Consider the following 71,774-nt stretch of genomic DNA (forward strand, 5'->3'; position numbering starts at 1 on the left):
TTTATTAGGGATGACCATTTGACTGCAGAAATAGAATTCCAAATAAAGGTGGTTTTTTTCTTGGAACTTGACTACTTCAAGGAAAACAAACATGAAAAGAGACAAGCTAAGTATGCAGGGAGGCAAGTAGTGGCTGAGCCTTGTGTTCTGAGCAAACAGCTTGAACAAGGCCTTTGGTGGGAGCTGTTTGGGAAAAGACCAGGGACTTGTATACATGTTGTTCCCGATTCTGCATTTGCAACTGGGTCTCCTCCCTTGTAATGGCATGGAGGAATGGCTGGGTTCAGCATTAATGGGTTGTGCTTCCTGGGAGGAACCCAGGAACCCAGAAGTAATTAAGGGCAAGGTCCATAGCTTTTGCCTTGAGGAGAGAAAAACTACAACCACAGTAGAAAATTATTTGCTCATATCGAACTTCTAAGTTTGTATGGGGAGTAGAATCTGTAGGGTGCAGTCCACCAATTCTGAAATATTCATTGTTTACAACTGGGACTTCATTCTTGCAGATAAATCCTCGCTCCCAAGTAGACCCTTTAAGTCTACTTTTTGAAACCTCATACAAGGCATTCCTAAAATAGGACTCCTCAAGTTGTTGATTCTTTTCTGGAAGTGGGCATGATGAAGAATCCCAACCTGCCTCCTTCAAAGAGGTCTCACAGGGCTTAGGTTGGCAGGAGGCCAATCTATTTGACTTGATAGCAACCCCCTGCCCCCTGGTAATTCCCTAGCCACTTGGATTGTTGACTGTATAAATAAACCGCTGAGTTTAAAGTCAGTGGCTCCTTTTACACATAATGGTTAATTCATAGTAGGCCCCCTTATTCCAGCTGGTTATGTCCTTGGGGTTCAGAAGAGATTGAAACAGTAAGCCATGTCTGGTTTTTCAGCAACTTTCACTGAGATATTCATAATGAGTTAATCCATATTTTTTCTGTATCCATCTCAATGCCATCTGAATATTGCATCTTTCCCTTTTGTCTAATACCAAAGAATTTGCTACAGAAATTATGGCCGAGAGTTTTAAGAATATGAGCTGAAAATAGTATCTATTTAATCCTGTTTTATTTGTTTCAATTTTAGCAGTTAACTGATATTTAGGATTGTTTTAGGACCTGACTTCTGTTAGTGATGGCCTGGTATTCTACTGTGTCTGCTAACTGTTATAAAAGTCTTCTTGTGAGGTCTGTTGACTTGATCAATAAAACTGATAGGTTAAGTGAATCAGTTATGGCTGTGCAGCATTGCACACACTGCCCAATGTACACTTGTTACTTAAATGCTCTGTTCTGGATTGTTGTGATTTCCAAAAATGAAAACTCTGGGATTTTTAGTGGTTAAACAATCCAGAGGTATTTCAACAAACCATGGCTTAAAACTCTGGATTAGGATAAAACGATGCAGAACCAAGTTTGGATATTGCAACAATCCAGGAATAAGGTGCTCTTGAGTTTAGGAAATCAGAAGCAGAAAAGCGATTAAGAACAAATGAACTTGCTCTTTCACAAACAACCTATGAATTGTTTAATTTTCACCCTGCATCTAGAGAAACCTAACAAGTGTTGCACTTGGGTCCTTTAGATCCCAACCTAAATTCTAATGTGTTTAAAACACCAAAATAACCAGATGCAGAGAACACACTAAGTAGAATGCTTATTTGAATACACATTACTCTCCTCTACACATTGTTTGCATATTGAGTAACTAAAACATTTTGGAAATGTCATTATCTTTTTATTTTTGGTTAAAGACAATTTTTTGAACCAAGTAGGCTGAATGCTAACAAATTGGCATGAATTGAGAACAAAAACAATGTTGAATACTATTATTCTTTGTTGGGGGGTCGTTTTTCTGCCCCATAAACAAAACTGCCTCTGCTGAGACTAAATTTCCTGTGAAAGGGCTGAATCTTCATCATAGGAGTGTAACTTCAGCTGGTATAGTTATATGGAGACTGACTCATTCCACCATCAGCTTCCAATTGCCATAGCAAAGGTTTTCCTTCTCAGCTTCTAGTCAGCAGGACAATGAATTTCAGATGTTGAAAAGGTTTTAGATTCTTAGTTTTTTAGGTGAGGGAAGGGTTTATTCCTCTTTCTGGCACTCCAAACAGACTAAGATTACCTGTAACATCCTCAAAAGAGCATGGGACATTTTGTGCCATGCTATATGTCCACTAAGTAGGGTAGGAAAAGTGTCCCAATAATCAGATGTTAGGGAAATTTTGCAGATACTTAGATTTTTTTTACCCCTTTTGCATTATCAAAGGAAACTGCAAAAGGCAGGTGGCTGAAATTCAGAGACATTCTTGACTATCATGCAGACAACATTGTCTGAGAACAGCAGTCCCCACCCTGCACGCTGCAGAAGGGTACCAGTCTCTGGCCTGTTAGGAACCAGGTTGCACAGCAGGAGGTGAGGGGTGGGTAAGATCCAGAGTTTGAACATTAGAGTCAAGATAAAATCTCTTCAAAGATTGAACTACGCTTCCAAGTTTGAACCACAGGCACAGTGAAAAAACTGGTCACTGAGTAAACGTCATCAGTTGTGCTCACAAGTTGTCTCTCATCTCTTGTTGCATCTATGCCTTTTCACTGTGTGCCTTTTTGATTGTTCTTAGTGCCCTTATGTGAGAACTCTTTTCGATCATTCCGAGTGCCTTTTAACTGCCTGCCTTTCCGCACTGCACTATTAACTCATAAGAAGTGAGGCAGAACTCTTTAAAGAACAGACCTAAGAGCCCAGCAACCCCCAACTGATGTTGGAACTGTGAACACCAAGCCTATTTGTGCTGAGTTCCAACTGAATAATGCAGCTGAGTACTTGCGCTAAACTCATGACAATGAAGGACAGAAGGATCAATAGACTGACTATAGGGAATGAAACTTATGAACCCTCAAGGAGATTCCTTGTTTCTTGATTCAATTAAAACTAGCTGACTGAGCATTCTAAATGCCATTCCTCTTAGAGACAGTTGGAAAAAGGCTGTTATAGACTAAATGCATATTTGGTAGCACTTTACCCTGGTGATCAATTTCAGGGTAAACATTTGTTCAGCACTGGACCATACATCACCTTCTGACCTTTGGCCCTAGATTGGCCAAAGTAAAAGCACCATAGAGGTTTGCCTGGCTGGGTAGGTAGTTTGATAGTCAGGAAGATGTTTGCTCACCAATTCTCCTTAACACTTCCAAATTCCCTGCATTAACAAGAAAGGTAGGCAGCAGATGCCATATCACCCGTGCCCCATGCTCCAAACATAAGGAACGCTGTTAAGCCAGGAATTGCATTTGTGCACACTACCCTTGTGGATTTTTCCTTTCAAGAGAGAGAGAGGCTAGGAGTGGAGGAGGCCAGGCTGAAGAATGTGTCCTTTCATGTGCTTATGGATGGCCCTTCTTTGATAAAAACCTGAAGTCTAAAGTCATGGCTGAATGAGGATTGGCACCCAAATCTCCCTAGCCAACACTCCGACCACCACACCAACCTTTCCAACCAGCTGCACTCCTGCAGCTTTGGAGCACAACTCCCAGAACCCCTGACTGCGGGCCATGCAGGCTGGGGATGATAGGATGTGTAGTCCAGCACCTACCAGGAAGCCTGCCCTATAGCTTGTGGAGTGTGCACACTTAAAATTAAAAGCATCCTCAAACTAGCTACTATAGGCAAAAGAATTTATAAGGAGCAGTAGGTTCCTTTACAACCCATCTTTCCTTCAAAGATTTCAAAGTGACATTCATGGTTTTCTCCCTAATTTCATCATCATAACCTACCCATGAGGTAGGGTTTGGCTGAGAGAGTGAGCCTTATCTAAAATGTCACAAAGAACGATCCTTTGCTCACTTGAGCTTTGCTTAGTGGGACTCATTTCTGGGTAGAAATGTATGTATGTTAGTTGAGTGGGGATGTGAACCTAGGTCTCCCCAGTCCTGGCCTTACCTACTAACAGTTACAACATGCGAGATTGCTGGTAATTCAGATACACTGTCAGAAAATGTTACCTTACTATGTAACATAAGACTATGTCGATAACGTTAATGCTTTCCTTTACGATTTTTTACATCCTATTGTTAATATAGTAATATTATTATCCATCAGCCTGTTTCGTGTACTTCAGAACAGCAACAAAAGAGAATCCCGGAGAGTTAACTTGATCTATAATTCAGCTCAGAAGAGGCAAGGTTTGAAAGGCAGGAAAAGCGTGCAGGTGTGGGGGGAACGAATGTAAGCCGAGGACGGAGCCGCGGTCAGCTTCATTCAGGCCGTCGTGCGTCCCATCCAACGTACGGAGACATTTCTGAAAGGATGTGGCTGGAGCCAGGCCGAACCTTCCCGTAGGGGCCGAAGGCTAAGTCTGCATTCCCCAGTACATTTACTAGAGAGCGAGTCCTCGGCGACATAACAGGACTTACTTCCGAGAAAACGTGCCTAAAAGTGAGGAGCAGAGTGCGCCGACAGCGCCTTCCGCGGCTCCACCCGGCCTGTCTCTTTAAGAAGCCGGAGGTGTGTGGCCTAGACACGCGGCCCGCTGAGCGGCGATTGGTCGGCGCTGGCAGGAAGTAGCGGGCAGGCCGCCTTCGCGGTTTGTTGTCCCTCGTCGCGGGGTAAGGAGGCTGTGAGGGGGCGGGTGGCCGCGGCGTCTGGCAGCTGTTCCTCGCGTCTGCCGGGGTCCCTGCCTCGTCAGGGGTCTGCTCCTGATCCGCTGCCCTTGGTAGTGCTAGAGCCGCTGGCCCAAAAGAGACTCCGCCGGCGTTGCCTTCGCCGCAGACAGCAAGCCGCGGCCTGCACGCGATGTAGACACGAGATGTAGTAGGCTGTGGGCCGCCCGAGGCTCACACGTTGCCCTGGCGTTCAGTAGCAGGGTCTCAGATTTCCCGGATCACAGGCTTCCGTTTATTCTCTTTTTCTTTTCGTGGCAGGTGTGTTCATTGCCATAATGGCCCAGAGAGCCTTCCCGAATCCCTTTGCAGACTATGACAAATCTTTGGCCACAGGATACTTTGACTCTTCAGGGAGGGTGAGTTCTGCTGCAACTTTTAAACTCCCCCACCCCGCTGTGTACAGAAATGTGCTTTAAGGGAAGAAGATAAGGAAGAATGTGCAGTTGCTTTTCTGTTCATTTTGCCTGGTGGGGGTGCACTGTGTAACCTTAACATGCTTCAGTTTGCAACGCTTGCATTAAAGTCATGGCCAAATGGCATCCCACTTTGGAACCCTCTTAAGGAGCTCTTGGCAAGTCATTGACCTTATTTATCTCTTCTGTTGTAATAGAAGAGATTGCAATACTGTTGCAGTAGCCACATGACTCTGCACTGTTTGCACAGTAAAACCATTATGAAAGCATAAGTATTTTACTTTGAGTGCAGAGATGCTACTTGCCTGCGTTAGATAGGGTTTTCTATCTTCCTTGCTCATTGTCTTTCCCTTCAATGCAGTTACAGAGAATGCAGCATCTGATTACAAATGGAAGCCCATTACCCTGGCATCAGAACTATCTACATGCCAGCAATACTCAGCCCCCATTGATAGAGTGTTGCAGCTATTCACTCTTTGTCCATATTCCTCAGTGAGAGAGAAAAATGTAAACACCTTCAGGTATTGTCAGGCAAGACATTTCAAATTGTTAAGAGATTCCAGGTGTTCAGAGAGCAGCTAGGATTTATGGCTAGCATAGTGAATACTTAGAACATCACTGGGGGGAAATGTGCTGTGCTTACTATTTAAAGTACTGGTGCATTTGAACATTCAGAGAATCATACGCATTTGGCTAGTATTGCATTTGTTTTGCTCAGTATGGCACTGAATAAAAATGTGAGAATGCATTGTCAACTACACAGCTTAAACACAAAGACCTGTCTGGCTAATCAAGCTAAATCTCAGCCTCAGTTGCTACACCAGAGACATGTAATTCTGTGGTGTGCTTTAATCATTCTGGGCGATGTGGGGATCAATAAGGAGGCAAAGCTCATGAAAAGAGGTTTTGCCCAGGAAGTTCCAACAGTGATAGGCAATGCCAGTGGAGCAACTGACCTGGTTGTTTTGTATTGAAGTGGTAGGTGGTGGGAAGTCTTTCTCCTACCTACAGATCTCTGTGACTGAACTGAGAAAGCAGGCTACTCTTCCTCTTATATCCATGTGCATACACACTCATACACATACCCACATTTAGAGGCATCATGAGAAGGTTGCACTTCCCCAGTACTCATTCAAACCCCCTTCATAAGGGTCTGCCTGCATATATGGACCACACCTGTACACATTTCAGATTAGAAGCTTGCTTTGTAATTTTGCTGTAATTGCTGAAAAGCCAAGCTAAAAAGAGCTGATAACCTTTGAGAGAGGTGTGGCATGAGAACATGCCCAAGAAAACTAGGAACTTTGAGCTGCAGTCATTTTGTCAGTACCCTTCAGCAAGAGCTCACTACCAGCATGTCATCTTTTCTAAAGATAATCTACACTGTCACAGTAGGATTCATGGCTTGGGTAGTAAATGCTTATAATGCCATGGGGGGGAAGGAGGGAGTGTGCTCTCCTGCCTCTTTAACATACTCACACATCTGAACATTGAAAGAATCATATACATTTGAATAGTATTGTGTTTGCTCTCTTCAGAATGGCAGTATATAAAAAAATGAAGACATACTGTCAAAACTGGGGTCCTGGATCCTGTAAATTTATAGTGAGGATGTGATGGAATGGTAGCCTGGGTCCTATAGTCAACAGTTTAGCATATAAAGGTGCAATCCAAGGCATGTTTTACACTGAAAAAGGCCCACAACTCTCAGCATGCTCCAGCCAACTGCACCCTAATGCAAAATACATGTTTGCTTTTAGACAATTTATTTTTGTAGGCCAGACATGAATTTGAAATTCATGGTAGCTGCGCTTATGCCCCCATACAGAATGAGTGCATCTGATCCACTACAAAAGGCCCATTCAAATATACACAATGCCACTTTCTCCTATGCTAGTAGCACTCCCTAAAAGTTTGTTTAGACTGCTCAGTGCTAATAGCACAAAGCTGTGCGCTCTCTGGGCCAGCTGGGCTAATGAAGATTTTTTAAATGATTGGCTGGAATTAGGCAAAAGCTACAGTGGTGGTCCATCTAACATGGAAATCTCTTATCAGGATATCTAACTGACAGCACTTTATTTTCACCATTGGCAATGGTCTACATTCTTACTCAGCACAGTGCAAGAGCTACTTTCACAGGGGTAGAGCTGAGTGAATGACTCCACTGAGACGGAATGTTCTGAAGGAATCTTACTGGTGTCTGCAAATTCATTTATTTCCTGCTGCTCAGCTTCATTGTCAGACTTATAATTTATTTTTGTGAAGCAATTTAAATATGTCTATAGGGGAATAAACATGATGTTATGGTTCAAGTAATAAACTTCTGCAGCTTGACAAAACTACAGCAAAATCTCTTGATTAATGCTTGCCTTATTCAACAGTAAAATAAAATCATTACCTGGCACATTCTCAGACTGTATGGTTAAAGAGAGATCAATTGAGTGAAGGCGATCAAAAACTGGAATTTAAATGATATGGCTACAGAAACAATGGCACTTTCTCTAAAAAACTCACCATCCTACCTGTTAAAGTCATCCACCTATCTAGTTGGCATTCTTTGTATAGTTATATAAGGTAAACAGGCCAAATTAAATGTTATGGGGATAGTCATATTCTGTCCAAGTAAAGGAAGTGTCTCAAGGTTTGGGTGGTTTATACAGCATTCTGTACTGTCCTGTGAATAAGCCACAGTGGGTTGGATGTTTGCAGAAGAACCCTGGATGCACCCAACAAACAACTGGGGTAGTGTATCTCCCAGTGCCTTTCATGGCAAAGCCCAACCTGTCTTCTGTGAATTCTGATCACTATTCCTTTTCATTTACCTCCATTTTGTTTTATCATTTTCTGCAGCCTCAGAAAGTGCAATTGGGATTGCAAAAAAAAAAAAACAGCCCTTGAAAATTATGCAATTGTTCTTGTAATTTATTTTATTGTTGTTGGTGATCTTTCAGAAGTATGCTCCTATGGCTGTGTAGACTTGCCTAGTCAAGTATCTTGTCTGTTTCAGCTGTCAAAGGGAACAATTAAATGGAGAAATAGACTGCTGATTTGTGCACTGTTGTCAGGTGAAAAGTATCAAGAAAGTGAGGGAAGTGCAGAAAAGTGCACTTTCCTTTTCCACTTTTTCCCTTTCCCTCTTGTTTTTCCAATGATAACTTTGCAGCTGGATCCTAGTAACTGTACACAAACTAACCTGTGTGCAGTTTCACCTCATCAATCTGTTACCTATTCGACTCTCTTTGACTACTGAAAAAGACAAGGAAATTGTCCATGCAAGGTTATACATATTGCACATTATGGACAGCCATAAGAATGTACTTGCAAATGACTAACCACAAGAACAATTTACAAACACAGTGTGCAGTTTCCTGGGACTGGAAGAAAAAAATGGATGGCAAACTAGTAACGGTTGTTCCAAAGTACTAATTGGACATCTGTGCGGGTCAATTGCTGGCAGCAGCATGGGTGAGATTGTGAAAACTGGAAGGGTTTTTTTGGCTGATGTCTACTTCCCACAATCAGATAACTGTAGGTCTGAATGACATGGCAACCCATGGCTGTATGTAGAACCCATGGGTATTCAGTAGGCTTGGTCCCCCAAAATTAGCCACCCTGTGGGAAGTGGTTGGAATGTCATCACAGTCCCTGGTGGTTATCATATGGTATGGGAAGCTGAGACACCCCTCCACACCCACTTTAACTCCCCAGGCTGCATCAGGCACTTCTCTCATGCTGACTCCAATACCAGAAGGAAACTGGGCTGAGGGGAAAGCTGTTGCAAACAAAGTGGGGGAAGGTTTGGTGCCCTCTCTAATTTGAAAAAGTTAGTAAACAGAGGCAGCTGCCCCCCTTATATTGAGTCCAGAACCAAGCAAGTAATCTTCCAAGGGTTTCTTTGAGTATTAGCTTCAGCAGCATGGAAGGCACTCCGTAACATTGGAGACCCAAACTCACTTTGCGAGGGTTTGGCTTTTGACTCCTTCCCAAGTCAGTCTTGCTTCCCCGGATGATCCCCAGTGCTGCTGAGCACTGCAGTGCAGGAACGGTTTGTGTTGCAACAGTAACACCAATGCTACTGGAGAGCCTGCTGAAAGAGTCCCCACAAGCTTGGTTCGTACTTGCATGTTCTGTCAGTATGCAGGCATGCACTGCAAAATACATGAACCTTTGCATGCATTTTACTATACAACTGCAAAGGAAGTGGCAAACAGGTTGCCCCAGGTGTGTATAGAAGGCAAGTCAGGGCCAAACGGCAGGTTAGTGCTGAAGTGCATATTAACTTTACTGCTGTCTTAATTGTTCTAAAGATTAAGATCATTGTTTTATAACTTAAGATGTTATCCATATTGGGCTTTTTGAGGAAAGGCAGCATATCAATCTTTTAAATAAGTTTTAAGCATAGTTAAACACTTGCCCCAGAAGGAAAGCTTCCCTTGGCACCAATGGGAACTTACTTCCATGGGCAAATTAGATGGGGAGGGGATGGCATTTGCTGGCATTGCAGCAATGAAGTGTAGAACTAAAAGCCCTCTTCACACTGCATGACTCTGCTTTAACACCTTTTCCATGACAGGTAGTTTGCCTCTCAGTCTGAAAGACAGCATAAGCCTGGGGATTGAGTTTAGGAGTTTAGTGGTGTGATAATCCTTCCAGAATTGTGAGTTTTAGCAATTCTTTACACAGCAGCACAGACACACTGCTGGTTGTCGCTCTCAACACTTAAAAGTGTGATTGGGAGGAATGTGATCTGTTTGCCCAAAGACTAAATGAGTCTCCTTGGCACATGCTTGACTGCATTTGGAGATGCTCACCTCCCCTTCAGGTTGTTTATGTTTACCAGAGCAGACACTGGTGTACCCCACAGTGGTACCCTGTGCTGAAGCTCACCCTGCAGTAGATTTGTGGTGAGTCAGCATGGCCTGTCAAGCTGTTCCAGTCTGTTTTGTCAAACTGCAGCCCCTGATCAGAATCTACTGCTAAAAAATCGAGTAGCCTTCAAGGTCCCCTCAGGGAAAAAGTACAGCAGTGCTGTTGCCCAGAGGTAATAAAGGGATGGATAACCAAGGGATCATTGAGTGAAGGAATGCAGCTTTAAAACTAAGGCTGGGTTCTTAATCATTGTTGCTTGGAAGAATGGCTCATTGGTATCAGAGGATGTTAATGAACTTAGATTTAGCCTGATAATGAGTAGTCACCCCCCCCCCACACACATTCCCAGTCCTTTAAACTGTTGCTTAATCAGTTGTTTGTATTGTAGATATACCTGAAAGAGATCTGTCTCCCTTACAAATGCACTGAGAACTGTGAAGCAGTGTGTGTGCCATGTTCTTCCATTGTATCTCATTAAGCCACAGTGAGTCTGCCAAGACATAACACAAGTTTCTGTTGACCTTGACAGCTGACTCTCGAGTTCACACAGCACCTGAACAATAAGATCAGGGAGCTTCTCCAGCAGATGGAAAGGGGCCTGAAATCTGCAGATCCCCGGGATTGCACTGGCTATACTGGCTGGGCAGGTAGGATGATGCTCTTATAAAGGTCTATGAATTAAATGTCTGTGCTGTTCATTTGTCTGTGTGCTGACATTTAAGGCTCAAAAACTGCTTCTGTGATCTGATATATTAACTTGATCTTGGAAGGGGGAGTTCAAGATCTCACCCCCAAATCCTTACAGCTAGTGCAGAAAAGACTGCAATGGCTGCCTCTCCAAGGATCTCTGGACTGGTTCAAGCCCTCTTCTATCTCCCTTCGGCCCAGGAGGGTAGAGATACCTCAGAAATTTCTTTATTCAGAGGCTGATGAGCAGTGAGGGCAATGTTCTAAGGAATGCACCCTTAAATATGATTGCACTCTAAGGGATTCATAGCCCTACTTTCAACAGATTTCCAGGACAGGTAAGTTACAGTGAACTTGTAGAAGGTACAAGGGGATGCAATTCCTTGAAAGCAAACCCTTTCTCATTTCCCTGATGCTGAGTGCAAAAGCTTTGTCAGAAAACTGCAAGTAACACACATGGTCTTTCTGTTATCTTTGCATCCTTCTACCTCTGTCTTTCTGTTGCTTCCCCTTCTATCAAAGTTTAGACTATAAGCAACTTGGGACAGGAGCCAGTTCTCTTGTTTATCTATAAAGAATGGTGCATGTAGATGGCTGCTCATAGATTAATTAATAAATATTAATAATTTAATGTGAGTCTAATGTAGGCCTATTAGAATACTGCTGCACTGCAATCTACAGTTAGGAAAATTCAAACATTTATTTTAAAATCTGTTTATGACCCAGAAATCTGCTTGCATTTTGTTTGTGTTGAGTAACAGTTGCCGTCTGGAAAACAGATTGCTTTGTGCTTTAATGCAAGCGTGGGCTTACTTCTGTTATGTGGTCTACTTTAAAAATAGAAACTAGGATTCCTATGACCCAATGGCATGTTTATATTTTATAATGCAAGCACATATATTTGGGATTTCTTGGTAGTTAAAGCATAATAAATCTGCTAATTGATCCTTTTACTGATGAATGGAAGAAATGTGTTACTGGTTTGGATCAAGGTCGAGCTATGCCAGAGTTCTTTGCAAGAATCCCAGCAGCCAGTGGGCATTAATCAGTCCACTGGAAATTGACCAGTGATCTAGCTTCTGTTATTATTACTAAATGGAGGAGTGTGGACTGGAGGGCATGACTTGCCTGAGACTGATTTGGGAGCCCAGGCCCAAGATAAGGGCTACATTTTAAAACTGCCTAGTACTGTTCTAGCATATCCTGTGAGGGTTGCTGCTCACTCTGCTGTCTTCTTGATGAGTCAGTGGTTTGGCAAGTATGGTAGCTTCTCCTGTAGCATCATTCTGAAGCTGTTGAATTGTAGCACCATTCTGAGACCTGTTACCATTTCCTATGTAGCTGTTGAGGCTGGGAGAAACTGCATGTGGGGCAATTGTGCAGCATACACTTTTCCTCACTTATCAGTTCAAGTTCTGTAGAAGATCCCCCTGCCTGTACAAATACCTCAAATGTATTCTGTAGGTATACAACAGAACGGACTCATCCCAGAAGAGAGGCTCATCATCACTTGGCAGGCAAGTGTTGGCCATGCGTAAAGGCACTCTGTTGCAGGCTGTGTCTCCCTTCCCTTTCTGCATTTTGTAGAAGACAGGTTTGCAAATCTAGGCGTGTTTCATGAGTCAGCTGCCTGGAGCTGGGGTGGGAAATAAGAGTGACACATAATTTAGTGGATACGTTCTTAGCTTGCTTCCAGTGGTTGTAAGCATGTAAGCAAAATTAGAGAAGTCTGGGGAACCAAGCATTAGGCAGCAAACAGTAGTGGAAGGGCAGTGCTGGAGGGCAAGTTGAAGGTAAAATGCCATCTAAGGAGTCCCTGGCTCTTGGTTGGTTTCTGTGACCCTTTTTACCTGCTGCCTCTTCATGTTGCCATATTCAGTGCTCTAAAAATCTGAAGTCAAGTCCAGGTGCAGTTGGAGATAAATTGTACTTCCACAAGAGTTTCCCAGATTCCCAAGCTTATCCAGTGTCAGTGATTTAAGAATTCATCCTTCCTCCCCTTATTTCTGTTACCTTTACTTGTTTACCAAACTGCCTGCTTCAATGTCTAGCTCCAACTTTAGAAGTCATATGATAGCCACTGAAAGCAGGATCTTCCCTGTTGTGGCACCTGGTCTGTGGAGTACTCTCCACATACCCATTCAACTTGTGCTCCATCCAATGGCTTCAAACAGAATTATGCATTACCAAGGATTTGAGAGCTATCTTAAGTGACTGATAAAATAGCTGAATTCTTACATTTTCACAATCAATACACAATTAGTATTGGGTGCCATTATGTATGGTACTGTCTTATATGTTGAAAGGTGCCCAAAGAATGAGGTTAAAAGGCAAGCTTAGAGAAGTAAAATCTGAGTAGGCAGGCCAGATGTTTTGCTTGCGGAAGGTCGCAGCTTCAGTCCCTGGCAAAAGATCTATTGATGTGAGCCGCCCCGAGGCTTCGGCGAATGGGGCGGCATAAAAATGTTTTAATAAAATAAAATAAATAAATAAATCTCTGTGCTGGGAGATGCCAGGGATGCCTTGCAAGGCAACTTCCCATCAAAGCAGACAATAATGGAGGTGAGGCAAGCTGGAAAACTGACTGAATATGAGCATCACATGTTCATTGGAAAACTGCAAGGCCAGTCCACCTGCCAAATTGTGTAAGTGGTCTTTTATGTGGTGGGTGAGGGTACATGATGGAGGGGTGGGGAACCAATGCATTCCATCTGTTGGAAGTGAGAAAGTTGGCTGCTTTGGTTGCTCATTCTCAAGGACTGGACTTCCAAAGAATCATAATTGGAATGTGAAACAGAACTGTGGGGAGCCTAGGAATGTAGGCCAAGCCTAGACAGTGGGACGAGAAAAGTGTCTCAAGGGGAGACTCCCCAGGTGGGCAGGCAGTCCCTGGGGATAACCTGGATGTACCAGGAGGGGACCCAGAGCAAGGGAGTTTCTCAGACACAGACCAGGCCACCCCAACTCTTGCCCCCATGATGCAGTGTCAGCAGAGGAGGGCAGCCCAATGAGAGGATCAGTCCATGGAGAGGAGGCATGTTCGCTTTCAGAAGGTCCCTCTCAAAGGGATGGGGCCCAGGCATGCTCATAAGGAGAGTTCCTGGAGGTGATTACTAGATTGGGTTCATCAAACCTTTCTGAACATGCCCAGATTCATTCTGGGTGTTTTGTGCTGTTTGGGTCAATACTTTGCAGGGACAACAGTTTGTGGCTTTTGAATGCACAAAGGAGGAGCCCTCACTCATGACACAGTCCAAGAGAGATTTCTGGGATATCTTGCCATGTGACAGAGGTATGATTCTTAGGTCCTGAAAGGCCAAGTGTGACTAGAATTCACACCAGCATCCTCTACTGTCCCAACAGATTCTGGCTATACCTCTTGGCTTCAACAATGTGGTTTTTTAAGGCAGTCATTCTCTTGGGTTGACTTTGTTGGAACAAATATGCTTTTACATTAAGGTCCTAGTACAGCATATGGATTAGGGCAGGGGTTGGGAACTTTTAACACTCAAAAAGCCATTTGGACCCGTTTCCTACAGAAAAGAAAACACCGGGAGCTGCAAAACCCTTTTGACATCTGAAATGAAGATAACACTGCATATATCGTTTTTTACCTTTATGCTATGTATAAAAAAACTATAGTGTGTTGCATTTATGCAATCAATGAACTGCTACAGAGAAAACACATTTTTATTTCTGCATGCAACAAAAACATTTTGAACTCCGAAAAAAAAAGATGCTGGGTTAACCGTTACTTTCAAATAAAATACTCAGTGCCTATTTGAGTCCTCCTCGTATTTAGGAAATAAAAAGCCCAACTTAAATTATCCACCTGCAGCAAACTAAACATGCAACCTGCAGCAAACCAAAAATGCTGTCTGCTTCTGTGTGCCCTCATCCTTTTATCACATGTACTGGAGGGTGCAGTCAGCTGTCAACCTGAATAAAAAAAGGACTAACTGATACTTTCATACAGTAAGTAGAGTTTCTGCAATACAACAAATATAAATAATAGTCTGGTGAAATATTGAACAAACATCCCTTTCCCAGTGTAATAATGTTGCTGGAATTTTTATAAGAATCTTCTTAAAACAAGGAAGTAGATCTATATCTTCATTGTGATTTAGCTGCAGCTCTTGTTCAGTCACTAAAAACTGTTATTTTTAATCTTACATTATAAACTAATAGGACTCCTTTAATATATTTTGAATAGGAGAGCAGCTTCCTGCAGAGTCAGTGCTAAAGAGCAAACCCCATAAGTTTGTCAGCAGTAAAAGCAAACGAATCTACCCACGTACCATTAAACGTTGGGTTTTCTTCAGAAACTTTTCTTCAGAGATATAGGTGTGTTTAGTGACTGATTAGCAGATAAACAGTCAAGTGATGTGGATTGTGACAGGTCCCAAGCATGGCTTTTAACATTCGGGTGAAGGAGATTCCGTTTGGACAAAGAGAATCTTTTCAGCAGCGTTTTGTGTAATGTGAGAGTCTGCAGGAAGCTTGTTCCACTCTTTCCCTGCACGATAGCAGAGGAATGTAGCAATTTACTTAACCAGCTAGCGGGGCGTTCCTGAGTGGATGCCTCATCATCACCTATTGGTATTTTGTACCTCAGAGCCTTGGTCACAGATCAGCGGCTGTGCCTGTGCATGTTTTGAGACGGAACTGCAGCAGAGGGATTCAAGAGCCACATGTGGCTCCGGAGCTGCAGGATGCCGACCCCTGGATTAGGGCAATCACTTCAAACTCTAAAGAAATTATAGGCAATTATTCAGTTAAATTGGCATAAATGTATATTATGAATCAATGAACAGATTTGGAGGACAACATTAATTAAAAATCATTTTTAGAAACATCCATCCAAATAATTATACAGGGGTACCAATTTTAATCATTCAAAAATTCTTCATTAGGTTAACCGATCAACTGATATTTTCAGCCTAAAATGAATTGCACTTGTTTATTGAGTATAAGAAAACCTATATCTGTGCATCTTTGTAGTTTATTTTGAAGGCAAAATTTGAGTTTCCTCAGTACAGCATGTGGAGCAGAGGCGTGTTTTCACCATGCAATATAAATAGGCTGTTTAATACACTTTCTACAAGCATCAATGGTGGTGTGTGGTAGAAATGGCTTGGCCACCAAGGAGGTAGAATTCAACTACAGCCCATCTGTGTAAGGGAGAAAAATGCCTCAGTGCTTCTTGTTCTTCATTCTCTCCTTGTGAGTTCCAAACGTTGCAGACTTGTCTGACATGATTGGAATTGAGAATGAGCCTCAGAAGGATTTCCTCTGGGTCACAGCCAGAGTAATGGAATGTGTTGCTATTATAGGACCGGCCTGCTCTCCCTGCACCCTCCCCCCACCTCCACCTGGGTCCTAGCTTTGCTAATTTATTCAGCATGGTTTCAGGTTAGAAGGAATTAATTGGGCCAAGGCAACAGCATTCCATCTTAATCGCTTCTGTACAAAAGGGTTGTTGAGTATCTCCTCATGTAGATAATCTGCCAGCAATCTGAAATCAATTGGCACTCATGTGGCAGCTAATAAGAGCTATTGGGAAGGAATGGCCGCTGCTTTTTCTCTTTCCCTCAGCACCTCTTCTGCAAATGCTGATCTGTGGTAGCAATGCTTTGTCATAAAAGAGTGGGGTTGCCTTTGAGAACCTGCTTCTCACTAGCTTTATCCTTCCCAAGGCACCAGGCATTTCTCTCCTCACCCACTCCCTGCCATAACCAAAGATCAGTGTGACTGTGGTTGTGGGCAAGGATATTCCTCAGCTGCAAGGATCTCCCCCATCCGCTGATGGCAGAAGGACAAAGCAGGAGTCATTTTTGCCCTCCTGCCTGAACCTGGAATCCCACTGCATCCTGCATGCTGGAAGGAGCTGCTCCTTTCTAGTCTACTTGGGAGGACATGAGGGCAGTGCTGGGAATCACCTAGCCAGTAAGGGGATCTTGATGGTTAATTTGCCCTTGCCGTACTTGCAAGGCTAGTTCTCCTAAAATCTGAGCTGCAGGGTAGTGGAGCACAAAAAGAAACTCTTGTCCTCTTGCATCTTGCCTTGATTAAGGCAGTCAAAACATCTTAGGTTCCAAACAATGCTAAATATGGTATGCAAAAGTTATTGTGTCTGATCCTTGCTTTCTGTCATATGTGGTAAACATGTGCCCGAGTGCCTACAGTTTTGTTTGCTTTTTCTGAATATTAGAACTTATTAGACAGAATCAATTTATCTATAAAACAGCAAGTTGAATGTTTGCTTCAGAGAAGAAGCCTAAATATTTACATATGAAGTTGTTCTTTCACAGTGTCTGCTGCCAAAATAAGATTGCAGGTGGCAAGTCCTATTTGCATGTTAAGTGAAAATCTGTCTGTTGTCTTACTTTAAGTGAGTATTTTAATCTGTTATCTCTTTCTTTTGGCAAAATATTAAATTATGTTTGTAATCCATGTATTTTATTCAGGTCATTTTGCACACGCCTTTAGTATTTGCTATCTAGTTTAATCTGCAGTACATTAAAGAGGGTGCCAAATTTAGACAAGTCCTTTTGAGCAGCAGTTCACATGAGGGAACTTCTCTTTCTTTGCATGCTGTGTCCTTCCATGCCACGGACAAGAAAAAGGCTGTTAAAAAAAAAAGGAAGGATAAAAGGAAGCTCCTACACAAGCCTCCCCTATCTTGGTGCCCTTCAGAAGTTTTGGATTTCAGTTCCCATTAGTCCAGGGCAGTATGATCAATTCTTGGGGGTGTTGAGAGTTGTCCAGACTATCAGGGCAGCATTAGTTTGGGGCAAGCTGACCAGGACCTACTAAGGCAGCATGTAGTGGTTTATCAGCTAAATTGGGTACAGATAATATTTGCAAAGTGTGACTGTAAACATGATTGATTCTTTCAGTGTGCTGTACCATCTGCAGAACCATGAAAATCCAAGGTTTTCCTTAAAAATGGAAGGCTTTTTTTAACTCGAGTGCATTTCAGCTACTCATCCTACAAAAGGAGAAATTCTGGGTGACATTCCATTTGTCACTGCTTGGTTGGTCCTTTCTATGGATTCTTGTTTGCTAGTGCTACAGAATTTTCTCTCTATTTCCATTGATATACTCTCGCTCACACCTGACCATCAAAAATACAGAACATGGAGTATAAGTAGCACTAAGACAGTATTAACACTTCTTTCTTCAGAGAATCAGGAAGGTCAGCCATGATCACACTCTAGTGTGTCTAGGGAAGGAAAGTCTGTCTCCCCAGTCTTCTGAAGGCCAGAGGATGCCATGGCTCTCTTTCCACTGTAAAGTTAACTTGCCCAAGCGATTTTGGAGCTAGCTGGCTAGGCTGGTAATCTACGTATTACACTCTCAGCAGGTGTTAGTTAACAAAGACCTACAAAGTTGGGTGACTTCAAGAATGTACCTCTCCCTTCTCAGAAAAATAGTTAAGGTTAGTCACCTTTACAGGTGTGACTGATGGTAACATGCCTCTGAGCTGCCCTCTCTGGAAATACTAACACTGAGACTGCCTAGAGAGTGGACAAGGTTATTAACTTCAGTAGGAAATGGAAATTTGCCCTTAATATACATGCAAAATTGAATTGTCTGTGGTATGAAGCTTTGGAGATAACCCATTCAAAATGAGAAAATGTTCTAAATTTAAAAATATCCTCAATACAGGGAAAGTAATTTTGAAGATGGCTCTCCTTCCTTCCTTCCTTCCTTCCTTCCTTCCTTCCTTCCTTCCTTCCTTCCTTCCTTCCCTACATCGAAATCTGCCGACATTGGCTATATTAATTTAAACTGATAGAGAGAAACCCGTGTCATCTTAAAAATGGTTAATGAGATGGAAAGTGCACTGTAAGATATAAAATGAGAAATCTGGAAATGTTGCAGGCCACTGGGTCCCATGATATTCCTTGTGGAATTCCTGTAAGCCACACATCTTTTCAGTTCAGATTGGTTTTTAGGCAGGATGCTCTGTCTGCTGTGATAGACATTTTATACAAAGTCATGCTGATTGCTTTTCAAGTGCACATAACATTGGCCATAGCTGTCCCTATTTAGCAAGAATGTTCCCTGTTTTGGGATAGCCAGCTCTGGTAATTACCCTAACCCTAACCCTGTTTGTTTCTTTGGAGGTATTTAATGTCTGTCTTTGACAACTCGTGCTAATTTTTTTTTTTTATTCAGGTGGCCTACTGTCAATATCTTTATGAAGTTAGTAGTTCACCATTTCCATTTTTTAGGATAAGTAATTGAAAGTTTACATCTCTGAAGGATTACAGAATCAACACAGTATTGACACTGTGATTGGCTCTGCCTCAGCATGTGTTCAGTTCAGGATTAATTGCCCCCTGATGAAGGAACTCATTCTTGATATGGTTAAGCTTAATTTTTGGCATTGCTACTTCTGTAACAAGCAGGTTGGCTTACCTGATACCTCTCCTCTTCATCCTCCTGCTCTAATATAGCACTATTAAATCAGTGGTTCAGAAGCTGTGGAATGTACCACTCTTCATATTATAGTTTGTATAGCACTTTTTTTTTGGTGCTTTAGTGTGGAATAATGCTTAACATTTATAAGCACTTCTAGAGTGTTTAAGGGACTTTGTTTAGATGATATTGTTGTAATCTTTGCAAGAGCTCTGTAAAGTTGGGTTAATGATATGCTTTCCATATCACCAATAGGAGGCTGGGACCAATATGTAGTTTAAAACATTGGGAGGATCCCAACTCCCATCAGCCTCATCTGTATGGGATTTGAAACTGAAGGAGTATCAAAAGTGGGGTGTAATCACAGAAAAGGCTTCTGATGTTCCAAAATGGTATAAAAGGCATCCCCATGGGCATGCCCAGATCCTGGATTATGCCTAAAGTAGCTATCTGACATCCAGCAATTGTCTATAAAGTTTCCATAAGAATTTTATGCATCTGTTACAGTGAATGTCAGAAATGCAGTGACAGTAGCCATTCACAAGGGTATTATCCCAAAATAAATATCTATTTCTGAATCTTTCAAAGACATGCCAGTGAATGTTTGTCGTCAGGCTGATAGTCACTTAAATGCATTTCTTTACTTTGAGACACACATTCAATATGTCTGGAATTGTCAACATCACTGGCTGAATGTCATCACTGACTAAATTTTTAAAGAAGAAAGGCAGGGGGAACAAAACTGAATCATTACATTTCTGTAATGTTATGTGGGGTTAGGGGTGGGTTATTGGACAGTTTTAGAAAATCTGACCATATCTTTGACCCATATTGTAATGTGTTTTGCTGGAATAAATATTGAAATGTCAACTAATGCAAGATCAAAGGGTTAATTTGGGTGATCTTCTGCCTTTCCTAAACTTCTTTGCAGGCATTGCTTTGCTATATTTGCATCTGCATGATGTGTATGGGGACCCATCCTACCTTCAGATGGCTCAGGAATATGTAAAGAAGAGCCTTAGTTGCCTGACAAAGAGATCCATCACCTTCTTATGTGGGGATGCAGGACCTTTAGCGGTGGCTGCTGTAGTATACCACAAGCTGCAGAACAACAAGCAAGCGGAAGATTGCATCACTCGGTAATATCTCTCTGCATGCGTGCACTGATTCTCCCCAGCCAGGCTAGGCATGCTGTAATATCTGGAGAGCAGGCAGAGGCCACTGAAGGACCATTTTCATCCGTTCAAAACGTAGACGTAGCTAGAGAAGGACATATGCAGAAATCCCCTTCCAGCATACAGCATTCTTTATTTCAGCCTGAAAAAGCCAGTACATTCTGTTGCCAGTGCAGGGAATATTTGCTGTACCATTTGGGGAGGGGTGCATTAATTTTGGCATCCTGGAAAAGGTAAGTGTGGCCAAATTGCTTAGGTCTTCATTGGTTTGTATTTATGTCTAAAGGGCTTCTGTGTTTTGTGTAATCCAGCTAGCTATCTGTTCCTTATTTATTTATTTGGTATGTTTGTGTGCCTCCTCTTTACCTGTACACTCAAGATGGTTTTCCATGGGAAACAATGGCATACCATCTGCCGGACATGATACAGCAGGGAAAGGGCTGGTGAAGGAAGAGGAAGATAGGCATGTTTCACAACCCATTCCCACATCACTTACAATGCCTAGGAGGCAGGACCACCAAGTTCTGGGTGACGAGGAGGTAAATAACATTTGCTCCCCACTAGGTGGCTGGAGCAGGACCTGTCATCTCACCCCTCCCTCAGGTATCCTTGCTGATCGTATGCCTGAAATTCCTCACCCTTTCCATACTGGCACTGTGGTTTATGTACCATGTACCAAAGCCATGACAGCAGAGGTGCCTTGGTGCTTTCCCACACAGGTGGGAGCACAGCTTGCCAGATTCCCTTTCGCTTCATCAGAGTCTGCATGGATACTGTCACTGCAAACAGAAGTTGCTCAGTAGCTATACATCATGGATTGTTTTTCTGACCTTGACCATGCAGCAAAAAGGTACATTTTATAACAAAACAACTTCTGAACATTACTTCATTTTCCTCTTTCCCCAATATAGGCAACATACTGTCTATATATATTTACCACATTCACATTTCCTGTCGCTGTTGTCCATATAAATTTAAATATTCCCAGTTGTCTGCTGATGTACCTCTCTCTGTTTTTTAGAAGGCACTTGCAACATTCCGCCTTCCTTCATGCACACACATTTTGGAAGTCTATTCAATTTGTCATACTCTGATACCACATTGTAATGTTACCAAAAACATTGGAGGGCAGCTTGCATATTGTCATTCTGATGTGACTCAAAGCCCCAATTTTAAAAAATTAAACCTGATCACTGGAGACAGAAGCACAGTCTCGATCCTAGCAATGAGCCCACTCCTTGTTTTAGTTTGGGGATTGCTTCATTCCTTCTACAAGTAACTTCTGTGGTAGTGGAAATGCAGACCAATCCCACACTGCCATCTAATGGTGTTGTGCCAGTAGAACACTGAAAGCAAAGAATTGTAGCACTAGGAAGAACCATAAGAGGAAGATGGATGCAGTGCTCCCAATGTTTAAACCATCCCTGAATGGTACTTACCGAAGGTGTTCCTTAAAACCTCAAGGGAAGGAAAAATCAGCAGGCAACTTGATCAGTCTTGTTCTTACAAGTTAATCTTGACATCATCCTAAAATATTTATTATCCATCATGAATTTATTGCCACTTAGCCACCCCCAACTCTCTCTCCCTTTAGCATTCTGATCGTCTTCATGGCAGTTTTATTACATATTTGAAAATTAGTGCTAGGTCCCTGTTTTAATCCTTTCTTTTCTCATTGAAGCATGTCCACCTCCTCTATTCCTTCCCAATATATGTGGTGAGTTTTTGAACACTTTTGATCATCTCTTCTCTGAATGCTTACTGGTATGTGTGTGCCAATTGAGCTTCCAGCCCGTCCTACTAAAGGATTATTATTTCTCTCTCATGGCATGCACATAATCCTTCCATTAAACGCAATCCAAGTGGGTGTTATTTGCCTCTCAGCCATTGGCTTTTCTTTGGTGGCACTGATCTCTGTGGAATTTTAGTCTATTACAGTGCTGGAGAGAAAATATGTTGGAAGGAAGGCGCAAATCACATTTGTTTCTCTGGCAGTGCCAACAGGGAAGCTTGTGTTTCGATGCAAAACATTTCCACAAGATCTGCTTCGATAAAAGCTTGCTTTTTTCCTTTTTGCCAGTTGTTCATTACTTTACTTCATTATCTCCAGCCTTCATGTTCCTTCAGATTTGACTTTTTATCAGCAGAAACTCATTTCCCCAAGCCCGTAAGGGTATATCTTTTAAATGCACACCAGTGTGATGTGTTGTATATAATGGCATACAACAGCTGCTCATCTGCTTGGTCAAAGGTTGTGGCATCAGCATGCATCTTAAAGAGAAATGTTTTTGTGTTGAAATCATGTCCACAACAGCCCTCACCATAGAACTTTCTCATTGTAAATTTATTTTAAAGCCTTTCTTCGTCCAATTTGTGGTCCTGCTAAGAGCATAACAGCTATGCAGGATCAGATGAAGGGTCCATCTAATCCAGCATTCTGTTAACAGAGTGGCCAGCCAGCTGCCCACAGGAATCCACAAACACAGCACAAGTGCAACAGCTCAGATCACCCAGTGAGCTTCATGGCCAGGTGGGGACTAGAATCTGACTCTCTAAGTACCGGTCTAGCACTCTGACCACCACACCCCACTGGCTAGCCAATTTTTTTTTTTTTTGCATGCAAGAACATTTAGAGCACAATCTTACTCATGCATAGATAGAAAAATAGTCCTGTCATTCTCAGCATGCCCCATGGCAGGCTGATGGAAAGTTTTTACTGTTGAAATGAATGTAGGATTGTACCTTTGATCATGTAGGCTGAAGGTACAAGCCCCAAACAAAGGTTTATTCATTCCAGGGAGAGCTAGGCCAGAAAGCCTTAGCCACTCTGGTCCTCATGCTGGGCTGACTACTGGCGTTTTAGCCAAGTTGGAAACATGCTTGTTATTCCCCTCTCATGCAGCAGAGATGTAGATGACATGATGTGAGCAGGGAGGCAAATGAAACATACTACTTATAGTGAGAGATCTAGGGCAATTTCACTACAGCAGCTGCTTCTCCAATTTGACAGAATGCCTGAGCAGCACCATATTTTATGTAATACTTCAGCTAGCCTTTGCTAAGCATTCCTAATGCACTAATGCCATCAGCATCTGCCTGGTAAGAAATTTTCACTATGGGAGCTATTGGGCACATACCCATCTTTTCCCCCCTCAGAAACAGCTTCTAAACAAAGTAGTGTTATTGACTGCTATAGCTAGCTGTTAAATCAGAAGTCTGTGCAGCATGCATGACCATGTTACTAACCCAAATTTGAAATTCCAGAAATAGCATGTAATTTCTCACTAAATGTGACCCCCTTACTGGAGGATGGGAAGGCAGTCAGTGTAACACTTTATTTTTCTAAATGAATGCTAAGGAACAAGGATGTTCCTGGCCAGTAAGCTTAATGTGTGCTCCAAGTAAATTGGTTTAAAGTAGAATTATTCAAAATGTAGAAAATAAATTTTGCCAAGAAGAATTGGCTTGGTTTCTGCAAGGAGGAGTCCTACCACTCCAGCCTTTTAGAATTCTATAATAAAGATATGCATCAAGGAATTCTGTAGTTGTATAGACCCTAAGAAGCTGCAATTAGAGTCCTTTGCCAAATCGTTCTGTGTAAATTTTGTTGTTGTTAGTTGCAAAGTCCTGTCCAATCCATTGCGACCCCATGGACAACATTCCTCCAGGCCATCCTGTCCTCCATCACCCTCCGGGGTCCACTTAAGCTCACGCCAACTGCTTCCATGACTCCATCTAGCCACCTCATTCTCTGCCGTCCCCTTCTTCTTTTCCCCTCAATTGTTCCCAGCATTAGGCTCTTCTGCAATGAGTCCTTCCTTCTCATTAGGTGGCCAAAGTATTTGAGTTTCATCTTCAGTATCTGGCCTTCTAAAGAGCAGTCAGGGTTGATCTCCTCTAGGACTGACTGGTTTGATCTCCTTGCAGTCCACGGGACTTGCAGGAGTCTCCTCCAGCACCACAATTCAAAGACCTCAATTCTCCAGCACTCAGCCTTCCTTATGGTCCAACTTTCACAGCCATACATTACAACTGGGAAAACCATAGCCTTGACTATACGCACTTTTGTCGGCAGGCTGATGTCTCTGCTTTTTAGTATGTTATCTAGAATTGCCATAGCTTTCCTCCCAAGGAGCAAGCGTCTTTTAATTTCTTGGCTGCAGTCACCATCTGCGGTGATTTTGAAGCCCAGGAAGATAAAATCTGTCACTACCTCCATTTCTTCTTCGTCTATCTGCCAGGAAGTGATAGGACTGGATGCCGTGATAACCGGATGCCATGATCTTAGTTTTCTTAATGTCGAGTTTCAAGCCAACTTTTGCGCTCTCCTATTTCACCTGCATCAAGAGGCTCTTTAGTTCCTCTTCACTTTCTGCCATTAGAGTGGTATCATCTGAATATCTGAGGTTGTTGATATTTCTCCCAGCAATCTTAATTCCAACTGGTGATTCATCGAGCCCCGCCCTTCTCATGATGTGCTCTGCATATAAGTTAAATAGGCAGGGCGACAGTATACAACCTTGCTGAACACTTTTCTCAATTCTGAACCAATCAGTGGTTCCGTGTCCAGTTCTCACTGTTGCTTCTTGACCTGCATTCAGGTTTCTCACGAGACAAATAAGATGGTCTGGGACTCCCATCTCTTTAAGAACTTGCCACAGTTTGTTGTGATCCACACAATCAAAGGCTTTAGCATAGTCAATGAAGCAGAAGTAGATGTTTTTCTGGAACTCCCTAGCTTTCTCCATGATCCAGCATATGTTGGCAATTTGATCTCTAGTTCCTCTCCCTCTTCGAAATCCTGCCTGTACGTCTGGTAGTTCTTGGTCCACATACTGCTGGAGCCTAGCTTGCAGGACTTTGAGCATAACTTTGCTAGTGTGTGAGATGAACGCAATGGTATGGTAGTTTGAACATTCTTTGGCATTGCCCTTCTTTGGAATTGGAATGTAAACTGACCTTTTCCAATCCTGTGGCCACTGCTGAGTTTTCCAAATTTGCTGGCATATTGAGTGTAGCACTTTTACCTTTACAGTAAATAACTTTATAGTAAATACCAGCTATTGAATAAGGATGGGGCCAGTCACAGGTCAGTAATTGGTTAAAGAACTGGAAACAGGGTTATTTTCACAGTGGAAGGAAGCAAGCAGATCTATGGTGCTTAAAGTATATGTAAATTACCTGTATGTGTGGTGAGTTAGCTAAGTGTGCAGATAATACCAAGATGAAGAGCACCTAAGCAGACTGTGAAAAGTAACAGAAGAATAGCTCCCAATTGTATACATGGACAGCAAAACTATAAATTGAACTCAGTATAAGTGAGCATTGGATTGTGTACAGCACAGTGAGGGAGTCAGAATGGGCACAACATCACAACTTCCTCTAAGCCCAGAAAGAATCTGAGCTGTGGTGATTAACCAAGACAGAGATTGTGAAGTTTCAATGGCTGTTCAATGAAAGGATCTGTTCAGTATATGGTGCACCAAATGGAACAAGATCCATATTGGGAATTTTGGGGAACACGTTGAAAAGGAAACAGCCTGTGTTATATTGCCTTTCTATTTATTGCTGGTGTGGTATGCAATTCTGGTCTTCCCCTTTAAAAAATTGATATTGTAGAATTGGAAATATGTCAATAAGGACAAACTAAACTATTAAGAACTTGCAGCAGCTGCCTTAGGTAGAAAGTCTAAATCATTTGGGGTTGTAAACTTATGTACGGCATAGTACAAAAGAATACATTTTTCTCTTCTCTTGTAACATTAGAACTAAATGAAATTGTCTGGTTCTAGGCAGAAAAGTGATGGCACATCTTTTTCAAAATGTATGAGAAACTAATGGGATTTGCTGCCACAATTTGTGGTGGTGGGGATAATCATTAGCATAAATGGTTCAAAAAGAGGAGTAAACCAACAAAGAGCTCTGAAAGCTTCTAAGGGCAGAGACAATTTTAGTTGTCTTTTATTGAGTACATTTATAGGCCACATTTCTGCCAAAGCAGTCAAGGCAGTTTACATGTTAAAATAGTGGTAACAGAGGGGGAAAAGATCAGTGAAGAGAAAGGAATATAACTGCATTACTGTACTTTCTCCTTTGTATGGTTACAAGATAAACTTATGAAATGCCCCGAAGGAATGATCACTGCAGGAACCACTTCTGGGAGGAAACAAGACAAATGCTCTCAGCTGAGCTGCAGAACTTGACTTCACTTTCCTTGGTTGTAGTTCAGTGCAGTCTACTACTGAGGAACAAACTTCTGAATTGTTTGGTTGTGTGAAGGTTATTTACCCTTCTGCTTAGTAAAAAAAAAAAAGACCCTTAGAATAGCTTACAAAGATCAGTAACAGTTTCTGCAACAGGCTTGCAATCTAAAAGATACACCACTTATACATGTTACACAAGGGAAAGAAGATCGGAAAGGAAGAGGAAAAAAGCAAACTTGGGTACTTGGGATGCTGGACTATTAGTCGGATCCAACAGGACTCCCCTTACATATGTTAGTGAGTTTTTAAAATGTGGTATGCCAAGAAATGCAAGTGAAAGTGAGCACCCCATTGTGTTTGGTGTGATGTTGAAAAGACTTCAAGTGCAGGAGTCCTTGCCTTTCTGCACTTCCCATTTCACCCCTATCTTGTCATTCTCCTCTTTCTCCAACTACTAGGAGTGGTGCAGGCATAGTTAGCTATCTAAAAGCTATTTAGAGCCTTAGTCTTAGTCCTGAGATCCTAAATAACTGCAATTGTAAATCCTTATTCCAGACAAAATTGCTTATCCTCCTTTTTCTTTTAAAGGGAAAAATGTCTGTGTGCCCCTTGTCCAACTCTGGACTTGCTCTAACTTCATTTGGGGCTATGGTTCCTTGCCAGTTTTCTCATGAATTTGCCAAAGTGGCCAGAAAACAAATTGCTTAGAATATATTGTCATTTTTTAAACAAGGGCCATTTTCTCTGTGAAAGGAAGTTGTTCCCCCCATCCACAAGGAAAGCCACCTACCTCTTTTGTGGGGAAATGACAGCAGAAGGCAAACTTGGGAGATTGTTTGCATCTTGGGCTTCAGAACTAGAGGATCAAAAAGCCACCAGTTGCACTGATACTGCAGAACTAACCCCAGTCCTGCTGGTCTGGAAGGGACAAAGGAAGGACCTCTCTGGAGCCACGCAGAAGCCATTGCAGTGCTGACTATGGTGCTTGCTCTTGAGCCTCCAAAGACCCAGTTCAGACGTGCCAGCAGCAGAGTGGCCCAGCTACAGCCCTAGTTTCCCCCATTCTAAAAGGCCAAAATCTCCTTCTTAAGGCCTTGTTACCAACAGTAGGATCTTGCAGCTACAATATGCTGATACTTCTGGTATTGTTCAGCCTGCGGCCTCCTGCTTTCACCCCTTCCTGCCACTCCAGCATTGAACTGGGCCTTCAGGCTGAAAGAGTTTCAGTACCTCTGTTCTGTGGGAAGAGTGTTGGTTGGCTGTAATCGGGCCAACTCAGCAATTATTATTACATTAATCCAATGTTTGTCATTCATTAATGCACCCCAAATAGTGGGCTGTGAATCATTTTGTGTGAGAATTATTAAATAGTTGTGTTACTGCTTCAGTTTTTCTCTTCAAAGTTTGCTATTCAGATACACAAAACAATTAACAATATTGGATTTTCATTATTATTTTAATTGAAATACAATATAATTATAAATGGGATACCTATACAGAAATACACACATGAGAGCAAGCGCATGGCATCTGAAGCAACTCCCCATGGTTTGTGGAAAGTATCTGGGCAAATGCCTGATACCTGCAGGGCCTGTTAGTGAAGCATTTGGTGATAAATCTTCCCACCCACCTGCCACATCCATGCCATTTATAAATTCTTTACAAGTGTAATTCTCTTCTATTTGCTGTCTGTTATTGAGTGGTTCTTTGTAGCAGAGAGTAGTGCTGTAGCCTAATTCTGTTTAATAGTATGCATGTTTAAAAACAAAGCTGCCTCTGGCTCAGAGTCCCTCAAAGCGCTGCCTTTCTCAGAGGGATGGAAGCGGGAGCCCAGCTCTGCTTCGGAGCCTAAAGTAAATGTTGCTGTTTGTTGAGATATATTGTTATTTGTGGCCTTTCAGCAGGTTTTGCATTTTGCTTCCTTGTGACTTGCAGAGAAGTAATCATGCAAGCAAGGCCTCTAAGTTGGTAAAATCCCAAATATATTTATTCAGGTGGCATGAGAAGAATGTCCTGGGACTCCCTGCTTTGCATAAAGAAGTTTTCAGTGTAGGATAGCAGTCACACATTGAATACATACGTATCACTGCATATGGTGAAACAATTCTGCAGGTATCTTATTTATGCAATTCTGTCTCTAAACAACTCTGCAAGTCTCACAAATATGTTTGTCTTTCAAGCTTGCTACATCTGTCTAAACTAGATGCCCGAGTCCCAGATGAGATGTTATATGGACGTATGGGGTATCTGTATGCCTTGCTGTTTGTGAACAAACATTTTGGAGAGGAAAAGATCCCTCAAAGCCATATCCAACAGGTAATGCGCCATTTTCTTGCTGCACCCTGTGCCACCATGGCATTTTGTGATCATGTGGAGGATTGTAGGAGTGGTAGTTACATGCCTGGAGAGCCCCACGTTGGGGAAAGCCACTGCATGGCCTCTGGTTCTTACAGAGCATGGTGCTGGGCTTGAGGAAACAGCAGAGAGTCCTGGTTGTGAGCCAGGAAGTCACTGGTTCAAAATCCCATCCGCCATGAGTCCACGAGATGCCTCAGGGCCCCCGCTGATGTTACCAAAGTCCCAGCTGCCATGCAGTGATCCTAACATCAACTTCCTTTACACAGTTGTTGCCAGGATTGCTGAGCTAGATCTTATGAAGGACTGTGTGAATGTGCTCTATACAATGCACTGTGCATTCTCATCTTGTGTGCTTGGAAAGAAAACAAATGATGTCAGGGGGTAGGGAAAGTATCAGTGTGCCAGAACTGAAGTCAGATGGTGCATTCTGTGTGTCTTCCTCTAATGCAGGGGTGTTGAACCTTCAACCCAAGGGCCAAATCTAGCTCATTTGGGATCCCAGTGTGGCCTTTTGACTGGGGTTGCCCCCTTCCCTTTGCTACCCCAGGGACCGTTGTTTGGTGGATAAATGCTTTTGCTCAGTTTTTACCCTTCATTCTAAAAGGCTGAAATGCTTCTTTTAAGATTTATAGCATTAACAGCTTTAAGCTAAAATAAGTTGGTATTTTGGGCCCTGTTGTGTCCCAGCCTCCAGGCAATATCTCAGGAGTCACTCAGAAGCCTTTTATTGGCACAGTTCCCTGCAAGAGTGCCCAGTTCTGCCAGGGGCACTCCCAGGCTACAAGTCCAGGCTGTTGGGGAGCCCCTTATGCCTCTGGGAGCAAGCAGCTCATCAGCTCCGAACTCAGCCGCCCCGAATGCAGTGCATTCCAAGCCTCGCCACCACCCTTCTAGAGCCGTAGGTGCCTGGAAACTTTTCTGGCCAACGATCTGTGCTCTCCTATGGGGCTCTGAGAAGCTACCTGGGATTATTTGCTGGAGAAACATAGAAAACAGAGCGAGTCAGAAGGGGTCTCCCGGGCCATCTAGTCTGACCTCGGGCACCAGCTGGCTCTGCTCACGACATGCCCACCATGTGGACGTCCAGCCTATCCTTGAACACCCGCACCGATGGGGCCTCAACAACCTCTCGTAGAAGCCCATTCCACACCCTCGGGGTCCTAAATGACAGGAAGTGCTTCCTGGCATCCAAACGGAACCTTGGCTCCCTGAGCTTTGCTCCGTTGGAGCGCGTTCTGCCTTCCTCTGCAGGGGAGAACAGGTCTCTACCCATCTCCATGTGACATCCCCTCACATGCCTGTATGTCGCCAACATATCCCCTCTGAGTCTCCTCTTCTCCAGGCTGAAGAGACCCAGTTCCCTCAGTCTCGCCTCATACGGCATCCCCTGCAAACCGGCCACCAACCTTGTGGCCGTAGGCTGCACTGACTCCAACTTGGCTATATCCTTTCTGTAATGAGAGGCCCAAAACTGAACACAATACTTCAGTTGTGGGCGCACTAGAGTCATGTAGAGTGGTAGTAATACCTCTCTTGATCTAGAAGCCACACTTCTGGCTATGCAACCAAGGGTGGCGTTCGCCCTCTTGACCACCGCATCACACTGCTGACTCATGTTTAGCCTGCAGTCAACCAGGACCCCGAGGTCCCTTTCACAAGTGCTGCTCTCCAGCTACTTATCACCTAACCTGTACTTATGACAGCTATTCCTGTGCCCCAAGTGGAAGACCTTGCACTTATCCACATTGAACGCCATCCTGTTGTCTCCTGCCCACTTCCATAGTCTGTCCAGATTCTTTTGGATCTAGAGTACCTGCTCCTCAGTTGTGGCCACTGCTCCAGTTTTAGTGTCATCTGCGAATTTGATCAGCAGACTGTTCACCCCTTCTTCCATGTTGTTAATGAAAAGATTAAACAGGATTGGCCCCAGGACAGAGCCCTGGGGGACCCTGCTTGTCACTGGCTGCCATCCCGATGATTCCCCACTAATGGTTACCTTCTGCTTTTGGTCAGTCAGCCATGCCCTAATCCACTGGGAGTGTATCCCAAAACTCCTCAGTTTCTCCACCAGGATATCATGGGGCACTTTGTTAAAAGCCTTGCTGAAATCCAAGTATACCACATCCACTGCATCCCCTCCATCTAGCCATCTTGAAACCTTGTCATAGAATTCCACAAGGTTTGTCTGGCAGGACCTGTTTTTGCGGAAGCCATGTTGTGTGGCTGCCAGCCTCCCTTTCCTATCTAGCATCACTAGATCTCTCTCTATTTTGAGCCTTTCCATTGTTTTTCCTACAATGGATGTAAGGCTAACCGGTCTATAATTCCCCATATCCTTTCTACTACCCTTTTTGAAAATTGGGACCACTGATGCCACCCTCCAGTCCTCTGGAATTTCAGATGTTCTCAACGAGGTCTCAAAAATGGAGGCCAGCGAGTGCGAGACAACCCCTGCCAACTCTCTAAGTACCCTCGGGTGTAACCCGTCAGGGCCTGGCGCCTTTGTAATGTCCAATGCCCTGAGGAGCCCCTCGACTTCAAGGGAGGTGACTCTAATCTGTGCCCCTAAGTCCCCAGCCTCATCTAATCTCCTATGCGGATATCCCCCGTCCTGCTTTGGGGAGAACACAGAGGCAAAATAGTCATTTAGCATCTGTGCCTGTTCCCTCATATCAGTCACTGGATCTCCTTCCTCCTTATTTAGTGGTCCCACCACTTGTCTCCCCTTCCTCTTCCTATTTATTTGCTGCAAGAAGCTCTTTTTGTTGCTCTTGATATTCTTGGCAAGTCTCAACTCATAATCAGCCTTAGCCTTGCGAAGAATCCTTCTGCAACGGGCCTCCTCCTCCTGGTATACCCTTTTGTCTATTTTCCCCAGCACCCATTTCTTACAGAGGTTATTCTTTCGTCTAATCCCTCTAACCACCTTCTTTCACATCCATGGCGACACTCTCCTCCGCCTCCCCACCTTACTGACTAGAGGCATCATCAAGGCTTGCGCCTCCAAAACCTCCCTTTTGAGTGCCATCCACCCCTCCTCAACTCGCTTACCTTCCAGTAACCTATCCCAGGAGACTTTCCCCAGTCTGGCCTTCCGTTGGCCAAAGTTGGCCCTCTTGAAGTCCCAGTTTCTAGTGCTCGACCTGCTGCCCGTCCCCAGTCCCCTGATCTCAAAGCAAATGATGGAGTGATCACTTGCATCCAGAGCTCCCCTAATCTGTACTTCATCTATCAGCTCCTCCCTATTGGTTAAGACCAAGGCAAGGATGTTTCCCTCCCTTGTCACCTCTCCAACCCTCTGTGTGAAAAACGCTCCCTCAATAGCTTCTAGGAAGCGACGTGACCTGGCTGTCACTGCCGAGTGAGTCTCCCAAGTAATATCCGGGAGACTGAAATCTTCCATAATTACTGTGTCTCTCCCCTGGGATATCTTTAGACTCTGGCCTGTCAGGACATCATCCAGGGTCTCAAGTTGACCTGGAGGGCGATAACATACCCCCACTATCAGGTCTCTTTCCCTGTCAAAATCCCTAAGTTTCACCCAGACTGCCTCTACCAAATCCCCACCTGTGCTGCATTCTATCTCACTGCATCCTATCCCTTCCCTGATGTATAAAGCCACGCCCCCACCTCTCTTTCCCTTCCTGTCCTTTCTAAAAAGGTGATACCCTTCTGTGTTCACATTCCAGACTTGCCTTTCATCCCACCAAGTTTCTTTGATTCCCACCAGATCATATCCCTCTATTCCCAGGAGAGGTTCAAGCTCTTCCTGCTTATTACCCATGCTCCTAGCATTAGTGTACATGCACCTCAACTCCTTCCCACCGCTTCCTTTCCTTGGAGTTCCCAGCCTCCTTCTTCCTCCCTGATACCTGGCCACTCTCTGTAGGAGTCCTGTCAGTCCCTACAATACTTCTAAAACCCTGCTTCCAGAGCCCTGATCCTCCCCACACACTTGTCCAGTGCAGACACTTTACTGGGGGGCCTGACCCCCCCCCCCCCGGCTCAGTTTAAAGTCTTCCAGACGAAGCTCACTTGACCATTTCCAAAGGACCTTTTCCCTATCCTCGTGAGGTGTAACCTGTCCCTTGCCAGAAGTCTATTGGCAAGAAAACGAGTGCCGTGGTCAAGGAACCCGAAGCGTTCCTTCTGGCACCACACCCTAAACCAGTCGTTCACCTTGGAGGCCCTCCTGTCCCTTCCTGGCCCAAATCCCTGGACAGGTAAGATTGATGAGAAGGCCACTTGGGCCTTCAGCTCCCTGAGTTTCTTCCCCAAGGCCTCAAAGTCCCTGGTGGTCCCACATCTTCTGAATCGCTGTTGCTCCTGGGTCCAAGCAGGGGATCCTCCCTCCAGCCGCAGCTCTGCCGGGCTGGGCATTTCTGTCCTGCCCAGTTTTGCGGCCCTGGGAGACACCGTGGCATGCCTTCTCCCGCAGGGTCACCCTCCTGCTGCCCATTGCTGGGGTGGAGGGCCCTGGTGGATCCGCAGGTGCCTCTGCCCCATTCACCAGGCAGGGAAGGCCAAACCGAGCTGAATCGCCTAGCCTCCTGTTCCCTTAGCTGGACTGGACACTCCTGCTCTGCTTAGACTTAGGGAAGGCCCCACAGGCCTCATCTGTTTTGCCTTCAGCCCCAACCACCACCAGACTTCAGTTCTTGAGATGAGAGGGGAACAGCACCCCTGCCCTGTTGCATAAAATGCCACTGGCTAGCATTTATGTGTCAGACTCTCAGTCCCAAGCTTCCTGAGATTTTGGGTCCATCCCACTGTCTAAAATAATTAGACAAGTAATTGCTGCCACACACACATTGTCTGTTGATTATGCTTTTCTTTGCCATTGCAACTTTCAGAGTATCTTTCTTAGAGCAGGAGCCTGTTGCTTCTGATGCTCCCTGCAGGTTTGCGAGGCAGTTGTGGCATCTGGCGAGGACCTGGCCAAAAGGCGGAACTTCACAGTGAAGAGCCCCCTGATGTACGAATGGTACCAAGAGTACTTTGTGGGAGCCGCTCATGGTCTGGCAGGGATTTATTACTATCTCATGCAGGTGAGAGACATCCAGCAGAGTTGAGAAAGCCCATTCTGACTCATCTGGGATGCTTTGTGTTTATCTCTTAACAGAGGCCAAATGCTTCATCGCTATGAAAGAGCCGCTTATGTCATGTGGCCCCACGAATTCTAAGTATCTGGGAATTTATAAAGAAGTCCCTTTCAGATAGCACTTTGCTACTATAAAACAAATGTGCAATAAAAGTTATTTCAAAGTACTTCAGAGTAGAATCAGCAGGATCCAAAATCTAAAAAGAACAACACAGGAACCCCTAAATTAGATCAATTTAGATCTAAAAGCTTGGGAATACAGAGAGCTTTACCGAAATAGCATCAAGCAGACATCCATGTAGAGAACATTGCATAATTCAAGGACCCTTACTGAGAAGACTCAGTCACCGGTGACCACCCACTGCCCTTGAGGTGGCAGATCCTCAAGAAGGGCTCTGGATTAGGAACGTGGGGTGTTGGGAGGAAAGTACTCCTGCAGGTCTCCTGGGTCAAAGCAGAGGAGGGCTTCCAAAGTCCAAAGCTGCATGGTCCCAGGAGCAAGTTAGAGGCCGGTGCAACTGTCAAGGCACTGCTATAATAAAAGCCTAATGTCTGGTCCCAGGCATGCTGCTGTTTTTGAATTCTGCTCCTGTTTTAGTTGTTGGGTTTTCTAAAGTGTTCTTTAAACAGCAACTTCCTGTTTTGAATGAATGCCTGAAATTTAAGAGACTGTGTATACATTTCTTAAATAAATGAATACACGGCCCACACTCAGCCAGATTCACATCGGTATTTTAATCTATGGAACATCTTGCTGCACCTCCAAAACCTGAAGAAGTTGGGAAACCCCCCAAAGCTGTGTCTTTGATATGCCTAAAACTGGCCCTAAAAGCCAGTTGAAGTGGTAGCCTGTCCTTGATTTAACTGAACACTCATTTGTCCATCTGTCTGTCTGTCTCAGCCCAGCCTTGGTGTGAGTCAAGCCAAGCTGCACAACGTGGTCAGACCAAGCGTGGATTACGTCTGCCAGCTTAAATTCCCCTCTGGCAACTACCCCCCGTGCATTGAAGACAAGCGGGACTTGCTTGTCCACTGGTGCCACGGTGCACCTGGTGTTATCTACATGCTCCTTCAGGCCTATAAGGTGGGTGGCTGTCCGGAGAGGGTTGGGTAGCAACAGCGGTGGTGCCCCGCAAGCTTTCGCCCCTCCTTAGAAGGAGGTGGTAATATTTAAATGCAATGATTCTTCCACCCCCAACTAAAATGGAAATTAGACTTTTACAAATGATTCCCGAAGATGTCTCCGTCATGCATCCTGAATGCGGGATAGTCTTATTGCTCAGAGTTGGCCATGTGTCCTGTTCTGTGGCAGTTGACTAATGGTGACAGCCAGTTGTGATTTAAATAATGGCAACGTGCCTTGCATTTATCACTCCAAAAATCTTTGAAGGTAAATGGCAAAGTCACTGTGTTCTTGTCCAAGTGAGCAAGAGAGAGAGGCCACTCCTTGACAGAAGAGCTAATTAGCAAAAGTATGCCCGAGACTTGCACGTCCAACCTTGTCTCCACAGGTGTTTGGGGAACAGAAGTACCTCAGTGACGCCTTGCAGTGTGCTGAGGTGATCTGGCAGTGGGGGCTGCTGAAGAAAGGTTACGGGTTGTGCCATGGTACAGCTGGCAATGCATATGCTTTTTTGTCTCTCTACAACCTCACTCAAGACATGAAATATCTCTACAGAGCTTGCAAGGTGAGCAGCAGCAGCACACGTACATACGCAGAATGGTGTATGGGATGAACACGCTTCCTTGTGCATCCTAACTGAATGTGAATTAATGCACATGCAAACAAGATCTACTTTCAAAACCTGGAAAATGAGGAACTGTGGGCTGGTTTCCTTCTCACTGGGGGCAAGGGTGAAGTGAATGGCAATTGGGATTGTGTGGATTTTAAAGCTACTCATAGGCTCAGAAAGGGCTCAGAATTGCCTATCCCTGCTTTTAAGTGTTTCCCAAAACTTAGGAAAGCATGGGCAGTGGTCACATTGGGAAGGCTGGCCACTTAGATGTTGCAAAATTCCTAAGTAGGTCACAGTGATTAAAGCAGATTACCTGTTTTCTGGAAGTCTCAGAATGTGACTTCTAGAATGTGTACAGTGTAGTGATGAATGGGAGTGGGAGAGGGGAGTGCAAAACATGCAAAAATAGTCTCCATTTCCTCCTTCCATCAGAAATGTCAGGACAAATATCAAGACCTTGACAGATTTAAGCTATAAGATGGGTTCTTTTCCTGCTTTGCCTCTCAGACAGTCCTGTTCTTTCCAAAGCCCAATGAAAGGTTTTCCATAACCTAATTGAGAGGAGAGCTGTCCACACAATGAAACAATCTAGTTTGTAAACCATGGGTTATTTTGGAGCAAACAAGCATGCTGGCTCTCAACCACTGGCCCACTTCCTGTACCCTGGACAGCTAAGGGACACTCAAATCCTGGGTTGTTGTCTGTGATTTCAAACAAGTAACCAAGAAACACAGCTCAGGAAATTCCTAGAAAAGGCTTGTAACATGCAAGCTGTTTCAGCATATCTTGAGACGTACCCTGTAGATTTGGCTCCCCTTAGGAAGCAATCTGAAGCATATTTGGACCAAAAAAAGTTCAAATATGGAGCTCCCAGCATGGACCGTCTAAACATAGGATTGCATCCTTAAAATGTTTTATCAAGTAGAAAACATTCAAATAGCAGACTGAGAAATGGTGGTCAGTCTCTCACTAAAATTATGGGTATTGATACCATTTTTTGTCTCATGTTAGTCATTTTCCATAGAAAGACTTTGACAACATATGGAATGACTTTTTAACTGTTTTCTTCATCAAGTTTGCAGAATGGTGTTTGAGTTATGGGCAGCATGGGTGTCGGACACCGGACACTCCATTTTCTCTCTTTGAAGGTAATCTCCACTTTGCTTTCCACTCTTTTAACATTTGTTTTCAAATGTGAATATATAGGCATGGCAGTGCTATGATGTCTAATGATGGAGAACTGAAATATCATGGCCCAAAATTCTGCATCAGCTCACTAATGTCCAGGTGATCTAAAAATGCAAAAAGACAGACAGACGGGGCCAATGGTCTGTAGATGATGGTTGTAGCAACATGCCATAGAACAAATATGTCTGCCACCTTCTGGCCTTCTTGTTGCAATACTTTGGGCTGAACCCCTCACTGATTCTGATGTTCGCTTGGCTCTTTTTCATGCACAGTTGAAGCAGTCAAGGGGAATCAGAGTGTCATTTGTCTTGGGTATTTTGGGAATAGAAAGTGTCCAAGGGTGAGCAGCGTGTGGCCTTCCAGGTGTTTGGCCCTCGACTGCTGCCATCCCTCTCCATTAACTAGACTGGTTAGAGCTGGTGGGAGTTGTAAGCCAAAACATGTGGGAGCTACAGGTTACCTTTCCACAGCCTGTACCCTTACAAAATTCTGGATTTGGTCTCCCAGTTGATTGGTCTTCCCTAATGGTATGAGTACTGCCCCTAAGCACTTACATAATGCATGTGCATGTGCATTCTGAGTTATCCTTTTAGTAAAGTCAGGATTATCCCAAGCTACTACAATGTTGTGGAAGGGAAAGACCAGCTTTCTTGAAATCTGGACTTCCTCTTTCACTGTTTTGTCTCTTAAGGCTCAGGCCAGTGGGTTCTGCCCCAATGCTTGGAACCCTCCAAATTCAGAGGCTTATGAACATCCACTGCAGGGTGGGAGGAGGGGCAGAGGTGACCTCTCAGCTTTGCCCTTATTACAGTTCAGTTCAGCAGTCCTTCAGAGTGGGAGGGACAGAGGAAGTGACATTGGGATATTGAGTATTTTGGTGGACCAAGTCTCTCCTCTTCTTCCGCGCTCTTTTCCCCCCTTTTACTGTCTCTCTGAGGTTGATTTTCTGACCTTGGAGAAGCAGGTGGTTATGGGTGTTGGGAGGTATCAGAGTGCAGATTCCCAGCTCTGTGGCCAAACATTGGTGTCTTGTCTTGGATCTGGAAATCTGTCTGTGGGACCACAGGATTGCTCCCTTTATTTTTTTATTTATTTTATTTATTTTTCGATTTATATCCTGCCTTTTTCCTACAAGGGGCTCAAGGCAGCTTACATCTCCTCCTCCATCTTATCCCCACAACAACAACCCTGTGAGGTAGGTTGGGCTGAGAGTCTGTGACTGGCCCATAGCTGGCTTCATGGAATTCACTCAAAACATCTGGCTGCCTTCAGGAATAAAAATGTTGACCAAGAAGCAGCTACATGGGTTTGGGTGGCTGCTCTTAGGCTACCAGAACACAATCTGCAGGATCAATTTTGTCTGCTGCTGCAGATATAAGGAGACAGTGCTTCATACACTTTTCTGTACATAATTTCTGTTGTCTGTCTTTTGTCCTCAGGAATGGCTGGAACAATATATTTTCTTGCTGACCTGTTAGTACCAACCAAGGCTAAGTTCCCAGCTTTTGAACTATAAATTCAGTCCCAACAGGTACTGGCATGTAGCTTCTTGCACTTCATTTATTTCGACAAGGCAGGTTAAATCAGCCATCATCTCAAGTCTTGTCTAGCGAAACAAAATCTTTGGGGCTATCAGTATCTATGTTATATTCAGTGTCTGATCCAGTTTTAAAAGCTACTAGCCATTTAATTTTTGAGCATTGTTCAAGTTTACAAAAGAAGAAAATGGCTCTTAAAGCAGGTAAATGTATAATTTTGCTGGTGCATTTAAAAAACCCTTAAGACTTGCTATTTTGTCTCATTTTGAGCAAGGCTTTTATTTTATTAAACTTTTTCAGTTTTATGTACAGTGCTACAATTTCACTACATTTGTAAAGGATAAATATATGGAGCCCAACTACTTTTGTTGCTTCCTTTTCAATACCGATAGGACAGGTAGAAATGTATGGATCTAGCAAGACTGTTTCCCTGGGGTGTCTCTCCAGGAGACTGCAGACTAACTATGACAGGAATGTACCAGAGTCCTGTTTTAAACTTTCATCTTTGTGTCCTGTGCAAAGGCTCTGTTGATTGCTTCTTGCTTTGTCCACAGCCAGTGAGTAAGCTTATAACCCTTGAACTAACATGCAGTGTTTTCAGTGACTTATTTAAAAGCTGTGGCACCCAAGCTACAAGAGGAGCCTAGTACATCCTGATACATAATGCCATGAAGATTTTTTAAAAATGCAGTTGAGTTGGAACCAACTTGGGGTTTCCATAGCACAGCAGTTTAACATGGGAGTTTTGACGGCAGCCTCTTGTTAGTCTGATCTGGGCTACTTAATTGCAGAGTCTGCTCAAACAGGCCAGAAGTGCTTCTTCCCTTCAGGTAGACACGCAGCATCGAGCTGACCTGTGCCCTTTCACGCGCTACATAAACCTGAGTGCCAGGCAGCTGACAGCTTCACTCATTCCACTTAATGGTTGGAAGGAGTTTTGCAGACATTTTCATCCTATATCAGCTTATATGACTTTATTTTCCAGTACCTGTTATAACAGGCAGCCAAAACTTGGTCACTGCAGCCTGATTATTGTCCTTATTTGTATGAAAACAGCATTAAGCTCATTAGCATTATTTAGCTGCCTGAGTCAGGTTCTATGAAAATACTGCTGTCCCACTGACTTTCAGACAAAATGTTTCCAAGATGATTGTGAGGGCAATTAACCTGAAGCATTTAAAAAGCTAAAATGCCTGTTGCTGAGCGTCATGATTGTAGCCATTAAAGCTGCTTTGGATAAATACTGTTTTGCATTTTTTCTGGAACATTAAGTGTACTGTGAACAGCATGATCCCAGTAGCCCTTTCAGAGAGAGGAGTCCACTGAAAACTTAAATGTGTTGTGTAACTTGGCCCTGCAGCATCTTGCCTGTAATTGCAAGTTACCATTGCTCTCCAAGGGTGAAGTGGGACTCCATAGCAAGATATGGAAAATTGGGAAAGGCGGTACAATTTTCGGAAATTCGCACATGGGACCAGCACACAGATTTACTTGCTCCAAAGCACTGGTTGTCCCCACACACATCTGTTGCACTAGGAACTCAGAAAATTCGCTGTTTTTGAGGAAAATGCTACTTCTCTCAGATAGAACATTGGTGCCACATTTTCTGATGTTTGAAAGCAGCAGGCAGAAATATTTCATGGGCTGTACACTGCAAGACACAGAATGACCTTTACTATTCACTGTGCACCTCTTAGGCTGCAATCCAATGGAGCTTTTTCTGAGTAGTCAATCATAGGATTACACTGAACATCCTCTTTGGTCCTTTGAGGGACAAGGCAGTACTTATGCTTAGTACCTGTGCTCTAAAAACAAGCATTCCTCCAATTAGTAAACAAGAAAATGAAAAATAATAGTTTTTGTTCCTATGGCAAAAAGTTCAGTAAACTGAATCTGCGTATTGGTGTTGCAACTACACAGCTGTTAATCTCTCACAGCTTTTATAGACTAATAACAAGAAGCTGAGGGAAACTCTGCCATCTTGGAGCACCTATGCTTTTGTTACGGTTTTAACATACATGTTAAGGGTACCCCTTGCCCAAATATTTGCTGGGATAAAGTGTTTGTCCTCCAGCAGGTGGCAGCAACGGTTTTTTATGTCTCATGGACAGCCACTAGGATGATGTTCAATAATGATAAGTTAAGTTGCCAAATCCCAGAATATATTTGTCTCTAAAATAAAAATTCCAGAGCCCTGTGGCACCTCCCCAAATACAATTGATGAAATGTAAAAGCTTTTCAGACATGGGACAATTGAATAGGTTGCTTCCAGACTGAAAATTCATATCACCAGATAGAAGACATTCTGCAGCTATTCTTATCCCCCCCCCCCCCCCCGGTAACAGGTTTTCTGTGGTAAGGAAATGACAAAGGAAGCAGTGCAGAAACACAGGAGGATAGGAGTGGAAATGAACTGCTATGCATTCCATGAATGAGGCAGAGCTATGATCTGATAGAAGCCTGGTAGGGAATTGTAAAAAATTATGCTTTTCCATCCAAGTCAGGACCCCACCTCACCCCACCCACACACAACCTGCTCTGCTAAACTTCTGTGTAACAGGCTGTTTTTAAAGATAGTGGAGCAGGTCTGTTGAAACTTTACTTGGTGGTTTTGTTCTTCATTTTCCTTTCTGCAGGATTCCATGGGCAATCGGGGCTACTTCATACATTTCCACTGTTGTGTAATTCCTTCTAAAAGGTGTTATGCTGCAGTGTGATGCTTCCATGTGTCTGCTGCTGCCAGCAAGGGGTTCATACTAGGTTACAGCTGCAAGGTGAAGGCTTTACCCTGTGGAACATAATTAGGGGTGCACCCCTCTGTTGTGGTGTATGGGGCAGCCTAGCCAATTTCACAAAGGTATGTTCGTTCGTTTTGTAAAAGATATGCATAGGTAAACAAGAGTCTGATACATCTTCAAGTATGCTGACTATTTAAGGTTAACCCTTTGCTTCATGACAGCTGTTAGATCTCGCATTCCCTTCTGCTACCCGTTTAAGAATGCTCCCGCCTCACTTTTCCAGGAAACTGCAGGAGATTCGGCAGGTTTGTGGTCTGTTGGTTGAGCATTCTGTTCATGTCTGAAGCGCTTACAGTCAACAGCTGCATATACAGGACAGTAACTGGCAGTGGCTTCCCATACATGGCAAGTCCTGAATCCATCATCTGCTGCTTTTTTTAGACGAAATGAATATATACCAGATTGTAGGACAGATTCTTCTGGAGGCTGATCTTGTCCACAACACTTTGGTTTCATGCACAGGAGGACTAGAAATGGCATTGTGTATTGAGCGCAGGTAGAACACACTGAAAGGAAATGTCCTAAATTTTTGCCACTGCTTACAAGCCTCCTGCTGCAGGGCTTTACCTAAAGTGACCATTTTGGTTCAGGTAAAAGAACCCTTAACTGAGTCCCACAGTTATGGGTGGCCATTTGGACCTTATTTGGAGGAGTGCAGGGAAGGCAGCTGTAAGAGAAGCTATGCAAGGTCTACAAACTGGATCAGGCTGCCCAACTTTTCTGCAGACATTCCTCATGGCTCAGGCATGTGCAGCACAGGGTGCTAATTCTGACTGGGCTATGCTTGTCCAGGGGTGGTCTCCATGGGGACAATTTGTGGCAGTTTCTACCACAACTGTAACTGATACCTTGCAGGGTTCCTCTTCATCCAGAAATTCACTTTGAGCCAGGCCCATAAAGCCACTCCTTCAGCATGTAGCAGCACCCTGGACCAGAACCAAACCAGTATTTCATACAATGATCTTTGGCCCTAATTGGGTTAACTGAGTCATCGGTCATGTTTCCAGCATTTGCCTTTATTTCATTTATAGTCTCCAAATTGCACTGTACAGATCTTATGTCAATGGCATTCATTCCAAGCAGAACACCCTCATTCTCTTCAAGAAGGCATTTGGGAGCTGGATTCAGCCTGCTTTCTTTCCCCATAACCTGCTGAATCACTGCATGCATGTACCTTCCCTGTATACCTCCGGGCTTACTAAAACTCAATCAATGGAAACAACAAATACTTCCAAGTATAGGCAATATTATTTCAGTCATCGGGTCAGTCCCCATACACCTGAGATTGTGGGGTGAGTGCTTGCACAGCAATAGTTTGCTGGCCAGGCATGTGTTAACCCTGCCACAAACATCTCTTTTGAGAAGTTAGGTAGTGGTGCTAGTCTCAAAGAGAAGAGGCAGCAGAGAAAGGTTTTGAGACTGGAAGAGCCTGTATGACCTTAATTGCTCCCCTTTTGAAATGAATATATATACACTTAGCAAGTAAGGTGATAGCTTTTAATCGGCCCCATTTGTAAAGATACACAATTACACAGCTTCTGTATTGCACAGAACTCTATGAAGCAGTCAGCTTCACAAAAGCTTCCATTCCCTGGTTGAGATGTCTTTGATCCATTACACATGCTTTTCATCTTGTTCTGGAATATCTGGTCACGTCACTAATTGTGACAGAAGATTGATAGCTAAAGTTGTGATGCTCTGCACCTTGGAGTAAGCCCCATTGAACACAATAGGAATAGACAAAGGATGACTCTAAAAATTTATTTTGGATCTTTTACCTTACCTTAGCACAAAGCTCAGAGGGGTTTACAACACCAAAAACAATACCCATAAAATATACTCTGTCTTATAAATATGTGTATATATTGCAACACACATTTTTTTAAAATGTTAGTTCAACTTTTCAAGAAAGCATTTTCCTGCTACAATGCTAGCTCAAAGAAAGACATGCAACAGCAATTCTGCTTTAGCAGAAACCGGACAACAGGCAGTCACAAGTTCTGCAAAGCACTGAAGCCCTAATTTCAATTAAGCCCAACAAGAACATGTGGTTTAGACTGAGGGGGGGCAGGGGGCAGGAGTGTCCCACATGCAAAACTGTGGCGTGATACTCGTGGGATACTATCTAGCTGATTCAGTTTGGTCTCTCTCCCTTAACTGCTTTCCCATCATCCTGGATTACCATTGAGGCCAAACAGGCATGTTTAAATTAAGCCTTTATCCTAGAGGGAGGTTGGGCCACAGCACTGGCATGCTGCTCCCAGAATTCAGAATCTCTGCTAGGCCATGCAAGATAAGCAATCATCCCCTGCTGAAACTGGAGACATCCTCTTTCATACATTGTCTTCCATTTAGGTTACCCAATCATATGTATGCCTGGAAGACTAAGATTCAATGGAAAACTGAAAATCATCAGTTGTTGAGTGTAGTCACATCTTTTCTCAGACTGGTAACTGAAAATTATGCATTTGTATTGTTGCCTATTTCATAATAAAATACATAATAAAAATGCAATGCAAGCAGTAATAAAACAAAGAATTGCATCAATCACTCCCATTGAACTCAATCCATAAGTTTGCATTAGTATTTGTGCCTTCCGTTTGCAGTTAAATCACTGCTTAGTTTATTCTAGTCTGCTTCCTTTGTGTGTGCTTCTTACAGGCATAAATGTATGTTCTAGTTGGTTGTAATCTACTTTTTCCTAAATATATTAAATATATTTAAGAGCTTATCATAAGTTAGGAGCAGCACCAAAGGCAAAACTTTTCAAAAAGTATTTATGTAAGAATAATGAAGTCCAGACTGTAAGGTAAAGGTAAAGGTTTCCCCTTGACATTAAGTCCAGTCATGCCTGACTCTAGGGGGTGGTGCTCATCTCCGTTTCCTAGCCGAGGGAGCCAGCGTTTGTCTGCAGACACTCTCCGTGGTTATGTGGCCAGCATGACTAAACACCAAAGCACACAGAACGCTGTTACCTGCCCACCAAAGTGGTACCTTTTTATCTACTTGCATTTGCATGCTTTCGAAGTGCAAGGTTGGCAGGAGGTGGGACAGAGCAACGGGAACGCATCCCGTTGTGCAGATTCAAACTGGTGACCTTTCAATCAACCAGCCCAGCAGCACAGCGGTTTAAACCACTGTGCCACCTGCAGTCCCTTCAAGAATAATGAAGTCTAGACTGTAGGCACATGCAGAAAAATTGCGGTGAATGCCCCATAATTTTAGAATTTTCCCTTGAGCCTCTGTTATACATCTGTGTGTCCATGCAAGACGTTTTGATTCAACCTGGTCAGGGATAGGCTAGGATAATGAACACTTTGCAAATAAAATAATCACTGGAAATAAGTAATATTACTACCACAAGGGTGGTAAATATACTTGTGTATTGGATGAAAGGTCATTGAAAGCCTCCGCATATTCTGCGTTTTCCTTGAATCCACTCTTTGGAACCCTCCTTTATCTACTCCTGCAATGCTGCTTTAATGCTCTGAAATTTATAGACCGATATTTCTGTGTAAGATGATGTAGATCTCCTACTAACCACCTCTGATCTCACTGGATACATGAGAAGCAGAATGTGCCATAGCGTTCCTAAGCTATGTGCCACTTAGCTCTATTGCTATATAAGGTCTTGGGGTGTCATGGATGGGCACTTGAAGAAGATTAATAGACTGACATGGGAACAAGAGTATGTTAAGAAGTGCAGGAGGCATCTAAATTTATATTTGATGAAAATAATTACAGTCCCATTAAGTTTATAGATTTCCAAATGATTCATGTGTTATCTAGAAACTCAGATCATTGTCAGGTAGATGCCTTCTACCATAAAATACTGGCTCTGATCCTGCAGTCACCTGACTGAGGCAGGTGCTGAGGCATGCCTGGTCTTTTCCTTCTGCAGTTACCAACAAGAAAATAATTGGCTTACCTCCCATCCTGCTCCTACTCAAGGAAGAAGGGAGCTAAACAACCACTTACGCTTCATTCTCCACAGACATTGTTCTCCACCTGAGGCAGAGCGCCAAATGACGCCCACTCACCCAAGCCAAGGTGCAAAGTGCCCTAAGTCAGATTTTCTCACAGGAGGCAGCAAATCCTGCCAGCATCTCTCCCCCATCCCTGGCAGTAAAAATACCCTCACTGCCAAGGAAGGGGCTTCCATTTGTGACACCCCAAACCTGAGCCTGGGCTGGCTGGCTGGCTGGCTGAGCCTGCTTCCCCCGCAGAGAAAGGCAGCTACACTTACGAGGAGCCAAGCCTCCGCGCCATCCTCTGTCCTCCCGAGGCAGTGCCCTTGGGGCGGTGATCTCTGAGGTGAAGAGGGGCCTGGACTGGGTCCAGCCACGGCATCCCTCCCCCAGACAAGGCATTCAGCAGTCAATGGCAGGGGGAACTGATGCCAGCTGAACCTGTCTCTGCCAGCCGTACATCTCAGCACCTTGTGGTCTGCTCTGCACGGGGGGTCTGCTTAGGTCCCAAGATTTTCCATCTTTCATTACTTTAAAATGCTTTTTCTCTCGCCTTTAAAAGATTCATGGCAGCTAACACCAGCAAAGTAAGAACCATCCCATAACAAATCCTTAGAAGCAGCAGGTAGGAAAAGTAAGCAGAAGCATCCAGTAAAAATATATTGTCCCACCCCATTCCATTTCCACTTATAACCAGATTTATGAGGGTTATTTATCTTTTCTAGCAGATAAACTTAACGTGTGCTCATCATTCTCTATGCACAGCTGTTTACAGGTTCTTTGCATGACATGGTGATCCTCCAGTTGCACTTCAAAATCTAACGAGCATTTTTGTTTCTTGAGAGTAAGGAAAGAAAGCACACCTTCCTCTTGCATATTTGTGCTATTCCACAGGACCATAGTGCCACCTAGTGGTTAAATTGCAGGAAAACAGGAAAGGAACACTTTTCTTGTAGTGATCAGACCTCAATTCAGCAATGAAACCAAAAGTAGATACAGCAGATGAGTGGCCAAGTAAAAGGCTGGTGTGGAAATGCTTGCTGTATCAGAGGCAGTTTCCCCCTCTCTAAACTGGTGTGCACACACTAATTGTCTTCCAGTGTGCCCCCTCGCACACAGACACATGCACACTGAATGACCAGATCAACCAGTTTGGTTGAGGCAAGACCAGGCAGTGTCTGTGTGACCCAGAGGAGCTTCTGTAACTCTGAAACCGGGGTTGGCTGTGCCAGGAGGTGCAGGGAACTGGCTGCCTCAAGGGCGGTGGGGGGTGGGGATGGCCACTATGGAGGACAGCAGAAGCATCCCCTCCAGCTGTTCCTCCAGAGCCCTCTGACTGTGTCCTGCCATGAGTGTCACCACCCTGTCTGTCACTTCCTCAAGTGCCCCATTGCCCCCAGGCATGCCAGAAATGCTGTCCATTAGCAGGACTGAAGTACATTGCAGCTGCTAGGCCTCTGTGCTTTTCTACCATCTTTTTTCAAGAAGAAAAGTGTCTGTCTATCTGTTTTTAAGTGAAGTCAAATTTCATACCCTTTGAGATTGCACAGATAGTGACAGCTACCCTACATGATCCTTACACAAACCACATTCAGGTCCATTTCATTTTTATAAATGGTAGCTGTGCAGTCAGAATTAACCAGAAAGATCATTCAACAGACTGATGAAGAATTTCTTACAGAATTGTGAGTGAGCAGACTTGGACCCAGCAAATCTTTATTCTTTTGTGCTTGTGACAGTAAAGCCTCTAGGTCTAATTATCTGGGGTGATGTAAGAGCACTGAATGTTCATGAACACTCAACCTGCCTGTTAGCAGCCAAGGTTCACCATCTAAATGCCTGGGGAGCAGGGAATGTGCCAAATCCAGTCTTCCCTCCTTCTCTTCTAGAACATTTCTCTAAAGAAAAAGCAAGCCTAGCTATGCCAGATACCTGTGGATACCAACCTTTGAGCTAGTCTGAGGCTTGACTATACTGCCCAAATGCCAAAGCTTTCCAGGGGGTTTACCCAGATTAAAAGTCAGAGAAATACAGTTTTGCAATATATTATAAGATCCATTTACATGCAACATATAAATACACAAATACATTTTTAACAATAAGAAATCTCAAGACCTGTTAAAAGCCCTGTCCTATGCTGTCAAATGTCTGAGCATAAAGGGATATCTTAACCTGACACCAAACAGGTGACAAGATTGGTGCCTCATAAACTTCACCTGGGAGATTGTTCCTGAATGGGGGGCCACCATAGAGAAGGCTCTCTTCCTTGTTGACATCCTCCTGGCTTGCCTCAGAGAAGTCACTCAGGAGAGCTTCAAATGGTAATCGAGATGTTTGGTAACATTTGTGCTGGAAGGGGCACTCCACCAGGTATTCTGGTTCTGAGCCATGTAATGATCCACAGATGAAAACCAGCACCTTGATCCAAGTTAGGAAATGTGCAGGCAGCCAGTGGAGGCAGGCCAGAATGGATTGTAGATGCTATATGTTATCAGCCTGGCAACCACATTTTGCACAAGCTGTTTTTTCAGTCTTCAAATGCAGTTCCACATAGAGGGCATTGCAACAACCCAACTTGGGGTAGGGTTAGTGTGAAGGTGGATAGTTGTCAGCGCACAGGTGCTTGAAGCCAAATTACCCTGTACAAATGGGCTAGTTAAAACCACACAGAGTACGTGTGGATGGAAAAACTGTTTAAAGCAGGCTATTATCTGCAAAAACTACCCATTCTGCAATCTTAAATCTGTCATTGTGATACTTTTTCTTCAGTAACTGGGCAAAGTTTTATGAAAAAGAGATCATGGAACTCCAGAGGGCTGGATTTAGCCTCAAGCCTGAATTCAGCCAGTCTGCAGAGCTGCACAAAAATAAGAAAACTCTCCACCTTTAATGCACATTCTGATTCTGAAGTCACTGAAGGCAAATAAGAATTTAGTCTTAAGGAATGCACAGCTCACTGAAGCAGCAGTAATGCAGGCACATTGTTACACATTCAAGGAAGTCGTCAGGAAAGGGAACTGCGCAGCAAGGGCATGGATGGCGGGGGCTCTGAAGAGAGGAGAATTTGAATGGTTTGAAAAAATACCAAAAGGATTTTATTTTTGAACTTACACACCTTGCAAGTATGTTGGAATTGGCATCCTGCGTAGTGTTTAATCTTCACATTTTAAACCATCCAGTGAGAACACTCCCACTGGGCCTGTCAGCAAAACCCTTTCCCCTTGAAGGGTTCTGCATGAGGAGAAGCTTTCCATGGGTTTTGTGTCAACTACGGAGCTCTCCAAAGAAGCTGTGAACAGGTGCTGGGGAAGTTGCTGTCACTGTTGTCTTAGTTACGTTTTACCGCTTGCTTGCATTTGATAGCTCCGGTGGTGTCAATATCACCAGGAAACTAGTCTTGTCAGCTTGAGGAGGCCAAACGCTTCCTAACTGAAATTAAGAGTGTTTTCACAAAACAGAGGAAGGAAGGAACATGGTGCTTCAAAACTAGGCATAAACACCCTGCTTCCCTTCAACAAGCATGATTTTCTTGAGAAAAAATATTTTACATGCAGGATGATGACAGTATGCACATAGGCAAATGGCCGAGAAAGCACTCGGATCCCTAGCACTTTGTTTCCGTTTTGTGCAAAAGCAAATGTCTCGTTCTTATCATTCGAAATGTGTAGCACGATTCTGTCTTTATGAAAAGCGGAAGAACCCTGTCATAAAAAGACTGTGAGCATTGACTTTCAGAATAAGATGCCTACATGAACATTCATTCAGGCTTCTGTACTTTTCTGCATTTCTTCCTGAGCGCAAACTCTTACTTAAAAGTGAAGAGCCTGCTTCTTTGTTGCTGGGTTGTCTTCTCAAGGTCTAGTAAACAACTGCAACTTTGGAAGCTATTTATCTTTTGGCATGCCATGTCCCCTTGAGGAGGCGAAGGGGCTGGAGAGTTCTAGAAGAAATAATTGGCATTCCTCTGGGCTGATTGCCTGGAGACATTGATATTGCTTTGAGACAGAATTAGAAAACCTTGAGGGAGAAGGCAATGAGGCACAACTGCGAAGTCAGCCACCCTCTATATGTGGCACAGCAGTTGGTGTCCTTCCTCCACACACGTCACACTCTTCACCCAAGTGGAGCCATCCCATAAGATCAGAGAAATGGGGTATATTTTGCTTTTGCGGGCACCTCACATGGGGTGCATGGATAGATGGAAACACTTTCATTCCTTGCCCCAGTTCTATGCACATAGGAGTTACACAGTTGCAACCTATCATAAATAGGTTGACATTTTAAAACACAACTATTTCGTGGATTATGTAGTTATGAAGATCCGGGGGGGGGGGGGGGGGGGGGTCCCTTCAAAGGAAGGCCTTTAACAGCAGCCTGGTGCACAGAAGTCAGCAGGTGAAACTTTTCACAGCACAAGAAGAAATATTAGCACCTGCAAAATTTCTGCAGATCAGGCTGATCTTAAAAGCATGGAAGCAAAACTTTTTCAACCCCCTCCCTCCCTGCCAAATTGTATCCCCTTCATAACTACCTTCCAGCCCCACTTCAACCCAGTTCTAAAGTGCATCTGTATCACAGCAGTCCCGAGATAATTCAGAATTGTCCAGATGGTGCAGCTCACGTAAACACTGGCAGTTCTCAAGTCATGACAACCCATCATGGCAAACCACCATGACGTGTCACTCTGAAGGGCCAAGCTCTCATGATGAGCCTGGCAGATGATCCAGCTCATCTTGCCTGCTGTGCTTCCTCCTGTCCATCATTCCCTTTTCTTCCTCCCAGCGGTATCCCAGTGGGACACCGGGGTGGGGTGGGGAGGAGGCTTCTCCGATGGCTGTGATTGCCAGATAATTTGGGCTGCTCAAGGCTGGCAGAACGCCCCTGTTGCACTAACAGGGCTCACACCCTGATGCACTGTGGGGCCATTTTCTAGACTGGACTGAGGTGCTCCTAGCAAAGCTAAAAGTTGAGCCCACTGTGCTTCAGGGCACAAGCCCTGCTTACTGAACAGTGGCAAATAAGATCTTGTAACATTCTTTGCCTCCGTTGTACAAAAAGCATCCATGCCTTGAAGTGCAGGGGGGCATAGGGGGCATGGGATCACTCCACCTCCTCCTTAAAAGGTCTCCTTTTAATCAGAAAAGGGGGGCTAGGACTATTCTGGTGTTCTGGGCCACCCCACCCCTCCAGTGCAGGGCAGTGGTGCAAAACAGATCCCTAGCTCCAGCCAGAGACATCTGCTTTCAGGGTGGGGGATGCTGGTTCCTTTCCATGCTGCTGCAGCTAGAATGGAGCAATGGACTGGAGCAGAGGCTCATCCCAGAGGCCAGCTGGAGAGGATTCCTTTCCTGCCAGAAGCACAGCTGACAGCCCTGCTCTGCACTGCTGCCCCAAGCAAAGCAGGCCGGGGCACTGGCTGCAGAGGAGGCCTTCCCAGTGTGTGACACAGATGCTGCCGGGCCTCTGTGCTGGCTGGCAGAGAGGCCCCAAGACTTGGGGAGAGGCAGCTAGTCAATGCTGCTTTCACAGGCCTGGGCATGCCCCAGACTTTTACGTGCAAGTGAAGGAAGAGCCAGTAATCTCAGCCCTCATCTTAAGCATAAAGGCCAATTCTGTAGATGCGATGAGGCTCAGGGATTGGCCCTTTTGCCATGAGCCAGGCCAGGATTTGCCCAGTTCTAAAGCCTTTTTGGCTGCTATTGTCAAACTATCCGGAGTCATAAACCCTCACTGCTCTACTGGTGAGTGCCTAGAGTTTTTCCTGCAGGTGGCAATCTGCCATCTTCCTCCAGCAAAGCACGTGTGTGGGTCTGCCATTTTATCCTCACAACTAAATCCATGAATAGAGAGAAAAGGGCTGCCCCCCCCTTTTTTTAAGAAGCTTGGGGTCTTGGAGGAAGGGCATCTTATGCAAGTAGAAAAGCACCTTGATGTCTGTTTCACCTCCAAATGTGAAGCACCAAGGAGCTGTCTGCTCCTGAAAGAGATGTTAAGTCCTGGGCATAGTGTGCCAACAATCCCTCAGTTTCAGAAGTTTGCAGGGCCTTCTTCAGATCCTCTGTACAGCAGCAGGTGAAAGCTTCCTGCAGTGAAGCCCTCCAACATGAGCATATTGGAAAGGGATGGACAAGAGGGTCATAGAAACACAGAAACATAGCGAGTCAGAAGGGCCTTCCAGGCCATCTAGTCTGACCCCTGGCTCCAGCCGGCTCTGCTCATGACATGCCCACCATGTGCATGTCCAGCCTATCTTTGAACACCCTCACCGATGGGGCCTCAACCACCTCCCATGGAAGCCCATTCCACACCCTCGGGGTCCTAACTGTCAGGAAGTACTTCCTGGCATCTAAATTGAACCTGGGTTCCCTGAGCTTTGCTCCGTTGGAGCGCATCCTGCCTTCCTCTGCAGGGAAGGACAGGTCTCTTCCCACCTCCATGTGACACCTCCTCACATATCTACATGTCACCAGCAGATCCCCTCTGAGTCTCCTCTTCTCCAGGCTGAAGAGACCCAGTTCCCTCAGTCTCGCCTCATACCCCATTCCCTGCCATATCAAAATTCTGCAGCCAATTCACAGCCTTTTATTCATGCAAATACAGGAATGAAACTCTGTTTGTACCTGTGGCAGGAGGTGTTAAGCAGGATGTTTGTTACATTCCTTATTGCAGTCTCTAAGTCCAAATATTTGTCCAAAAATTTCCTGGACAATGTGGCATCAAGGAGGGTGACATAGTGGCAGGTCCCAGAAGCAGAAGTATTCCTGGGAATGTGCAGCTGAAAGGATGGACAGGCTAACGCTAATGGCAGCTGCCGCATCCATATCAAACAGCAGCAAAATGAGCCATTGTGTCAAACAACCGCCCAGGAGTGTCCTTTGTGCCTCATTGATCAGGTACACTTTACATTCTGCTGCAGCCCTGATTTAATAAAAGAAGCACCAAGGCCTTGTTGTTTGGTGGCTGATGGACCACCCTCCATGGCTGAAATCACAACTCACACTGCCCAGGCATGCCGTATAGTGTCCAGCTGTGCTGTAGAGTCCGTCAGAGGTCCCCCCCCCCCGCCTCTCACAGGTTGCCCATGTCACTCTGTCACATTGGCATAGTCAATGAAGCAGAAGTAGATGTTTTTCTGGAACTCCCTAGCTTTCTCCATGATCCTGTGTATGTTGGCAATTTGATCTCTAGTTCCTCTGCCTCTTCAAAATCCTGCCTGTACTTCTGGTAGTTCCCAGTCCACATTCTGCTGGAGCCTAGCTTGTAGGATTTTGAGCGTCACTTTGCTAGCATGTGAAATGAGCACAATGGTACGGTGTGTACAAAGGTATACAATGTAAAGTCATCAATACATGATTGCAGGGCTTTTTTTGTCAAAGAACGCACCGGAACGGTGTTTCGGCACCTTTTTTTCACTGGATTTTACGAAGTGATTTTTTGAACGGAGTAGCAGATCAGCAGCAAACATCATTAACATAGTGCCTGCAGGCTGCTATTGTGTCTGCTATCTGCTGTCTGATAGTGAGAGATAGCTGCTCCACTGCTTGGCTTGGGATTGGTGTGTGTGTTTACTGTCGGTGGGGATGTGAGTTCCGGCACCTTTTTTTTTTTTACAAAAAAAGCACTGCATAATTGTTAAATCCATGTGCAATGTTTCATTAAGCAAAGTTACACCCATTGATCAGTTCAGAAAGATTTGCAGCAAACCTATGTTGGGAGGGAGAAAAATGGCTACTTTGAATTCACCAAGGTTGCTGACTGGTCTCCAGAAGAAGAATCTGGGCCACTCACCACCGCTGCCGCCCACAGATGCCGCTGCCGCCACCACCGCCCCGCCCCACCCGCTGATGCCACCGCTGCCCGACGGAGGACGGCGGCCCCCGCGGAAGCGGGGATGCTGCTGGCCTGCGGGCCCTCCACCTGTGCCGGCGCATTCTCCGCGGCCCCGCCCTCGCTGCTCCTCGCCCCGCCCGCCCGGCAGGGGTGGCAGCCGCGCCGGATTTGGGGCGGGGCGCAGGGAGGGGCTGCGGGCTGAACTTGCTGGCCGACGGCCGAAGGGCAACAGCCTAAGGGCGTCGTCGACGTTCGGAGCCGTGCGGGGCTGGGCTGGCCAGGAACTCTGTGCGTGTGGGCCTGTGTGTGTGTGTTTTGTAATGGGAGGATTGGAGGGTTTTAATTGTATTTTAATTGTATTTTACTGGATTGTTTTTTAATGACTCTACATCTGGCTGCTTCCATGGGGTTGCCTGGGGAGCGCGTGGGCACCACCATTGGGGTGGTGTTGGGCAATGGTCGATATGGCATTGGGGGTTTAACATGTCGGCATAGAAGCAGTGACAGATGGTTAACACCTGTTCCCCCTTCTGGTCCTGCCCCCAGCCAGAGGGTTCCAGGTAGTCTTGTCAACCGCCCCTCGGGCCTGACAGTGCTGCTGCTTAACGCCAGGTCGGTCCATAACAAAACATCCCTCATCCATGACTTAATTGTGGATGAGGAGACCGACCTGGCTTGCATTACAGAGACCTGGGTGGGAGAGGGGGGATGTATCCCTCTCTCAATTGTGCCTGCCTGGGTATCTGGTCCAGCACCAGCCACATCCGGAGGGGAGAGGAGGGGAGGGGGGGTCACTCTAATTTACCAAGCTTCTATTTCCCTCACAGGGCTTCCTGTTCTCTCAAGACCAGGTCTAGAGTGCTTATACCTGGCGTTGGGTGACCGAGACAGATTGGGGATTCTGCTGGTGTACTGTGCACCCTTCTGCCCATCAGACCCCCTGCCTGAGCTGATGGAGATTGTCTCGGACCTGGTGTTGAAGACCCCCAGGATGTTGGTCCTGGGGGACTTCAGTCTCCATGCCAAGACTGTTCTGACTGGGGCGGCTCAGGACTTCATGGCCTCCATGGTGACCATGGGGCTGTCTCAACATGTCATTGGCCCGACCCATGAACGTGGACACACGCTGGACTTGGCTTTCTCAACGGGGCAGGAAGAGGGGGATCTGAGGGTGAGGAATTTATGTCTGACTCCCCTGTCATGGTCAGATCACTTCCTCGTGAAGTTTGAACTCGGAGTTGGCCTTTCCCTCTGTAAGGGTGCGGTCCCTATTGTGATGGTCCACCCTCGGAGCTGGATGGACCTGGATGGATTCCTGAAGGCTTTGGGGGATTTTCCGGTTGATAAACCTGGTGCTCCTGTTGATGCTCTGGTTGAACTATGGAATGGGGAAATGGCCAGAGCAATTGACACAATCGCTCCCAAACATCCTCTCCTGCCAGGCAGAGCCCGTCCATCCCCATGGTATACATCTGAATTATGGGCAATGAAGTGGGTTGGGAGATGTCTAGAGCGTAGGTGGAGGAAATCACAGGATCAGACCAAACACGCCTATGAGCTCACTATCGAGCTTATGCTGTGGCAGTGAGGGCGGTGAAGAAGAAATTCTCCACTTCCATTGCCTCCTCACAGTGCCGTCCAGCGGAGCTCTTTCGAGTGGTACATGGGCTGATACACCCTGGCCCTAAGAAAGATCCCGTACCACCTTCAATGGCCCACTGTGATGACTTTGCCCAGCACTTTAAACAGAAAATCGCTCAGATTCGTCATGAGCTGGACTCCGCAAGTGATTCAGATCCTTTAGGGGAGATGCCAATGACTCCGTCTGGTCAGATATTAATGGATGAATTTCAGTTAATGCAGCCTGATGATGTGGACAGGGTCTTGTACAAGTGCGTTCCACCACCTGCTTACTTGACCCTTGCCCTTCTTGGCTGCTGACCAAAGCCAAACATGGGATTGGTGCCTGGATCCAGGAGGTTATCAACGCCTCTCTGAGGGACGGCCGGGTGCCCGCTCCTTTAAAGGAGGTGGTAATCAGGCCAGTCCTGAAGAAGGAGTCCCTGGATCCAGAGATGGCCACCAATTATAGACTGGTGGCCAACATCCCATTTTTGGACAAGGTGTTGGAACAGGTGGTGGTGGGACAACTCCAAGCACTCTTGGATGAAACTGATTATCTGGACCAATTTCAGTCCAGCTTCAGACCCGGGTATGGTACTGAATCTGCCTTGGTCGCCCTGTATGATGACCTTGCAGGGAGAGAGACGGGGGGAGTGCGTCCCTGTTGGTTCTCCTGGACCTCTCAGTGGCTTTTGATACTATTGACCATGGTATCCTCCTGGATAGGCTGGCAGGATTGTGAGTAGGGGGCATTGTGGCACTGCTTGTATTTAATAGGGGGTAGGGAGTAGGGGGCACTGCTTGTATTTAATATCTACATGAAACTGCTGGGAGAGGTCATCAGGAGGTTTGGGCTGCGGAATCATCAGTACGCTGATGATACCCAGCTCTACCTCTCATTCTCTACCAATCCAGGTGAGGCTGTGGCTGTACTGAACCGGTGCCTGGCCGAGGTAATGGGCTGGATGAGGGCCAATAAACTGAAGCTCAATCCAGACAAGACGGAGGTCCTGTTGGTGGATGGATCGAGCTCCTGGGTAGGTGACTTGGGCCTTGCCCTGGACGGGGTTGCACTCCCTCTAAAGGACAGGGTTCGCAGCTTGGGATTGCTCCTTGACCCGGAGCTGTCCTTGGAAGCTCAAGTGACTGTGGTGGTGAGGAGCGCTTTCGTTCAGCTTTGGCTAATCCATCAGCTGCATCCCTACCTCAAGAAAGATTGCCTAGCAACAGTGACACATGCTTTGGTTACTTCCCAGTTGGATATCTGCAACGCGCTCTACATGGGGCTGCCCTTGAAGACAGTCCGGATACTTCAGATGGTGCAAAACAGAGTGGCCAGGTTGCTGATGGGGACTGGGCGTTATTCTCATATAATGCCAGTCGTCTATCAGCTTCACTGGCTTCCCATTGAAGTCCGGGCTCAATTCAAGGTGCTGGCCATTTCCTATAAAGCCCTTAACGGCTTGGGACCAGGATACCTAAAGGAACGCCTTCTTCCATATTTGCCTTCCCACCCCCTGAGATCGGCACCAGAGGCCTTCCTCCGGGAACCCTCCGTGAAAGATATTAGGAAGCAAAGTACCCGGAGGAGGGCCTTCTCTGCGGTGGCGCCCCACCTACGGAATGCGCTCCCCAGAGAGGTCCGCCTGGTGCCATTGTTATATGTTTTTCGGCGCCAGGTTAAGACCGTTTTTTTCAGCAACATTTTAATAAGTTTTAATATCATGACTTATATGTTTTTATTTCAGCCAGTGTGGGTCGATAATTTTATCTATGTTATATTTCATTGTATTTTATCTATGTGAGCCATCCTGAGGCTTTCGCGACAGCATATAAATACTTTAAATAAATAAATAAATAAATAAATAAATAGCATCTGTTTATGTTCAATAGTGCCCCTTGTCCCTTCCACCCTAAATACTTAGGGTTATTAATCACACTTGCTTGTAATCCTTAGAAAGCTGGCAAACTGCAGCAGATAACAGGACAAGTCTGAGTGTTTCAGTTTTAATGTTCTCTGAAAGAAGAATTATGATAGTTTGAAACTAGACTGGTAACCTTCTTCACAGGCATGTTATGAGGATAAAATGGAGAGGAGGAGGATTATGTAAGCTGTCTTGGGGTCCCTGCAGAACGGAAATATAACAAATAAATAAATAAATAAATAAATGGAAACCTTAGGTTGTCCAGCTGGCGGAGACGGGGTGTTCCAAGTCCTGCTGATAAATACCTCTTCCTACAGCCAAACTCTGGGGGGAAAAACATGCCTAAAGTATACTTTGCAATAGCACCATTTCACAGAATCCTGGTATAGTCTAGTACCTGGGAAGATTTTTGAGATATTCCAGAAGAATACTCTTTAAAGCCAGATGTCAGTAGGGAGAGAAGTTTACTTGGGAAAAGTGCCAAGAAAAAACAAAACAAAACAGGAAGACCTCACATCACACAGAGATACATGCCAAAGAAAGTCATGAAGGCCATGTTTGGTTCTTCATTGTACCTTCCACTTGCACACGTGACCCAAGAGTGCAGCCTGCTGCAGCTGGAACCCAGCTGGAGGGCTTCAAGCATGAACATCAGAAAGGACCCTGTAAGCCAGTACAGATGAACGTGCTTGAAGAGTTCCCATGACTGGAGCCCTGAGAAGGCAAGTGCACAATCATGAGAGCCCTGAATGTGCTTCTGGAATTCATAACAGAATTTGGCACACAAGTCAAACTGGGAGCTGGGGATGTGGGCTGTTGATGGAAGGGCTTGCCTTCACCCACACAAGTCTTCCCCATTTTTGCCCAAAGCACATGCAAGCAAGCACCTGCATTGGGGGTAATAACACAAACCTGGCCTCTGTGTGGCAAAGGGGGGCTAATGCTATGGGACTCCAGTGTGGTGCCTGTAGCTGCTAAGAGCATCAGTGTAAGTCACAGACGAGTTGACAGCATGGAACAGCAACAGGAAAGCCACTGGGTCCAGCTGCCTGCTCAGTGAACGATCACAAGTTAAGGTATCCCTGACAGAAGGCTGCCCAGTTGCATCTTGGATGCCTCACCTGGAAGAGCCCACAACTTCCCTAGGTAATTGCTTCCATTGTCATATTGCTCTTACAGTCAGGAAGGCTTTCCTAATGTTCATTGGGAATGCAGTTTCCCATGCCTGGGGCCCATTATTTTGTGTCCAGCTCTCTGGGATGATAAAGAAGTGATCCTGGCTCCCCTCCTCTTGAAAGTACCTTTCAAGTACTCAGACAGCACTATCCTATCTCCCCTCAGTCAAAGCTAAACATGGCCAATTCTTTCAGTCTCTCCTCTTAAGGCTCTGTTGCCAGTTCCCTGATCCTCTTTGCTGCCCTCCTCGGAGCCATTTCCAGTGTGTCTGAATCTTTCTTAAACTGTGGTGCCCAGAACTGGAGGCAATACTCAAGATGGTGCCTAACAAGGGCTGAACAGAGAGGAACTAGCACTCCATGTGATTTGGAAGTGATCCTTCTATTAATGCAGCCCAAAAGAGCATTTGCCATTTTGCAGCCACACCACATTGTTGACTCATATTTAGCCTGTGATCTACAACAATTCCAAGATCCTTCTTGCCTGTAGAACTGTTGAGCCACGCATCCCCCCACCATCCTGTAACATATATAAATCAAAATACATTGGGCAAATGCATCAGGCAAATTCAGTAAGTTGCCAAATTTTGTTCTTTCTTCTAATGGATATCATGTCTATGACTTAATAGTCTATGAACACACTTATGTTTGGCTCAATCAGGAATAGGGGTTTTTTTGGGGTGGGGGGGTGGGGAGGCTACATCAGCCTTCCCAGACCAGTGCCCACCAAATGTGCTGGATTTCAGGTACCACCATTCCCAGCCATCACGATCCACTGTCAGAAATGCTGGGAGCTATAGTTCAAAACATCTGGAGGACAGCCAGTCAAGAGGTCTGGCTACATTATATGTGCCAGCTGTGAGGCAGGGGGACACTAGGGGTGATGAAACTACAGGCAGGTATTTTGAAATATATAAAGAGGTGCCAACCACCCACAAACATGTTAAGCGGGTACTCAAAAATATGGCTGGAAATCATAGCAGCCGTTCTTCTCCCTGCTGCGCTCCCAGGAAAGGATGCCAGTTGCATCTGTCACAATCCAGTTTCTGCTGCCACTTGCTCGCTCTGCTTCCTTGAGTGGTGAGAAGTTCCGGGGCAAGACCTGAGTTTGGTTGCAATCCTATCCTCCTTCGTGGGGCTTACTTCTGACTGTCTAGGATTTCACTGGCAATCTGTGATTTGACCAACAACTACACACGCATGCTACTGCTTTTCTAATCTCATGTCACCTTCCTCAAAATAAATACTGTTCTTCAGGTAGGTGTTTGGGAATGTGTTCAGACTATCTTGGCTCTGTATAATGGATTGTTTTGCTGCACTCCTGCCCCAGATTTGTGGCAAGTCCCCCTTGGGAAGGTAATATAGACAATCCAGATATGCTGGGGTGAGGGATGACCATGCTATTCTCAGCCATCTGTATGGACAAGTTTTTAATTTGACTCTTGCATGGCTTTCATATTTAACCTACTGTAACTTGTCATCTGCACAGCTGTAAATAATGACTTCACTGATAGCTTTGTCATGAATCTTAAATAATTTTTCAGTGCAAGGAGCTGAATAGAAGCAACAACCCAGAGATTCCAGAGCTGAGAAATGTTCTGGATCTAGCAGCAGAGTCATTGACTATACATTAGTGGCAGTGAGGACCGTTCCCCACTCTGAATTAAAGTTAAGTGATTAATCAAAGCTTAAAGACTTCTCTGCTCAGAGCAGAACAGAAAGGCACGAGAAAGGGAGAGGTCTCCGCGTGTCTGGAAGTGAGAAAAGATAAATAGTATGCACATGAAGATTGGCAATTGACTTGGAGACAATAAACATAAATACCAACCTTGACAGATGACTAGTTTGCTTTCTAGAGTGGGGGAAAGGCTCTAGTCTTCCCTCACAAAATCTAAGCTGTGACCAGTCTGTCTCCTTTAGAAATTGGGCTTGCTATGCCAGCCAACAGTGCAGGACATTGGATTAAGGGGAAAGCTGTTGGCTTTACTGTAGATGCTATGCTTATTAAGGGAAGAATAAGAACAGATGGACATATTCGCCACTAGAGAAAGACATAGTGGTTAAGGCAGGCTGGGCTTTCCATATACGCTTGCTTTTATTTTTAAACACTCCCCTCATTTCTTGCTGGATCAACACTTTCTTCTTGCAAAGGCAGGAAATGGAGGAGGAGGAGGAGTAAAGAAGGGGCGGGGACATTGTGAGGAGGAAAGGGCTGAGAAAGGGAGGGTGGATGGAAACTCTGGTGATCGTTTCCCAACCCCGAAGGTCCACATGCCATCTGGAAATTCAATCCCCCTGAATAATGACACAGAGCACCGGCAAAGAAGATTTACAACTAGAGCAGAACCGTAATTTTACCAAGAAAAAGGTACCGATCAATCTTGCCTCTGAATGCCAGTGAGGGACCTGCTGGCTTTCTCATACTCCTCCTTCCCTTTCATCCATTACAAAAATGCATGGAAGCCTTTAGGGAGGAACAGGGGCCCTGAAATCCCCTTGAATCTGACGACACTCTGACCCCTTAGATGCCATTTATAGCCTGACTTGGAATGACACCCCCCTTGACTCGCAAACTGTCCAATCCAGCTGCAAGTGTCAAGATTGTATTAGGCACTAAGTGAAATATATATATGCCCTGATGGTGAGGAACACACTGGGACTCCCTCCAAGGCACTGGGCTGTAGATCATCCTGACCACTCACTGCTCCTCATCCAGGAATCTTCTCAAAGGGCTTCTTGGGGTACCTTTTTACTTTTTTAAACAAAGGGAAGAAAATGGCACCAAAGAAAGATGTCAAGAAAGCTGCACCTGCTGCAGCCCCCGCCCCAGCACCAGCGCCAGCGCCAGCCCCAGAACCACCAAAGCCCAAAGAACCAGCAATTGATCTCTCCACCATCAAGGTAAACAGATGACTTTGTGCAGTCACTGCAAAGCCCTCTTTCCAGCTAGAAAACACAACGTTGTTCCCTTATTCAGATCTGAAAGAATCATTTGGATGGGCATATTTTTGGCATGAGGACTGTAGTAAAGCTGAGTTAGAAAAGAAACTGGGTTTAATTCCCCCTACCTACCCAAATATCTAAAGCTTAAGAGTTTGTTCTGCTTTTTAAGTCACAGCAGATACTTTGCTTTAATAGCTGATCATGGCATGTTAGAAATTTGCTTTTCAAATATGGTATCTAATCTATTGCAATTTGGCCTGAATTACTGCTTTTTCAGTTCAGTATATACATGCCTACATTGTGGAATAAATGAAAAGACTTAAAAAGGAAGTTCACTAAAAATGTGAAACCAATTAAATCATGAAATTAATTCCAATTCTTTCACTTTTTTAAAAGGATTGATTATTTTGTAAGCTTCATTCTGAACATCTCATGTGTGTGCGCACACGCATGCACACTTATTAAGTTCATGATCCATTCTTTTTGGAAATGTTTATTATTTATTTGAAAGACAACTAGCAACCCAGTTTCTTTCCATTTAGCTGTAAAGTTAACACAGACTTGGATGCTAGATCAGAAGAGATCAATCACTGTAGACAGAGTGGAGCATTTCAGTGACTGCACATTTCATCTTAGCTGTTCACAATTTGCAAGTTGCTATGAAGTGATGCTAGCTAAATAATACAAAACTCCTTGTGAATCATTCTGTTTCGCCTATTTGAAGTTAACATCTGCCATCTTCAAGTTGTTGCATGCTGATTGAAAATGTTCTGCAGTGCAATCGCTGTCTTGACTAGCATTTTGTACTCAGTGCAAACTCAGAGGAAGCAATCTGCTTGTGGAACAAGGGCAGAGGAAAAATCCAGCCAGACAGACTCCCTGGGTGACTCTCAGGAGAGCGTCATTACCTCCCTACCTGGCACTTTGATTGATCAGCGTACCTATTTAGGAAACTCCACCTAGATATCCAACCTAATATGGAGAGCCAAAGGGTGGGAAATGTTGAAAGGCTAGCAAGAATTTTCACAACTCCTCATTGGAACTGCAAGAACCCCCTGATGAATTCCAGCAAGCCTGACTGGACGAGCATGGCTTGTATTTGCAGCCCTCTGCAAGCTTACTTGGAAGTGTCACTCTGCTCAGTGTGAAGGAGGAAGGCGTTTGCGAGTGCAGCTCCGACACTCCATTTGCACACTGATTTCAGCCAGGCAGCTGGGGGATTTGATTCTCAAAGTGCGAGTCAAGAGAAAAACTGAACAGAACATCAGATTTGAATTGTCAAAACAACAGCAGCATTGGCAAAGATAGATAAAAATAGTGTGAATTTTAAATAAGAGAAACAAACCTGAGTCGTGTGTGTGGCAATTTTTCTTTTCTTTTTTACAATTATGTTAGATTGTGCACTTCATGAACACTCAGTTATGAAGAAGAATCTGGGCTGGATTTTCCACTAAAGTAATTTATGTTAGTCTGATAGCTGCATGTATCCAATTCATTAGGAGAAAATAGAATTTTCAAATCTAGTGGCTCTGGCTAATTTATCTTTACATAAATATGCTAAATATGGTATATTTATCCTCTGAAAAATGAAATGCTATAATTTCAGCCATCACAGCAGCCCTTCATGACTCTCTTCTTTAGACCTGGCAGCACTTTTCTGACTCATGAGAGCCAGTCTAGGGGCACCAGGGAAATCCTGCTTTGCATACGCACATACATGAAATGTTCCTGTTTAACCTGAATAGGACATCTGTGCAAAAGCTCCTCCGATGACGGAACACACACGTTATATTATGCTCTAGTAAGACCTATCACGCATCTAGTATTTCAAGTGCTCAAAACGCTTCATATACATTTTCTCAAGAATCCTCACAACAACCCTGTAAAGTAGGTGAAGGTGTGGTGTTGAGGCCAAGTGGCTTGCCTAAAGGACCAGGGACTTGCCATCGTAGCTCATACCCTTCACCACCAAGCACTGTCCAAAGATTATCCCAGTTCTATCACACAGGGGCTAAAAATCACTCAGTCCTTGCATGAAAGCAGTCAGGCTTAAATATATAAATAAGTTGTCAGTCTCCAACAAAACTAGGTGCATGAGAAGAAAAATTAACTTTCCTAATATTTCAAGTACAAATTTGGCAAAATTCACATTGATCTCCTCAGTCCTAAAGCTGGAAGCAGTAAAGGTTGGCTCCCGCATTCTGGTCCCACACGGCATTCCTGTGTGTCTTTTTACTTATATGGCCCTGTTCTTCATCACATCAGAATCCCCTTATCCTCACAATACCCCAGTGAGGTAGCTGAGTATCAGAGGCCCAGGCAGCTTCTACAGGCCAAGGTCACCTCCTGAGATGATTGCAGTTCCAAGGATTACAGCTGAGAATTTGGTGTCCAGCTCCGTGATCCATCTCAAATGAATAAAATGCCAGGCACCGCCAGGCACTGCAGTCCCTTAAATTTCCAAGAATCCTCTTGTAAGTAACATGTCCAGCCAAGAGGAAAGATGTGCAATCTTCTGGAGACCTCCTTCCTTGCTGGCTGAAAGAGTTACATTCATGGTACTTGCTACTGAATATATTAATCAAAAGCTGTCTTAGGAATTTAGTTTTCAAGGCTAAGGAAAGACCCACTGATAGAAATAATCTGCTTGGACCATCTCCTACATTGTGGTTCTACAGTTTTCCTTTTGGTGAGTTAACCTCATGCTTCCTCTTTTAATGAAAATTATGATTGTTGAGCAAGTGCTGCAGAAATGGTAACGTTTTCTTAGAAATGACCCTTCCCCCATTATGTTCCATTTAAAGCACCCTAATTGCAGCCTACTTCGCTTTATAAAAGTTGATCAGTTTTTAAAAGGCATTTCTTAAAAATAAGCCTATATGAGTACAAAAAGAAGTTTTAAAATATTCTTTTGAATATTTTTATACATCATCTGATGCTTACTAATCATTTGTCATTTAGTTTTTCATTCAGTCAGGGCAGGCACTTTAGTATCTTGCTTGGTCTGCTTTCTAGCACCACCTACAGGACAGTAAAACACAAATTAATGTAATATTGTCCATTTGCCTGACCTTATACACCACTGATTTCTAACTGAATTTCTACAGATATATGGCTGTGATAGATACATCTCAAATCAAGCAAGCCTGAGTTGAGTCTCAATACAATATATTCATTGCCATCTGTCGGACTTGGCGTCATCTGCTTCTGTTAAAAAGACAGAAGTTGGGTGTTGGAGTGCTGGGTGCACTCAGGGGGTTCCCTGATCATTAAGATGTCCTCAGGCTTGGACCCAGCTTTAGCAAGTGCAGCTGGGCTGGCGGAAGTGGGCTGCTCTGCCCCCCCCTCCCCGTAGCAGTCCCCTGTAAATGATATACTCAGGGCGAGGGGACGCTGCTGAATCGGGTCCAGTGGAGAATTTGCCCCCGCTGATCCCCCCACACCTTCCATGAGTGGATCCCTCTGCCCATAGAAGTAATGGATCCCTCTGTGGCCTTTGCATGGGAGGCAGCAAGAATGGGGAGGGGAAGTGGAAGAAGCACTGGTTTGTACTGGATGAGGAAGTGCTCCAGCTGCACAACCAAGTCCCAGGTGGACCCCATTTGTCCCTGGCCACTTCAGAACTGCATCTGTTAGGTGGCCCCAACGTCTCTGAGTGCTGCTGCTGCAGTGAAGCAGAACAAAAGCAAAATCTCCCTCCTCTATCATGTCTCATGGTGGCACCAAGAAGAAGGTGCCCACTCTCTCTGCTTGCATCAGCAGCTCCCAGCTTGAGACCTCCCGGCCTTGCTGGTAAGAAAGAGCTTAATGCCAACGTAGCTAAGGGATGAATTTCTCTGGTGGTCTACAGAGAAATTGTAGTTGAAGATCCAGAGGTGGCTTGATCATGCCTTCTGGCACTCTGCAGGAGGCTTTTGGGACATGTGTTGTGTAGATAAAAGCGCCGTAGTGGAAATCACCTGGAACTTGGTTAGGGCAAATCTGTCTCATGCTGATTTGCAAGCAGTTGTTTCCCACTTCACCTGTTTCTCCAGGGGCAGTCTGTTCCGATGCAGTCCAATTCCAGTGCTGGAATGCCTTTTCAAACATTCTTTTCACTCCCCCTGCCCTGTGCTGGACCACACATCTGTTGCTCTTGGAGATGCTGGGTGCCAGCATGCCTCTGAGCCAGTGCAGTGTGCTGTGCGGGGACACCAAAATCTAGGCCTGGGTCCCTGCTCAGTGATGAAGCTCACTGGGTGACTTTGGGTCAGTCATTGACCCTCGGTTGAACCTACCTCCCAGGGGTGTTGTGAGGATAAAATGGAGAGGAGCAGGATTATGCAAGCTGCACCGGGTTCCTTGCAGGAAAAAAGCAAGGCATGGATGGTATTGATAATTACAATGACATAATCAGTTAAGCCTTGGCATACACGAGAATGAACATTGGTGCTTCCAGCCGGGGCCTCTCCTTCATCCAATTATGCCTGCAGTATATCATGAGTGCTTGCAGGGGGCAGGACAGTGTATGTGGAGCCCCTGCGCGAAAGGGCGGCTCAGCTGAAACCCTCAATTGCCAGGGCACGTGGAGGGGCACCTGCACCCATTGGAGGAGGTTCAGAGGAGTACTGGCACTGGCACGCCCGGCTCCTCTTTGGCTGACTGTGCCACCCAGTGGCTTCCCCTGAGCATGACCACATTGCATCACAGTGGATCAAGCCGCAGCTGCAAGCTGAGCTACAAGGACTGGATCAAGATGTCAGTCAGCACAGTGGCTTCAGCTGTTCACCTAATGAGCAGCGTAGGCACAAATCCAGAAAGAAGCTGGTTCTAACTGCATTTCGAGGGCTATGTCTTCAAGGCAGTGAGTGTTTGCTGGTACTACCTTCCACTGCTCTTAGAAATTAGGATAAGCCTTTACCTCAGGGTGAATTCAATTCATCTTTACTCGCTCTCTGCACAGTGATCTGGGAGTATGGCTGCATTGTGCACAGTGGGACATACTTCTGACTAAATGCCCCTTCATGCAGCCAGATCCTATCCTTGTGATGTTTGGTAGGTTCAAGGAATTTAACCACCATGCCCTGTCTTGGCTGCAACAAACATTTGCGGAACAAGACCCAGGATTCCTTAACAGGAAAGGGTAAGAGAGGAAAGGACTAAAATCAGGGTCTTCTCTTTTGCTTACACAGCCTAGCAACATACCATCAAGCATATGAGGACAGTAAGCAGAGCAGCTGTTCTGAGGAGCCAATGTCCCAACATGTACATGGATTGCTTGATGGGTCTCCAAGTGTCAGTGTGACATGACAGTGCCATGGGAAAGTAGCAGGATTGGTCCCACTATTAGGAAAAGTGAGCTGGTCCCCTAAAGCAGCTGGTTCTGAGTTCACAAAAAGGTAGCAAGTTAATAGTTTCACATTTTATGATCATTTTATCTATCCTGACAGGGAGGGAGAGACACCTTTGAGGGATGTTCTATCTTTGGCGTTTAAATAACTGGATTCCCCTTAAGTATTTTGTACCTGTACTTGTGGGGAGGAGTAGCATCCTTTGCTGCCCCATTCCAGGCAACAAAATCCTGCTGAAGCTGAGAAGCAGAGCAGCCTGATGGTGGCTGCTCCCCATTTGGCCACTAAAATGGACTCAGCTTCTGTAAATGAGTGTGTCTTGCAGTGTGTCTTGCATGCCCCTTTGTGGCAATGGTTTGCAGGAGCCCTACCAGTACAACAGACCAGGGCTTGTGGAGGGTTTGCTGAGCATCCCAACCACCCACCTTCCCCAGATTCAGGTGTCACAACAAGCCGCAACTGGAGAGGGTGATTGTATAAATCAGGTGGCATACAACCGGCATGTGTAGGGTGGTTCATAAGCCACCAAGTCAATGGGTTAGAGGTTAATCCAAGACACACTGGCCCAGTCCACACAACGAAGAAAGCTTAAACAAGTCTCAGCAGCTTGCTAAGCTGCAGCATGTGTTAGAATGTGCCAAATGCCATTTGTCCATTTACCAGCCCAGCTGTGGCTTGTTGTGTTGTCCAAACCCAGGCGAAATGGCTTGTTTTAGGAGGAAGCAATGCAGTGTGATGGTTAGAGTGCTGGAATGTGACTCGGGAGACCCCAGTGCTAGTCACCCCTCTGTCATGAAGCTCACTGGGTGACTTTGGGCCACTCATGGATTCTCAGCCCAACATACCTCATTGGGTGTTGCTGTGAAAATAGGATGGAGCTATGTAAGCTGCCTTGGGTTCCACACACAAGGAAAACAGACTGAGTATAAATGTGATATAACCGCCATCCCTCAAATCTGTTGTTGCCTTTACCTGAGCATTGTTTCCCCCTATAACAAACTATGCCATCCGGGTTAGATGATATCTCCAGCCCTGCTTCTGTAGGCGATTAGGCAGCAGGCATGTGTTGTGGTTTCAGTGACGCATGCTGGGTTGTTTAAGCCATGGTTATTTCAGCCACAGTTGTTTAAGCAAGTCAGGCCATTGTCCCACAGAAAAGGTGGCTTGGGGATGTAATGTCCACAACTGTACAAGACATTAAGTACTGGATTGGATGAAGCTCTATATAAATCCCAAGAACAAAGGTACTTGCACAATTTGACATTGCAAATCAAGCTCTGTACTGGCTACTGCATGACCCCAGTGAAGTCTGCTTAGTGTTCAAGCTGACAGTGTGCATGCATGTCATTATATATGTGAACTTTGGCATCATCCACAGTGTTCTCCAATGGCTGTTACATTTGCTACTCAATCAAGTCATCGCTGAACAAGCACTGCAAGTGTATCAGGAGAGATGGCAAGCAGGTAATTGTATTGACAGACAACTCCAACTAAGAGTAGTAACAAAGAAGACGAAACATGGATACAGGCTTGTCTAAGAAAAGAACCCATGGCTCTTCTGTCCTTATGCTAAGGCATACAACCAGGAAATCTGCCAACACAATGATGTTAAGTCCATACTGGATGTGGCGTCAGTACTATTTTGCTCCAGCTGCGTGATTCTGTACAGACCTGATTTCTCACTCAGCCTATGCATCTGAATGAAACAAAGAGGGCAGGTGCTAAGGAAATCCTCAACACCCATCAAATATATAGGATGTGAAGCTTGCCATTATACCCAGAGAACTGGTGATCTGAGGATTCTTCTGCCAGATAAAGGCTGGAAGAGATCCGCTGGACCATTATGTCCAACCCCAGTCCTAAGAAAGCATAAGCACGGCCTAAACTTAGTTCCTGCTCAGTTAACTGATGGAGTCTCTTAGTAATCTGTTCTTTGCAGGAAACTGTGTCCTCCAGCAGAACCCTGTACATCTGGAGGACCCAGGAATGAGCGATGCCTGTAGCTCTTGCCTATCAAAAGTTATTATATATGCCCAGCAACTAGGTTAACAGCAACACGCTTTGTGTCTATGATGTGTATATATATTTTTTTGTCAAATTTTTATTATTTTTTCTCTACAAATCCAACACTAAAACAACAATTATTCAAGACATTGGACATACTGGGTTGACATCTTGTTCTTTTTTACAATCAATAACCATATTCAATTCTATGCATAGTCCCATTTCTCCAACCAATAATAAAAAGAGTTCCAAGTTTGATAGAAGTATGTATCTTCCTTCTCCTTCAAAGACAAGTTCAATCTGTCCATCTCTGCGCAATCCAAAATCTTTTTTAAAATCAACTCTTCAGTAGGTGGCTCTTCGCTTCTCCAGTATTGGGCAAATGCAATCTTTGCTGCAGTAATTACATGAAAAGTCAGATATATAGCTTGTTTATCAAAGTCATCAGGAATAATACCTAATAGAAAAACTTCAGGTTTAAATGTTAAAGGTTTTTGTAGCATTTCCTCAAGCCATTTGTGCATTTTAACCCAGTATTTTTTTTTTGTCTTAACACAAGCCCACCACAAATGATAAAAAGTACCAGGTTTGTGTTTATATTTCCAACATCTATTTGACATATTTGGAAACATTTTTGCTAATCTATTTGGCGATAAATACCATCTGTAAAACATTTTATACAGATTTTCTTTATATGAAGTTGCTAAGGTTATCTTAATATTTCTTTCCCACAGCTTTTGCCATTTCTGTAACTCAATATTATATCCAAAATTTTGTGCCCATATTATCATAGTTTCCTTAACTTGTTCATCTTCCATTTTCATATCCAAAAGAAAATTATACAACCTTTTAATCATTTTTTCATTTGATTTTAAAATCATTTGATCAAATGTTGTTAGTTCCTTATAAAAACCATACATTCTACAATCTTTAATATATCTCGATTGTATTTGAACCTTGTGGCACCAAGAAAGATCAATACCCGGCTCCTGTAGTTCTTGATTCGGTTTCAATTTTCCATCATTATCTAAAATATCATCATATGTCACAATCATATTAAAATTTAATGCATTTGGATATGTAAGAGCTTCCATAGGAGAAAGCCATCTTGGTAACTTACTATAAAGCTTTGTCTTTAGCTTTTCTCAAACCGACAACTATGATGTGTATATATTGATGGCCCTTAAATGTCATTAAGAAGAGGAAGAATTACGGTTTTGTGTACACTAAGGGAATCAACCAAGCCTAGAGAGGTTATGGAAACTCCTTCAAGTGAGGAAGTATTAAGGTACAAGACTGACAGTGAGTTGGTGTTGCTTTTTAATCAGGTGCATGGGGAACATGTGGTATCCTCCATTGGACTGGGACTTTCTCTTTCATTAAAAATGCTTGATTTGGTTTTTGTGGTACTTGGATCTATTTTACCAACATCATCATCATCATCATCATCATCATCATCATCATTATTATTATTATTAGAACATTTCTATGCTGCCTCTTGCCGAAGCCTTGGGGCGGCTTACAACACAATAAAATACAATACAATACAAAAATAACAGTATAAAATTAAAATTAATAATATAAAATAAATAAAAATGATTGTTCCCAGTAATGAACAATATTTAAGTTTAGCTTTTTTTTCTTTGCATTTCATTTATAACACTTGTTCACCGCCCAAGTGTTATAAATGTTGAAGATGAGGGTGCCTTGGGAAGGTTCCACTGGATATTGTCAAGCAAGTCTGACACTAGAATTCCATGTTTAAATTCCAAATTCCCTGATACTGTGACTGGACTTTTGAAGGAACAAGGCTGTATATTTAGACTGTAACTATTAAAGGGATGCCTTCTGTAAGGAGATATCCAACAGGAGACTTTGGACATGCTCCTTGAAGATATATTTGGCTCTTTCACTAGTTGCAGTCCGAAGCCATGTGGTTTTTAATGGCAAGAAGCAGTAGCCCTAATCATATTGATGCTTTAACATGACCACTGGAAGGCACACCAAAATAGACAGCCCCCCTGGAACTCCCTTTAAATGTCATTGGCATTGTGTTTCCTCATCCCTTTTTGATCTGTAGATTGGAAGACGTTTTACCAAGGGAATGAAAGTACTTAAGGTGAATGCATTTGCCCTCCCTCTTAAAGTATCATCAAGCAAAGAGCTAAATTAAATATAAAATGCTACTTCTATTTCTAAAGCAAAGGAAAAAATAACAACTAGAATTTATGCACTCATCTCTAGTGTGTATTTTGTAGCAATTTCCAGACATTTTGTTCCTGGAAATTAATTAGGTCTTAATCCTGAACATGCTTATGTTATACAAATCTGAAACCTGTGGCTGTTAAGAAAATTCATTTCTTGATCAGGTATTTCATATCAGGTCATAATTAGAAGCAAAAAGTCAGACATTTCATTAATGAAAAGCATTTCTGACTGTTGAAGAAAAATCTATAGAGACCCAACAGCAATTTAGGGTTTTCTCTGACTGAGGCTGCAGCCCACACTTAGCTGGGAGTAAACCCCACTGAACCAATTGGACCTTCACCTGTAAGTCCCACTGAAACCAGTGGAATAAGGTAGTCACAGTTAAACTGCTTTCATTGAGAGTCACAATACAATCCTATATGTGTTTACTTCTATAGTGTTCTATGTAATGAGGCTTATTCCATAGGAAGCATATTTTAGGATTTCAGTCACAGGCTGCAGTCCTAAGATACACTTGCTAGGGAGTAAGTCCCACTGAGCTCAGCATGACTTGCTTCTAAGTAAGCACACTTAGGTGCACACTGTGAATTGTTTTCTCACTTCTACTGCACGTGGGGTGATCAACTTCTCCCACATGAAAAAACAAACCACACAGACACCTAACAGACCCTGAAGTTTTTGTTTTTGTTTTAAAAAGGAAATACTTACACATTAGGGAGAAAACCTATACCCCCTGCTGTGTTAGTTTCCATTGTTTTCAATAGGAGTTAAGGTGTAACCAAGCCCATAGGATGTTGAACCCTAACTAGTGCTCATCCATGTTTGTTTGTTTGTTTGTTTATTTAGAAAATTTCTATGCCGCCCCATTCGCCGAAGCCTTGGGGCGGCTTACAAATAAATCAATTAAAGTACTATAAATTAACAATATAAAACAAGTTAACAATATAAAATATACATATAAAATGTTCATGAACCCATCCATGCAAAGGACTGAATATTCCTAGAATATTTTCCCAAAAGAAATGTAGATGTAGATTTTTTAAAGTGTTCTCCATTTACGTTGTTTGTGTAGGCACTCTCTTGTATATGCATATGTATATGTATATGCATATGTATATGGTGCCTGTAGTTATATAAAGTCTAACCCACTCACCCCCCACACACATCCATACTTTCTTTTTTACCTGTCAAGTGTGTGGATAAGCCAACTCCACTGATTTCAGCACCATTATAATTGAAAGGGATTTTGAGGTATCTGCATTTGGGTTCTGTTCCAATTGTTGTGCCAAGAAAATAGAGAAGAAATGTGGGTGGATCAGACTTTGCATGGGTAGAAAAACTTTTGTGGGAAGCTATAAAAACCTAATCAGACACCCCATACCCAGAGGCTAGGAAAGCTACTAGGCAAATGAGGTAAATAATGGGGGTATAATGATGGACTGCTAAGTACAGGACATTACCCTCCAGGTCATCCCTGACTTGGATTCTGCTCCTGTCCACTAGAATCAGATGTGACTGACTCCCACCCGTTAGCTCATTTGGCCCTATTCATATAAGGCTTTTCTATGTGAGGTTCTTAACCCACCACTTTACTGAGACTTCTGCTTCCAGATTCTT

General features: G+C 44.3%; 2 protein-coding genes across 5 annotated transcripts in view; both read left to right on the forward strand.

Annotated features, from left to right (window-relative positions):
• Positions 1 to 4,570: 4,570 nt before the first annotated feature.
• On the forward strand, positions 4,571 to 43,650 carry LANCL1 (LanC like 1). Of its 4 annotated transcripts, none has more exons than XM_044431903.1 (10): positions 4,571 to 4,601; positions 4,917 to 5,014; positions 10,470 to 10,587; positions 19,986 to 20,193; positions 28,613 to 28,748; positions 33,692 to 33,838; positions 34,793 to 34,975; positions 35,403 to 35,579; positions 36,703 to 36,775; positions 38,255 to 39,596. In XM_044431903.1, exons 2-10 carry the CDS (start codon positions 4,934 to 4,936, stop codon positions 38,329 to 38,331), a joined length of 1,200 nt encoding a protein of 399 aa, XP_044287838.1. In that variant the 5' UTR covers positions 4,571 to 4,601; positions 4,917 to 4,933; the 3' UTR covers positions 38,332 to 39,596. The 4 variants fall into 4 exon arrangements, 3 of the variants coding, with proteins under 3 accessions (XP_044287838.1, XP_044287839.1, XP_044287841.1); XM_044431904.1 differs by lacking the exon at positions 4,571 to 4,601 and adding an exon at positions 4,667 to 4,806; XR_006414898.1 differs by lacking the exons at positions 4,571 to 4,601; positions 38,255 to 39,596 and adding exons at positions 40,990 to 41,210; positions 43,507 to 43,650 and having other exon boundaries at positions 4,821 to 5,014.
• Positions 43,651 to 60,351: 16,701 nt separating this feature from the next.
• Positions 60,352 to 71,774, forward strand: part of MYL1 (myosin light chain 1) — a 28,456-nt gene continuing 17,033 nt past the window's right edge. Inside the window, exon 1 of the mRNA XM_044431907.1 lies at positions 60,352 to 60,573. Coding sequence (XP_044287842.1) covers positions 60,448 to 60,573 — 126 coding nt within the window. The 5' untranslated portion in view covers positions 60,352 to 60,447. The remainder of the gene's footprint in view (positions 60,574 to 71,774) is intronic.

This window comes from Varanus komodoensis, unplaced genomic scaffold, assembly GCF_004798865.1.
Source record: "Varanus komodoensis strain SLA01 unplaced genomic scaffold, ASM479886v1 scaffold23, whole genome shotgun sequence".
Taxonomy (NCBI): domain Eukaryota; kingdom Metazoa; phylum Chordata; class Lepidosauria; order Squamata; family Varanidae; genus Varanus; species Varanus komodoensis.

Bases quoted from the DNA above. Each gene is read 5' to 3' on its own strand.
- LANCL1 (XM_044431903.1), top strand. From the start codon at position 4,934: ATGGCCCAGAGAGCCTTCCCGAATCCCTTTGCAGACTATGACAAATCT. The intron at 28,749-33,691 runs GTAATGCGCCAT...TGCTCCCTGCAG, and splicing joins CTCAAAGCCATATCCAACAG to GTTTGCGAGGCAGTTGTGGC. The intron at 36,776-38,254 runs GTAATCTCCACT...TTTTGTCCTCAG, and splicing joins TCCATTTTCTCTCTTTGAAG to GAATGGCTGGAACAATATAT.